We start from the raw sequence: 72,089 nt of genomic DNA, 5'->3' as shown, positions 1-72,089 counted from the left end.
AGTTTGTCTAAATATTGTGAAAGGTTTGATGTTATAGAACCTATTCCCGATATTATGGGTCTGCCTGGTGGTAACACGGGATCTTTATGGATTTTCGGTAAACAATAGAATACTGGTACAGGTTTTGGGGTATTAATTATAAATTTGAGCTCCTGTTCCATTAATATACCATTTGTGTAGCCTTTGTTACAATATTTGGTTAGGTCATTATGGAAGATGTTTGTTGGGTCAGACTTTAATTTCCTGTATGTGGTAGTGTCTAATAGTTGTCTCTGACATTCTGAGTGGTATAAAGATGTATCTAGTACAACAATTGCCCCACCCTTATCGGCTGGTCTAATCGTGATATTATTGGTCGCTTGTAGTTCCTTGATAGCATTCATCTTTAGTCTTGTTAAGTTATTATATGTGGGTTTATTGCTTAATTTTCTTATCTCTGATTCCATATTTTTTTCTAAATGCCGCAATTTCATGGCTAACTTCCTGCCTGGGAAATTTTTTAGATTTAAGTTTCAGCTCTGTATGTTCATATTTAGATACTATATTTGTCTGGATCATAGGATTCTTCATGTAATACCTTTTTAGGCATAGCTTCCTAATGAATTTCTCTATGCCAATGTATGTAGAGAATTTGTCCAAATTTGTCGTTGGGGAGAACTTGATTCCTTTATTTAATAATTTTATTTGTGCATTAGAGAGGTTTGTTTGACTGAGATTAACAATCGCAGTTTGTTCTATATGTGTGTCATGTATTCCCTGTCTCTTCTTTTGTTTGCGTCCTCTTCGTGTCTTCTTGTGTCTCTGTAAGATCGTGTTCTTGGTGGTGATCGTCTCCTGTGATAATCTTTCGTGTGTCTCTGTTCGTGATTGTATCGGGGTTGGGGGTGATTTTCCACATTGTGTTGGTGATTGTTGTGTCTCTGTCGCAAATTGTAATCGTACAGTACCAAGTGCACGATTACAATTTGCGACAGAGACACCACAATCACCAACACAATGTGGACAATTACCCCCAACCACCCCCAAGATTATCACAGGAGACGATCACCACCGAGAACACGATCTTACAAAGACACAAGAAGACACGAAGAGGACGCAAACAAAAGAAGAGACAGGGAATACAGGACACACATATAGAACAAACTGTGATTGTTAATCTCAGTCAAACAAACCTCTCTAATGCACAAATAAAATTATTAAATAAAGGAATCAAGTTCTCCCCAACGACAAATTTGGACAAATTCTCTACGTACATTGGCATAGAGAAATTCATTAGGAAGCTATGCCTAAGAAGGTATTACATGAAGAATCCTATGATCCAGACAAATATAGTATCTAAATATGAACATACAGAGCTGAAACTTAAATCTAAAAAATTTCCCAGGCAGGAAGTTAGCCATGAAATTGCGGCATTTAGAAAAAAATATGGAATCAGAGATAAGAAAATTAAGCAATAAACCCACATATAATAACTTAACAAGACTAGAGATGAATGCTATCAAGGAACTACAAGCGACCAATAATATCACGATTAGACCAGCCGATAAGGGTGGGGCAATTGTTGTACTAGATACATCTTTATACCACTCAGAATGTCAGAGACAACTATTAGACACTACCACATACAGGAAATTAAAGTCTGACCCAACAAACATCTTCCATAATGACCTAACCAAATATTGTAACAAAGGCTAAACGAATGGTATATTATTGGAACAGGAGCTCAAATTAATAATTAATACCCCAAAACGTGTACCAGTTTTCTATTGTTTACCGAAAATCCATAAAGATCCCGTGTTACCACCAGGCAGACCCATAATATGGGGAATAGGTTCTATAACATCAAACCTTTCACAATATTTAGACAAACTACTTCAACCTGCAGTAAAAAAGACCCCATCATATATAAAGGACACATCGGATATAATTAAAACACTAGAACAACTGGAAGTTCAGGAACATTGGTATCTGGGCACTATGGATGTAAGCTCATTGTACACTATTATAGATCATGAACAAGGCTTGGAAGCCCTTAAACAACAATTAGAAATAGCTAAAATCTTAAATGTGGATCAGATTGAGTATATATGGGAAGGGGTAAAACACATTTTAACGCACAATTATTTTTATTACGATTCCGATTTTTATATTCAGGAAAGGGGTACAGCCATGGGCACCAGATTTGCCCCAGTTACGCCAATTTGTTTATGGCACATTGGGAACATGAAACCATCACACCTCAGCTGGGGGCAGGTCTGGTGCTCTGGCGTCGCTATATCGACAATATTATTTTTATCTGGCAGGACACTGAGGCACATTTAAATGAATTTTTATCACAAATTAATTTTAATGACAGAAATTTAAAGTTTACCACTAAAATCAGTAAGTCTGAAATTGAATTCCTCGACCTGAAGATAGAAATTAAAGGCAGCCAATTTGTGTGTAGTACATACCACAAACCGGTGACGAAAAACGGATATATATTGTACACCAGTTGCCATCTTCCCCGTTGGCTACTTAATATCCCAACAAGCCAGTTCAGAAGGTTAAAAAGGAACTGCACTTTGAATGAAGACTTCGAGAAGGAAGCCACATCAATAAAGGAACAGTTTTTAACGAAACAGTACCCAGTAGAGACTATAGATTCAGCCCTAACTAAAATTAGAGATATGGATAGAAAATCCTTCTTCGAGAATAAAAAAAAACAGGAAGAATTGGGGGACAAAATACGAATAATCCTTTAGTTTCACGGACAATACAAGAAGATTAACGCACTGATACGTAAAAATTGGCATCACCTACAAAGAGACAAGATCATAGGCCCTTCCCTTCCAAATAATCCTCTAATCTCTTATACTAAAGCACCCAATTTAGGTTTGTTAATTGCCCCTACTATAAAAAATCCCAAAAAAAGCACCAAATCAAACTGGCTCAACTTAAAAGACTTTTATAGATGCGGGAGCTACAATAATTGCAAATTAACCCATTTTCCCAAAAAGACTATACAAGTCCAGTCAAGACAGAATTCTTTTAGTCACACAATTAAAGACAGTTTGTCCTGCAATTCTTCAGATGTAGTGTACATCTTGGAATGTCCGTGCCGCAAACAGTATGTGGGCCGGACCAAGAGATTATTTAAAAAGAGAGTAGCCGAGCACAGAATATAAAAAAGGGCTATGAGAACCACAGATTGCCCCAACACTTTAAAACACATCATAACAACGACCCCTCTGGGTTAATCTATATAGCACTGGAGAGGATTCAGAAATCCTGGAGAGGGGGTAATCATATATCGAGTATGTCCAGAGTGGAATCACGCAAGATTTTTGAATTTGAGACCATTATCCCTGCTGGCCTAAATGCAGAACTAGAATTATTTGGATTCCTATAGGGAGGTGTGCCCCCCGGGGACGGTCTGTCGAGGTCTGGCTGTCTATCAGCGTCTCAACAGATTCTCTTCGCAGGGCCCCCTCCCCATTTACACATACTTCTGACCAGCAATAGGAAGACACACACTATACTCCATACAATATATTCAATTAGAAAGATCTGAACTCTCCATCGATTACCATTAACATGATTTTATCATGACCATGATGCCGTTTGTTGTAATACCGATTATTTTACTCTACCTGATGATGTCGACTATTTCTACTTTTATACCGATTTTATATATCGATTTTTCATATATCGATTATTTTAATGCCATACTTTTATCGTAAATTTTATTGTCGATCGGAATTTTACTACCGATCTTATTTCAGCTTTATTATTATAATTTAATTGTCAATCATACTTTTAGTCTTAGTAGTAATACTGAGCAATACCATTTAAGGACACTTTGCCATTTGGAAAATAATCCTCATCTTATATATATTTAACAAGACACAAAGAGGTTCCACCCCACAGTTTTGATTAGCCCAGATATCTTAATGATCCCTCCCCTATAAATAGGAAGGGTATCAACAGTACTGTCCACCACTGATGAAGGTGCAAGAGTGCACCGAAACGCGTTTGGTTTGAGAGACAGTACATGGATTGATAAATAATGATAAATATCCGGATAAGCGAAAAGATTTTCTTTAAAAAGAAAGAACCGAGGCAAACAATCCAGCTGACCGGAGCAACAGGCTGTTCCTTCCGGTCGCATAAGACGTCACTTCCGGTATCACGTGGAACGCAGAGAAGACATCCAGAGATCCAGGACGCTGCAGCAAAGAGAGACGCCGAGGACCACGTGCACACCAACGCCATCTAGGACCGAATCACTGCCTATACACATCGGGGTATCGTGAACACAGACACTTCTTCACAGCACCTCCCTGAGACCCAGACTTTATGGGGTAAGACTGTTCCCTTATCCAAAGCGATTATTATATTTTTTCCAGGACATAAGTGGACTCACATCAGTGCAACCTGACTTCATTTTTATCTTATTTTTTTTTATTTTTATGCAGACCACCCCACTTGGTCTCTATATTTATATATTATACATTGTGCACAATATACGTTTTAACAAAGACCTCTATGCAGACTGATCACCTGCATAAGTAGGCTAGTTACTTTTTAGCAGGATATATATATAGTACACCTGACTACCCACCTACAACTTGTGGCTAATACCTGCATTTACATATCATACCTGCAGTCTGACTATCTATATACCCAGTCATTTGAGTGCCCTCTACCCTCTGAATTCTCTATAGTGTACTCAATATATTGGCAATAGGTGCTGCCATTTGGAAAGAGCACCAACCCGTGTCTTGCTGACAGTTGAGCCTCTGTAATCCCCTCTAAGACTGTATCTTTATTGTCCTGACTCTGCCGTTTACAGAAACACCCCATATGTCGTTGTACGCTACTGTATGGCCACACAGTAGGGCGTAGAGGGAAAGATGAGCCATATGGTTTTTGGAAGGCATATTTTGCTGGACTGGTTTATTTACACCATGTCCCATTTGAAGCCCCCCTGATGCACCCCTAGAGTAGAAACTCCATAAAATTGACCCCATCTAAGAAACTACACCCCACAAAGTATTCAAAACTGATTTTACAAACTTTGTTAACCCTTTAGGTATTGCACAAGAGTTATTGGCAAATGGGGATGAAATTTGAGAATTTCATTTTTTTGCAAATTTTTTCATTTTAACCCATTTTTTCTACTAACAAATCAAGCGTTAACAGTCAAACAAGACTGTATCTTTATTGCCCTGACTCTGCTGTTTACAGAAACACCCCATATGTGGTCGTACACTACTGTATGGCCACACGGCGGGGTGTAGAGCAAAAGGAGCGCTGTGTTGGTTTTGGGGGGCTGATTTTTATGAACCGGTTTATTTACACCGTGTCCTATTTCAACACCCCCTGATGCACCCCTACAGTAGAAACTCCCTAAAAGTGACCCCATCTAAGAAACTACACCCCTCAAGGTATTCAAAACTGATCTCACAAACTATGTTAACCCTTTAGGTGCTCCACAAGAGTTATTTGCAAATGGGGATAAAATTTGAGAATTTCATTTTTTTGCCTATTTTTCCATTTTAACCCATTTTGTCCTCTAAAAAATCAAGGGTTAACAGTCAAACACGACTGTATCTTTATTGCCCTGACTCTGCTGTTTACAGGGGAGTATATGGGGTATATGTGGTCGTACACTACTGTACGGCCACACGGCGGGGTGTAGAGTGAAAGGAGCGCCGTGTGGGTTTTGGGGGGCTGATTTTTATGGACCGGTTTATTTACACCGTGTCCTATTTCAAGACCCCCTGATGCACCCCTACAGTAGAAACTCCCTAAAAGTGACCCCATTATGGAAACTACAGGATAAGGTGGCAGTTTTTTTGGGACTATTTTTAGGGTACATATGTTTTTTGGTTGCTCTATACTACATTTTTGTGAGGTAAGGTTACCAAAAATTGAAATTCTTAAATTTCATCTCCATTTTCCATAAACTGTTGAGGAATACCTAAAGGGTTAATAAAGTTTGTAAAATCAGTTTTGAATACCTTAAGGGGTGTAGTTTCTTAGATGGGGTCACTTTTAGGGTGTTTCTACTCTAGGGGGGCATCAGGGGGGCTTCAAAAAGGGACATGGTGTCAATAAAAAAGGCCATCAAAATCGGCCTTCCAGAAACCATGTCAGTCCTTTCCTTCTGCGCCTCCCTTTTACTGATACAGCAGTTTACAACGACAAATGTGGCGTTTCTGTAAACTGCAGTATCAGGGTAATAAATATTAAGTTTTGTTTGGCTGTTAACCCTTGGTTTTTACCGGAAACTATGGATTGAAATGGAAAAGTGCCAAAAATAGCTGTTTTGGCACCATTTTAAAAAAATATTTTGGACCGTGTTATTCTGGGGGGTTGGATCATGAGGTATTTTTTACAGAGGAGATTATTACGAATGCGGCAATACCTAATAAGTCTATTTTTTTTTACAATTATTTAGGTTTTAGACTATATTATCTTTTTGGATACAAAAAAAATTTTTTTTTGTATCTCTATAGTTTAAGAGTAGAGTTGAGCGAACACCTGGATGTTCGGGTTCGAGAAGTTCGTCCAAACTTCCCGGAAATTTTCAGGTTCTTTTCGGCACTAAAAAGGCTGTAAAACAGCCCAGGAAAGGGCTAGAGGGCTGTAAAAGGTATGTAAATCCCCTGCAAACAAATATGGATAGGGAAATGAATTAAAATAAAAATAAAATAAATAAAAATTAACCAATATCAATTGGAGAGAGGTCCCATAGCAGAGAATCAGGCTTCATGTCACCCACCACTGGAACAGGCCATTGTCAGATATTTAGGCCCCAGCACCCAGACAGAGGAGAGAGGTCCCATAGCAGAGAATCAAACTTCATGTCATAGCAGAGAATCAGGCTTCACGTCACCCACCACTGCAACAGGCCATTGTCAGATATTTAGGCCCCAGCACCCAGACAGAGGAGAGAGGTCCCATAGCAGAGAATCAGGCTTCATGTCATAGCAGAGAATCAGGCTTCACGTCACCCACCACTGGAACAGGCCATTGTCAGATATTTAGGCCCCGGCACCTAGACAGAGGAAAGAGGTCCCATAGCAGAGAATCAGGCTTCATGTCATAGCAGAGAATCAGGCTTCACGTCACCCACCACTGGAACAGGCCATTGTCAGATATTTAGGCCCCGGCACCCAGACAGAGGAGAGAGGTCCCATTGCAGAGAATCAGGCTTCATGTCACCCACCACTGGAACAGGCCACTGTCAGATATTTAGGCCCCGGCACCCAGACAGAGGAGAGAGGTCCCATAGCAGAGAATCAGGCTTCATGTCATAGCAGAGAATCAGGCTTCACGTCACCTACCACTGGAACAGGCCATTGTCAGATATTTAGGCCCCGGCACCCAGACAGAGGAGAGAGGTCCCATAGCAGAGAATCAAGCTTCATGTCATAGCAGAGAATAAGGCTTCATGTCACCCACCACTGGAACAGGCCATTGTCAGATATTTATGCCCCGGCACCCAGACAGAGGAGAGAGGTCCCATAGCAGAGAATCAGGCTTCATGTCACCCACCACTGGAACAGGCCATTGTCAGATATTTAGGCCACGGCACCCAGACAGAGGAGAGTGGTCCCATAGCAAAGAATCAGGCTTCATGTCATAGCAGAGAATCAGGCTTCATGTCACCCACCACTGGAACAGGCCATTGTCAGATATTTAGGCCCCGGCACCCAGACAGAGGAGAGAGGTCCCATAGCAGAGAATCAGGCTTCATGTCATAGCAGAGAATCAGGCTTCACGTCACCCACCACTGGAACAAGCCATTGTCAGATATTTAGGCCCCGGCACCCAGACAGAGGAGAGAGGTCCCATAGCAGAGAATCAGGCTTCATGTCATAGCAGAGAATCAGGCTTCACGTCACCCACCACTGGAACAGGCCATTGTCAGATATTTGTAATAAAAGCAGGCTTCGTTCAGCTGTAGAACAAAAAAATGGCGCACCATAGGGTAATAGCGTTTTAGATGGGTAATAAGTAGTATCTCCAAAAGATGGAGGCTCACCTGGTAGAGTTGTGCTAAATTAGGCACAACTCTAATGAAGACGTATGTCAGGTTGGCATAAGCCCCTCACGGCGGATGGTATGCAGCTCGGGATGAGTGCTTCTGTTCAGGGACGCCTGGAATCCCTCAGAAAGCCAGTAATTCAATAGAGAAAAGGAATATCCCGCGGCGCAAGAACCACCCAGTGGTTGGAATAGAATGAGGGTTCTTTTTTATTAAGCAAGCGCTACAACGCGTTTCGGGGATATACCCCTTCTTCAGGTACAAATGACTTGCATACATAAAAGCAAATTACATACATTTAAATACATTGTAAAAAACCGCCAAAGACAAAGGGGGCGGGAAAGGGGCGGGTCAATGGGCAGTGCTAGGAAAGCTCTCAAAGCTTGGCAAAAGAAAAGAGTAAAATGTTTAAATACCTAGATAATTTATTTAAATCGGTTTTCTTAGGATCTATAGTCAAAAGATCGACCCTCAAAAATGGTGCGATCTCTAGTTCATGATTTATTAATTAGGGTAATAATCTGTGTGGGCGCAGGACCTGGGAAGTCTGTGTGGGCGCAGGACCTAGGAGAGTCATGTGATCCGATCACATGACCTATTTTGGCCCCGGCACCCAGACAGAGGAGAGAGGTCCCATTGCAGAGAATCAGGCTTCATGTCACCCACCACTGGAACAGGCCACTGTCAGATATTTAGGCCCCGGCACCCAGACAGAGGAGAGAGGTCCCATTGCAGAGAATCAGGCTTCATGTCACCCACCACTGGAACAGGCCACTGTCATATTTAGGCTCCGGCACCCAGACAGAGGAGAGAGGTCCCATTGCAGAGAATCAGGCTTCATGTCACCCACCACTGGAACAGGCCACTGGCAGATATTTAGGCCCCGGCACCCAGACAGAGGAGAGGTTCATTCAACTTTGGGTTGCCCCGCAATATAATGGTAAAATTAAAAAAAGAGGATTGAATGAAGTGCCCTGGAGTACAAGAATATATTGTTAAGGGGAGCAGTTATAAATGTCTAATCTGCACAAGGGATGGACAGGTCCTGTGGGATCCATGCCTGGTTCATTTTTATGTACGTCAGCTTGTCCACATTGGCTGTGGATAGGCGGCTGCGTTTTTTCTGTAATGACGCCCCCTGCCGTGCTGAATACACGTTCAGACAAAACGCTGGCCGCCAGGCAGGCCAGCACCTCCAAGGCATAAAAGGCTAGCTCTGGCCACGTGGAAAATTTGGAGACCCAAAAGTTAAATGGGGCTGAACCATCAGTCAGTACGTGAGGGGTGTGCACACGTACTGTTCCACCATGTTAGTGAAATGCTGCCTCCTGCTAACACGTTCCGTATCAGGTGGTTGTGCAGTTAGCTGTGGCGTGGTGACAAAACTTTTCCACATCTCTGCCATGCTAACCCTGCCCTCAGAGGAGCTGGCTGTGACACAGCTTCGTTGGCGACCTCTTGCTCCTCCTCTGCCTTCGCTTGGTCTTCCACTTGTTCCCCTGTGACATTTGGGAATGCTCTCAGTAGCGCGTCTACCAACGTGCGCTTGTACTCGCGAATCTTCCTATCACGCTCCAGTGCAGGAAGTAAGGTGGGCACATTGTCTTTGTACCGGGGTTTCAGCAGGGTGGCAACTTAGTAGTCCGCACACGTTAAAATGTGGGCAACTCTGCTGTCGTTGCGCAGGCACTGCAGCAAGTAGTCGCTCATGTGTGCCAGGCTGCCCAGAGGTAAGGACAAGCTGTCCTCTGTGGGAGGCGTATCGTCATCGTCCTCCGTTTCCCCCCAGCCACGCACCAGTGATGGGCCCGAGCTGCGTTGGGTGCCACCCCGCTGTGAACATGCTTCACCTTCTCCTCATCCTCGTCCTCCAGTAGTGGGCCATGTCTGGCCACATTTGTACCTGGCCTCTGCTGTTGCAAAAAAACTCCCTCTGAGTCACTTCTAAAAGACTGGCCTGAAAGTGCTAAAAATGACCCCTCTTCCTCCTCCTCCTCCTCTTGGGCCACCTCCTCTTCCATCATCGCCCTAAGTGTTTTCTCAAGGAGACATAGAAGTGGTATTGTAACGCTGATAACGGCGTCATCGCCACTGGCAATGTTGGTGGAGTACTCGAAACAGCGCAACAGGGCACACAGGTCTCGCATGGAGGCCCAGTCATTGGTGGTGAAGTGGTGCTGTTCCGCAGTACGACTGACCCGTGCGTGCTGCAGCTGAAACTCCACTATGGCCTGCTGCTGCTCGCACAGTCTGTCCAGCATGTGCAAGGTGGAGTTCCACCTGGTGGGCACGTCGCATATGAGGCAGTGAGCGGGAAGGCCGAAGTTACACTTACGCAGACAGGTGAGCAGCGGCAGGATGTGAATGCCGAAAGCGCGCACAGACGGCCCGCACTTTATGCAGCAGCTCTGACATGTCGGGGTAGTTGTGAATGAACTTCTGCACCACCAAATTCAGCACATGCGCCAGGCAAGGGATGTGCGTCAAACCGGCTAGTCCCAGATCTGTGACGAGATTTCGCTCATTATTTGTCACTACCAGAGCTTTGAGACATTCTCACAGCTCTGTTTCTCCACCCCTGTGATGATGTCACTACTAGAGCTTGGAGGAGTTCTCTCTGCTCTGTTTCTCCGCCCCTGTGTTGAGGTCTTTGCTTTCTGTTTCCTTCCTCCCAGCTGACCCTCCTGTGTTTGATTTCTCTGCCTTTAAATCACCCCTCCTCCTTTGTAGGGTGCGGATTATACTTTTCATTTGAGCTGTATCTCTCGCTTGAGTATCTTCACTTGTGTGATATCTTTCAATGGACCTGAGTTCTGCTGAAGCAAGTACTTCGGATATTGTCTGCTGACTTTGGATCTGTTTTCACTGCTGCTGCAGCTCCTTCAGTTAAGTGTGCAGACATTGTGTGTTTCTGTTTGTTTGCTGACTGGATCCGAGGCGACCCCGGTACCGTCCATATTCTGAGCAGGGCACCGGTGGCCGTGCCCCTTCCACTATTGTAGGGGTTACAGTGGTCATCAGCCTTCGGTACGCGGGCATGTCTCGATCCACCATCTGGATCTGGACATGTGCTTAGCAGCATAGGGAGAGCTTTTAGGGTCTGACAGGGGTCACCCTTTATCCTCCCTAGTTTGGGTCCGGTCAGTAGCTAATTCACAGTGTATGCTCTTGTTGCTCACATACAGCCGTGACATTATCGCACACTACCAGGCCGGGCTTGAGGCTCACCGGAAGCAACCACTCGTCGGTCTGTTGTTCAATACCCCGCCACAACTCCTGCGCGGTGTGGGGCCTGTCCCCCAAACATATGAGTTTCAGAATGGCCTGCTGACGTTTACCCCGGGCTGTGCTGAAGTTGGTGGTGAAGGTGTGTGGCTGACTGGATGAGCAGGTAGAAGAAGAGGAGGAGGAAGCGGAGTAGGAGGAGGAGGCTACAGATGGCAAATAATGTTGCCCTACGATCCTTTGACGTGCGCCAAAGAGCTCTCCGCCTGGGGCCCAGCCGCCACTACATTTACCCAGTGTTTAGTTAGGGAGATATAGCGTCCTTGGCCGTGCTTACTGGTCCACGTATCTGTGGTTAGGTGGACCTTGCCACAGATGGCGTTGCGCAGTGCACACTTGATTTTATCGGATACTTGGTTGTGCAGGGAAAGCACGGCTCTCTTGGAGAAGTAGTGGCGGCTGGGAACAACATACTGTGGGACAGCAAACGACATGAGCTGTTTGAAGCTGTCTGTGTCCACCAGCCTGAATGACAGCATTTCATAGGCCAGTAGTTTAGAAATGCTGGCATTCAGGGCCAGGGATCGAGGGTGGCTAGGTGGGAATTTACGCTTTCTCTCAAATGTTTGTGAGATGGAGAGCTGAACGCTGCCGTGTGACATGGTGGAGATGCTTGGTGACGGAGGTGGTGGTGTTGGTGGTACATCCTCTGTTTGCTGGGCGGCAGGTGCCAACGTTCCTCCAGAGGTGGAGGAAGAGGCCGACGCGGCAGCAGCAGAAGAGGTAGCAGGGGGAACCTGAGTGAGTTCCTTGTTTTTAAGGTGTTTACTCCACTGCAGTTCATACTTTGCATGCAGATGCCTGGTCATGCAGGTTGTGCTAAGGTTCAGAACGTTAATGCATCGCTTCAGGCTCTGATGGCACAGCTTGCAAACCACTCGGGTCTTGTCGTCAGCACATTGTTTGAAGAACTGCCACGCCAGGGAACTCCTTGAAGCTGCCTTTGGGGTGCTCGGTCCCAGGTGGCGGTGGCCAGTAGCAGGCGAACTATCTTGGCGGTGGGTGTTCTGCTTTTGCCCACTGCTCCCTCTTTTGCTACGCTGTTGGCTCGATCTCACCACTGCCTCTTCCTCCGAACTCTGAAAGTCAGTGGCATGAACTTCATTCCATGTGGGGTCTAGGACCTCATCGTCCCCTGCATCGTCTTCCACCCAGTGTTCCTCCCTGACCTCCTGTTCGGTCTGCACACTGCAGAAAGACGCAGCAGTTGGCACCTGTGTTTCATCATCATCAGAGACATGCTGAGGTGGCATTCTTATGTCCTCATCATCAGGAAACATAAGTGGTTGTGTGTCAGTGCATTCTATGTCTTCCACCGCTGGGGAAGGGCTAGGTGGATGCCCTTGAGAAACCCTGCCAGCAGAGTCTTCAAACAGCATAAGAGACTGCTGCATAAGTTGAGGCTCAGACAGTTTCTCTGATATGCATGGGGGTGATGTGACAGACTGATGGGCTTGGTTTTCAGGCGCCATCTGTGCGCTTTCTGCAGAAGACTGGGTGGGAGATAATGTGAACGTGCTGGATCCACTGTCGGCCACCCAATTGACTAATGTCTGTACCTGCTCAGGCCTTACCATCCTTAGAACGGCATTGGGCCCCACCAAATATCGCTGTAAATTCTGGCATCTACTGGGACCTGAGGTAGTTGGTACACTAGGACGTGTGGCTGTGGCAGAATGGCCACGTCCTCTCCCAGCACCAGAGGGTCCACTAACACCACCACGACCATGTCCGCGTCCCTTACTAGATGTTTTCCTCATTGTTCCCGTTCACCACAATAAGAAAAAAATTATTTGGTCCAATGTATTGAATTCTAATTCTGGCCTTTTTTTACAGGCACCTAACACTATCCGGCTATCTATTTAGGTACCGTATTACACTAATACAGGCACAGCAGAAACCACTGATTTAGGGAATTGCTAATTTGGGAATTGTATTTCAACCCAGAACAAAAACTGTACTTTGACGGACACTAATTAACTTGACCAGCCACAGCAGTAACCTCGGATTTAGCTGAATATAAATTGTAGGCCTAGTATTTAGGCCCTGGATGGATGACAGGTATCCCTTTACGGACAGAATTACACTTGGAGATGCACAGTAGCGTGTGAAGTTATTGAGAATGACCCTATCAGCACCTTCAATGTAATATACCCTTTTATGGATAGATTTAAACTTGGCCTGCTACAGCAGAAACCACTGATTTAGGGCACTGCTATTTTGGCAATTGTATTTCACCCCTCAATAAAATAGCAAGCACAGCCAAGCCCCTGATGTAGGATATAGCAAAAAACAAACAAAACACTATTGATGGTTAAATGGACTTGGTGGCAGCTTGTGCTGGCGCATCACATGACACAAAATGGCCGCCGATCACCCCAGAAAAAAGTGATAGAAAAACACTCTGGGCAGCCTAATAACAGTGAGCAATTAACTTGCAGAAGTTGAATGATACACAGCTGTAGATCGATCACTTCAGTAAGTGTTTTTGATGAGTAAATCCCTGCCTAATCTGGCCCTAACAGCAGCAGCTGCATCCTATCCCTACACTGATGAGAGCAGAGTGACGTGTGGCGCTACCTGACTTCAGCTTAGTAGGCATGGCTGTGATGGCCTTTTGGGGCAAGTAGTATGACCCTTGTTGATTGGCTGCTTTGCAGCCTTTCAAAAAGCGCCAAGAAAGCGCCGAACACCGAACCCGAACCCGGACTTTTACGTAAATGTTCGGGTTCGGGTCCGTGTCACGAACACCCCAAAATTCGGTACGAACCTGAACTATACAGTTCGGGTTCGCTCATCCCTATCTAAGAGTCATTTTTTTGTTTTTTTTTAGCCGATTGTATGTATAGGTATAGGTAGGTGCTCATTTTTTGCGGGATGAGGGGACGGTTTTATTGGCACTATTTTGGGGGCTATATGACTTTTTGATCGCTTGCTATTACACTTTTTTTTTACGAACGATGACAAAAAAAAATTGCACTTTTTTTTTTTTACCGTGTTAATCTGGGGGTTAGGGGTATATTTTTTTGAATAGTCAGTGGCTAAGTTGGTGAAGGGGATTATAAATTTAGAACTCCATGGAAGTGCGGTACTCCCTGAAGCAACCAATAACGCAGAGGCCCGGATGATCGGGGCACGTGTCACATTGAGTAGTGGTGTCCTTCCGTATCCCCCTCCTGCGACACACTCTGCATTTTTTTTGGGTTCGTCCCTTCTTTCCAGTATGGGGGACCACACCTAGAAAGTGTTGGCCAGGGACGATCCGGGCGCCTCCAATTCCCGAGGTACTCCCACCTGCTCTTTCCCGGTCAGAAAAGATCAGGATCTTGAGGACTGCCTCATAGAACTGGAGGAATGTCCCTGTGCTGCCAGCGCTCTGGAACAGTTCAAAAGAGTTGTACATGGCAACCTGCACCAAGTAGACCGCAACTTTTTTGTACCATGCCTTGGTTTTGCGCATGGCATTATATGGCTTGAGGACTTGATCAGAGAGATCAACTCCTCCCATATACCGATTGTAGTCGACGATACAATCGGGCTTGAGGACCGTTGCCGCTGTACCTCGCACAGGGACAGGGGTGATGCCGTTACCATGAATTGTGGACAGTACAAGGATATCCCTCTTGTCCTTATATCTGACCAGCAGCAGGTTTCCACTGGTAAGGGCACTGGTCTTACCCCTGGGGATAGGTACCTGGAGGGGGTAGGCAGGGAGGCTGCGCTGATTTTTCTGCACGGTCCCACAAGCGAACGTGTATTTGGTGGCGACGGACTGGAACAAGGGGATACTAGTATAAAAGTTATCCACGTATAGGTGGTAACCCTTATCTAGTAGTGGGTGCATAAGGTTCCACACAAGTTTCCCGCTAACACCCAGAGTGGGGGGACATTCTGGGGGTTGAATACGGGAATCTCGCCCCTCGTACACACAAAACTTGTAAGTGTACCCTGAGGTACTCTCACAAAGTTTGTACAGCTTCACGCCATACCTCGCCCGCTTTGAGGGAACATACTGGTGGAAAATGAGTCTCCCCTTGAACGCAATGAGAGACTCATCAACCGCGACCTCCCTTCCAGGTACATACGCCTCCATGAATTTGGCCCCAAAGTGATCGATGACAGGCCGTATCTTATACAGACGGTCATAGGCAGGATCACCTTGGGAGGGACATGCTGCATTATCTGCATAATGCAGGCATTTCCGGATGGCCTCAAATCGGTAACGTGTCATGGCCATACCGTAGAGTGGGGTCTGGTAGAGGACGTCCCCACTCCAGTACAGCCTGACACTGGGCTTTTTAACTAGCTCCATATGCAGCACGAGGCCCCAAAACGTCCTCATCTCGGCTGCACTGACCGGGGTCCAGCCACCGGGCCCAGCCAAAAACGAGCCCGGGTGTTGAGCGACAAACTGTTGCGCGTTCAGGTTAATCTGCTCCACCATCAGATTTACCTGTTCCTCACTGAAAAAAAGACTGAAAAAGTCGTATTCAGTGAAGCCCACTGTGTAAATCTGGATTCCTGATTCACCAACAAAATCAGGAATTGCGGGCTCAAAGTTCTCTGGGGTACACCAGACTAGTCCACCTGCAGGGGGCTCAGGTGGAGTGACCTGGTGGGCCAGAAAACTAGTACGAGCCCCAGAGCTGCTCGTACTAGGCTGGGTCATAGGGTCCCTAGCATGGGGGTCCCCTCGAACCGCCTGGCGGCGTCTCCGCTGCCTTGGGGGCTAATCGTCGCTCGATGATGAGGAGGATGCGGATGACAACAGGAACGTGGGGTCATCCTCATTCTCACTGGGGCTCTCGGACTCGGAGGCAAGGAGGGCGTATGCCAACTCGGCCGAGAACGTCCGGCGGGCCATAGGGGAGTGTGTGTCTGCGTGTGTATGTGCGTGTGTGTAAATCTTTATTATGAGTGCGTGTGTGTGGGGCACGTTCACGCACTTACCCTATAGCTATAAAAAAAAAAAATTAAAAATTGCACACCCAAAAAGTGTGTGTATGGGGGGAAGGGGCAAGCTGCAGCACCCCTTGGGGGGGATCTAGGGTCACACACCTAACTGCTGTAGACCTAACTACCCCTGCCTACACCTCCCACTACCTGCCTGCCCCTGCCTGTCCCTGCCTCCTAAGGTGCCTGATGGCACCAAAAACGCCGCGCTCCGCCTACATGCCGCATGGGGACCAATCGCAGGCAATCCTGAGAGGTGACGTGATCGCCACCTCACAGGATCGCAGGATGGTGATTGGTGGTATATAATCACACCACCGATCACCGTCCTTTCTGGGTTATCGGGTCATCAAAGACCCGAATAACCTGGAAATGCAGAAAACCGCAGGTCTGAATTGACCTGCGGTTTTCTGCGATCGCCGACATCGGGGGGTCACAAGACCTCCTAGGCATTGGTACAGAGTGCCTGCCGAAGGCGGCGCTGCGGTGATCAAAAATTCTCAGGACGTACCGGTACGCCATGTGTCCTTAAGTACCAGGACATCAGGGCATACCGGTACGCCCTGTGTCCTGAAGAGGTTAAAGGGGCGGCCACAGTGAAACTCACCGTTAAAGGGGCGGTCAACGTAAAAGTCACTGTTAAAGGGGCGGTCACTGTTAAAGGGGCGGCCACTGTGAAAGTCACTGTTAAAAAGGCGGTCACCGTTAAAGGGGCGGCCACTGTGAAAGTCACTGTTAAAGGGGTGGTCATCGTTAAAGGGGTGGCCACTGTGAAAGTCACTGTTAAAGGGGCGGTTATCATTAAAGGGGTGGTCACTGTGAAAGTTACTGTTAAAGGGGCGGTCACCGTTAAAGAGGCGGCCTCTGGGAAAGTCACTGTTAAAAGATCATCCTCCGTGAAAGTCACTTCTAAAGGGGCAGTCACTGTTAAAGGGGCAGCCACCGTGAAAGTCACTGTTAAAGGGGCGGCCACCGTTAAAGGGCGACCACCGTGAAAGTCACTGTTAAAGGGGCGTTCACCATTAAAGGGTCGGCCACTGTAAAAGTCACTGTTAAAAGGGGGGTCACTGTTAAAGGGGTGGCCACTGTGAAAGTCACTGTTAAAGGGGCGATTACCGTTAAAGGGGCGGCCACTGTTAAAGTCACTGTTAAAAGGGCAGCCACCGTGAAAGTCACTGTTGAAGAGGCAGTCACCGTTAAAAGGGCGGCCACTGTGAAAGTCACTGTTAAAGGGGTGGTCACCGTTAATGGTGCGGCCACTATGAAAGTCATTGTTAAATGGTCGGTCACTGTTAAAGGAGCAGTCACCGTTAAAGGGGCGGCCATTTTGAAAGTCACTGTTAAAAGGGCGGTCACCGTTAAAGGGGCGACCATTGTAAAAGTTGCTGTTAAAGAGGCAGTCACCGTTAAAGAGGGACCCATTGTGAAAGTCACTGTTAAATGGGCAGTCACCGTTAAAGAGGAGGCCATTGTGAAAGTCAATGTTATTTAATATAAAATTGCGATGAATAAATACCCGAGCAGTACCAGGGTCATCAGCTAGTCTATATATATATATATATATATATATATAAAAAGGACATATACACACACCTAAAGAATTATTAGGAACACCTGTTCTATTTCTCATTAATGCAATTATCTAGTCAACCAATCACATGGCAGTTGCTTCAATGCATTTAGGGTGTGGTCCTGGTCAAGACAATCTCCTGAACTCCAAACTGAATGTCAGAATAGGAAAGAAAGGTGATTTAAGCAATTTTGAGCGTGGCATGGTTGTTGGTGCCAGACGGGCCGGTCTGAGTATTTCACAATCTGCTCAGTTACTGGGATTTTCAGGCACAACCATTTCTAGGGTTTACAAAGAATGGTGTGAAAAGGGAAAAACATCCAGTGTGCGGCAGTCCTGTGGGCAAAAATGCCTTGTGGATGCTAGAGGTCAGAGGAGAATGGGCCGACTGATTCAAGCTGATAGAAGAGTAACGCTGACTAAAATAACCACTCGTTACAACCGAGGTATGCAGCAAAGCATTTGTGAAGCCACAACACGCACAACCTTGAGGCGGATGGGCTACAACAGCAGAAGACCCCACCGGGTACCACTCATCTCCACTACAAATAGGAAAAAGAGGCTACAATTTGCACGAGCTCACCAAAATTGGACTGTTGAAGACTGGAAAAATGTTGCCTGGTCTGATGAGTCTCGATTTCTGTTGAGACATTCAAATGGTAGAGTCCGAATTTGGCGTAAACAGAATGAGAACATGTATCCATCATCTGATGGCTACTTCCAGCAGGATAATGCACCATGTCACAAAGCTCGAATCATTTCAAATTGGTTTCTTCACCGTTAAAGAGGGACCCATTGTGAAAGTCACTGTTAAATGGGCAGTCACCGTTAAAGAGGAGGCCATTGTGAAAGTCAATGTTATTTAATATAAAATTGCGATGAATAAATACCCGAGCAATACCAGGGTCATCAGCTAGTCTATATATATATATATATATATATATATAAAAAGGACATATACACACACCTAAAGAATTATTAGGAACACCTGTTCTATTTCTCATTAATGCAATTATCTAGTCAACCAATCACATGGCAGTTGCTTCAATGCATTTAGGGTGTGGTCCTGGTCAAGACAATCTCCTGAACTCCAAACTGAATGTCAGAATAGGAAAGAAAGGTGATTTAAGCAATTTTGAGCGTGGCATGGTTGTTGGTGCCAGACGGGCCGGTCTGAGTATTTCACAATCTGCTCAGTTACTGGGATTTTCAGGCACAACCATTTCTAGGGTTTACAAAGAATGGTGTGAAAAGGGAAAAACATCCAGTATGCGGCAGTCCTGTGGGCAAAAATGCCTTGTGGATGCTAGAGGTCAGAGGAGAATGGGCCGACTGATTCAAGCTGATAGAAGAGCAACGCTGACTGAAATAACCACTCGTTACAACCGAGGTATGCAGCAAAGCATTTGTGAAGCCACAACACGCACAACCTTGAGGCGGATGGGCTACAACAGCAGAAGACCCCACCGGGTACCACTCATCTCCACTACAAATAGGAAAAAGAGGCTACAATTTGCACGAGCTCACCAAAATTGGACTGTTGAAGACTGGAAAAATGTTGCCTGGTCTGATGAGTCTCGATTTCTGTTGAGACATTCAAATGGTAGAGTCCGAATTTGGCGTAAACAGAATGAGAACATGTATCCATCATCTGATGGCTACTTCCAGCAGGATAATGCACCATGTCACAAAGCTCGAATTATTTCAAATTGGTTTCTTGAATATGAAAATGAGTTCACTGTACTAAAATGGGATGTGGTGGAACGGGAGCTTCGTGCCCTGGATGTGCATCCCTCAAATCTCCATCAACTGCAAGATGCTATCCTATCAATATGGGCCAACATTTCTAAAGAATGCTTTCAGAAAATTGTTGAATCAATGCCACGTAGAATTAAGGCAGTTCTGAAGGCAAAAGGGGGTCCAACACCATATTAGTATGGTGTTCCTAATAATTCTTTAGGCGAGTGTATATGTGTGTATGATCGTGTGTATGTTCCGCAAAAAGGCAAAAACGCAACCATCCATTTCAACTAAACTTGGTATACACATCCCTTGCTACCAGGAAAGAAATCTTGTGGATGTCTCAGCTCTCTAGGACATACCATTCCCGAGATATTCCCCAAAAATTACCTGCTGCCTTTCACTTAAATCCTAACTGCCATACCCACGGTCACATGTCCCTTATCAGCCAATAGAAGCTCAAAGGTCCCACAACAGGTTTCCATAATAACTGATCACAGGTGCCGGGTCTGGGAAGAGAATTCTGTTTGGAAGGGAGTCATAGCCAATCACAGCCAGGGTTGAGAACAGAAGGCCAGACAACTCTACCGACTAATCAGAGGCGAGCTCAAATTAGGGTCCATTCACACGTCCGCAATTTCTTTCCGCATTTTGCGGAACGGAATTGCGGACCCATTCATTTCTATGGGGCAGCACCATGTCCTGCATATCAAAAACTTTTAAAAATGACCTGAATGTTACTTGTATCACTATTACTGTTATTGTCCTGATGAAGGGGACTGTTTGCTCTCGAAACGCAAAGACTAATAAAGTAGCTTTTGTTTTATTTACCTGCTGTGAAGTCCTTTGATGACAGTGTCCGAGGTTTGGTTCTTTCCACTTTTTTCTTCACGTCTGATGATCCCGGCTACTGCTCCAAGCACTGCCAATAAGGAGCAAAGGCTGCAGTCCAGGACTCCAGCGTGCTGTGTGAATACAAAAAACAGCATGCTGTTTTAGCTGTTGTGACTCCTCACAACAGCATAAGGTAAGTGCATTACCTTCTGTAGGAAGGCGCAAGGGTCCGTCATTGACGAAAGGTACGTGTCACCGAGGTTCCTGGCCTCGGTGAGATAAGAACCGGTTATTTTGTGTGTCAGCCGCAGCTAGTGCTCGCTGACACAGTTTTTTCTTACTGTGGCTGAAAAGCTGATCCGGGACGGTTCTTATTGGGAGCAGCCAAAGAGCAGGGTAGGTGGCTGTTCCCCACATCCAGGCCAGGTTTTGGCCTGGGGTTTAAAAACCCAGCCAGCAGCTCAGCTGGGTGTGGAATGAACCTCCAGGTGATAGTGGAGCTCTGTGTTTTGGGAGCTGAGGAGTTCTACTCTACTACAAGGCTGAGAGCTGCATGAGAGCTGCCAGCTGGAAGCCAGGCGCCCTAAAGCCTGCTGTGGACTGCCAGGTGATGTGTTTCTTTGAGTTCTGTGGACTTTTGCTGTGTGAATTAACATGAGGATTCCTGCAGTGTGAATTGGCACCAGGGCCCTACCTAGTATTGTGTTTTTTCCTGCCTTTTTTTGTGTGAATAAACACTGACTTTTGTTTATCAACCGTGGTTTTGCCTCTGTATTGCGTCTGCTTACTCTGCCTACCAGAACAAAGCCCTACAATAGTTGGCTTGGAGCGGGCAAGCGCAGTGAGGCTGGCGTGAACGCCAAAATATTTTTGGTTTGCACATGGTTGTATGTGATTTATCAAACCGGCTAGATTCAAACCGGTGATGAAATGGAGGCTGTTATGAAGGCCTTCGTGGAGGCTAACCTGCAGCAACGCGAGGCTAATAAGCAGCAGCAGGAGACCAACCAGTTGCTGCTACAACATGAAATGGCTTTGCAGACAGCAGGAGCAATTCCAAGCGTACACGATGCCCGGAAAGCAGTATCTGCAGCGATCCCTAAAATGACCCCCGCAGACGACGTCGAGACCTACCTGGCGATGTATGAAAAAGTGGCTACCAGGGAAAAGCTGTCCCGAGACCAGTGGGCTGAGGTCGTTGCTCCTTTTCTGACGAGTCCCAGCGAGTGTTTTTCGACTTGCCGGACAATCAAGCGGCCGACTACCCAAAGGTAAAGGGGGAGATTTTGGCAAGACTGGGGGTGAATGTGCGGGTCCGGGCCCAGCGGGTGCATCAGTGGGGGTTCAACCCGGTGTATTATGACCTGTTTAACCTGTTGCAAAAGTGGCTACAACCTGACGTGTTGAGCCCCACTGCTATGTTGGACCGGTTGTTAGCAGACAGGTTCTGGAGGGGTCTACCACCCCCTCTCCAGCAATGGATTGGCCAGGTCTCCCAGGTAATGCGTTGGAGATGGTCGGCCTGGTGGAGCGCTATGAGGCTACCCGGAACTTACAGAGGGGTTCTGTTGGGAGGGGGATAGTGAGATCCTGTAACTCTCCACCCCGGACCCAGCAACCGGTGCCCACCAAACTCGCCCAGGATGTAACCCCTGTGGACCCTGCTCAAATAATCTGCTGGCGGTGTCAGGAGCCAAGCCATGTTCGAGCAGACTGTCCACGTCAGGGGAACCCATGGACACGAACTATGGCTTCCGTCAATCGTTATATGCCAGAAACTGTGTGCAGTGGGTGCTCCGGAGTCTCTGAACCACCTGTGCCAGGTTTAGGTGGGAGGCACTCCAGCGGAGGCTCTGTTGGACTCAGGAAGTCTGGTGACCCTGGTAAGGGCTTCCCTGGTACGCTCCACTGAGTACATCGGCCATAAGGTGGGAGTCATGTGTATCCATGGGGACTTAAAAGACTACCCTACTGCTATGGTGTCTCTGTCTACCGTTTCCGGCAGGTGGATCCATGAGGTGGCTGTTGCAACCCACCTCCACTATGAACTTATAGTAGGGAGAGACTTCCCGGGTTTGACGGCACTGTGGCCTGTTCCAAGAGTGACTGATACGCGTGAGACAGATGTAACCCTAGCTGAGTGGCCCGGCTCAGAGGGGAGACCAGAACCCTGGGAACCTGAGTCCGAAGGTCCAGAGGTAGGGGTGACCGCCACTTCGGTGGAAGAGGAGGAGACAACCCCGCTGAGTGTAATGGTGGGAGACATGGAGGACTTGCCGCCGGGGCCTGAGCTGGCAGACCTCAATGTCTCCGGGGATAAATTTGGTATGGTGAACCACAACAACCAGGGGTAGAGTCGGTGTTCCCCAGTTTTGTGGTCCATCAGGATATGTTGTATCGGGTAAATCAGCGGCAAGGTGAATCCAGTTGGTGGTGCCCCAGGCTTATCGCATACTCGTGTTAGCGTTAGCCCACCAGCATGTTCTTGGGGGTCATCTGGGAATGCAGAAAACACAGGACCGGATACTACAACGGTTTTACTGGCCCAGTTTGTTTAAAGAGGTGGACGAGTTCTGTAAGTCTTGACCGACCTGCCAGGCAACTAGCCCCCAGCACCTTTTTCGCAGTCCCTTGGTACCCCTCCCGATCATCGAGGTACCGTTTGAGCGAATCGCTATTGACCTGGTAGGTCCTGTACCAAAGTCCGCTAGGGAACACCAACACATTTTGGTTGTCCTTGATTACGCTACTCGGTACCCGGAGGCAGTACCACTGCGACATACAAAACTTATAGCTAAAGAGCTAATGGAGATGTTCTCCCGAGTAGGGCTACCTAAAGAGGTCCTGACTGACTAGGGGACTCTTTTTATGACCAAGGTCATGAGGTAACTCTGCAAGTTGCTGCGTATTAAACAGTTACGGACGTCCGTGTACCATCCACAAACGGATGGACTGGTTGAAAGGTTTAAGAAAACTCTAAAAACTGTTAAAAATTAGTGGTTACCAAAGATGGAAAGGATTTGGACCTTCTTCTGCCTTATCTCATGTTCGCAGTGTGAGAGGTGCCCCAGGCCTCTACTGGGTTCTTGCCCTTCGAATTGCTATATAGCAGACATCCTCGTGGCTTGTTGAACGTAGCTAAAGAGGGTTGGGAACAAAAACCCGCTCCGCATAAAAGCGTCCTGGAATATGTTACCAAGATGCAACAGCGGATAGAGACCGTTTTGCCTCTTGTCAGGGAACATATGGAGGCCGCTCAGCGAGCCCAGAGTCGGATCTATAATCAGCAGGCTCAGGTCCGGAACTTTAACCCGGGCTATTGGGTTTTGGTTATGGTGCCGACAGTGGACAGTAAGTTCCAAGCCAGGTGGCAGGGGCAGGGGCCCTACAAGGTATGTGAAAAAACTGGAGAGGTAAATTACAAGGTACACCAGCCAGGGAGGCGAAAGCCGGAGCAGATTTACCATGTTAATTTGCTAAAACCTTGGAAGGATAGGGAAACCTGTATGGAAGACAGTCCGCGGCCGGGCTTTCTTGGACAAGAGATTCCGGCTCCTATGTCTCCTATGTCTGATGCAAGGGAAGCGGTTGCCACAATAAAAATTGCTGACAGCCTCTCCTCTAAACAGGCTCAGGAAACCAGGGAGTTTGTTAGTTGAAACACGGTTGTGTTCTCAGACCTCCCTGGACGCACTTTCGTAATCCAACATGACATTGTCACTGAGCCTCAGGCTAAAATCTGGTTAAAGCCATACTGAGTACCCGAGGCTCGGCGAAAAGCCATCTCAGAGAAAGTGCAACACATGTTGCGGCTGGATGTCATTGAGGAGTCAAAAAGTGAGTGGGCCAGTCTCCTAGGCTTAATTCCCAAGCCAGACGGGACGTTACGATTTTGTAACGATTTTCAGAAATTAAATGAAATATCAAAGTTCGATGCATATCGAATGCCTCAGGTGGATGAACTAATTGAGAAATTAGGTCAAGCCAGGTATTTTTCTGTTCTGGACCTCACCAAAGGGTACTGGCAGGTACCCTTGACGGAGGCTGTCAAAGAGAAAACTGCCTTCATTACACCAGAGGGGCTGTACCAGTATAAGGTGTTACCCTTTGACCTGCATGGCGCCCACGCCACTTTCCAACGTCTAATGGATATTGTACTTCGTCCACATCGGCGGTATGCCTCAGCTTACCTGGATGATATAAGCATTCACAATACCGACTGGGAAAGTCACCTGCCCAAAGTACAGGCCATAGTGGACTCCCTTCGAAAGTCGGGACTAACAGCTAACCCAAAGAAATGTGCGATAGGATTAGAGGAGACTAAATACCTTGGGTATGTCATTGGGCGAAGAGTCATCAAACCCCAAGTGAGCAAAATAGAGGCGATACGGAATTGGCCCCAACCTGCCACCTCTAGACAAGTAAAGTCGTTCCTGGGAATGGTGGGCTATTACATGAGGTTTGTCATCCATTTTGCCACTTTAGCGGCTCCGTTGACAGGGCTATTAAAGGGACGGAAGTCCGTGATAGTCTGCTGAAATGACCAGGCGGAAGAGGCTTTCTTCGCTTTGAAGTCGGCCCTGTGTGGGTCCCCGGTTTTGGTGCCGCCCGACTTCAAGAGGGAATTTGTGGTATAGACTGATGCCTCCGAAGTGGGCCTCGTTGCGGAGCTGTCTCAGGAAGTCAACGGGGAGGAGCATTGTGTTGTCTTCCTCAGCCGTAAGCTCACTCCAGCAGAAACCTGGTACAGTATAATGGTGAGAGAGTGCCTGGTCATCAAGTGGGCACTCGAGTCTCTCCGCTATTATCTGTTGGGGAAGAAGTTCCGTCTGGTGACCGATCACTCCCCTCTCAAGTGGATGAGCCAGGCAAAAGAGAGGAATGCTCGGGTCACCAGGTGCTTCTTAACGCTGCAAAACTTTAAGTTCACAGTAGAACACAGGGCAGGCCGGTTACAGCGAAACATCCCAGAGCAATATGGCCATGTTCAGTGGCAAGTGAATGTATCTCTGGCACACAGTGTCGGTGCCAAGATACATCTGACCACAGACACGTTGTCTAGCAAACACGGGCAAGGAAGGTCCATAACTTTTACTGCCCACTGGGTGAACCTTCTGACGGCTGTCAAGCATGCAACCCATGGCACCCATGTGTATTTGGTTTTACCGCCATGGATTGCATGCAGGCCTGCCTCTTCTTCTCCTCCTCCTACTCCATCCTCCCATTCCTCCTTGGCTGACTCCTCTTTTTCCACTGCTACCGGCTCTTCTGCTGCACCCCCCAAGCTCCCAAGAACCTATTCGACGTTCCAGGTGAGACGTTGCTATGCTATGCTGCAGCTGTTGTGCCTGGAAGACAAGAGTCACACCGATCCTGCACTCCATTCAGCTCTGCGGCTTCAGACTGATCAGTGGCTAACCCCGCTCAATTTGACAGTTGATATATTGGTGTGCGACAATGGTGCCAAGTTCGCTGCAAAACGACTGCCGGGCGAACCGCAAGGTCATCTCTACTCAGAGCGTCCACATCGGCTGTTCACCCAATGTAATTGGACACCTGTTGGTCTAGGCGTTCCCTGAGGCTGGATCCGGAGGGCGGCTGTCGATGGGTTGGCTGCAAGAATGATCTCATATCCGAAGTGACCAACACATCTTCAAACCGCCCTCTTCTTGCATACACGGTAGGATTGGTACCCACACCTGTTTGTGTGTGGAAATTCTTCTGCCAGCGTCCGCAACAGCAGAATGCAGCATCTCTTGCATCAAGGCCTGCATTCTGACAGCCCTCTGCGATGCTGGTAACATGTCCACAATTTTGTGTTCGTACTGGGGGTCTAAGTGCGTATGTTCTTCGTACCACACCATGAATTCTTTTTTCTCGCCGGGAATCATGTAATCGAAGCCGTAATACCGCGCATCCGGGACAACACCTATGTAATTTTGATTTTCTTCCATATTGAAATAATGCGGGAAGTGACCCTTGGCGCCTGAAAAGAGCATAGCTTCGGGCATCTTACTGAGCTTCATCGGTATGAAATTCAACGAATCTATGAATCAAATTTTTTAAATCGGTCAGGGTAACGCACATTAACCATCCGCCTTGGTTTATAATGTCAATTTTAAATTTTTCGTTGATCAGCTCCTGTATAACAAAATAAGCGTCGTAAACAGAGTTGAGCGAACACCTGGATGTTCGGGTTCGAGAAGTTCGGCCGAACTTCCCGGAAATGTTCGGGTTCAGGATCCGAACGCGACCCGAACTTCGTCCCGAACCCGAACCCCATTGAAGTCAATGGGGACCCGAACTTTTGGGCACTAAAAAGGCTGTAAAACAGCCCAGGAAAGAGCTAGAGGGCTGCAAAAGGCAGCAACATGTAGGTAAATCCCCTGCAAACAAATGTGGATAGGGAAATTAATTAAAATTAAAATTAAAAAAATTAAAATTAACCAATATCAATTGGACAGAGGTCCCATAGCAGAGAATCTGGCTTCACATCAGCAGAGAATCAGTCTATTCATGCCATAGCAAAGAATCTGGCTTCATGTCAGCAGAGAATCAGTCTCTTCATGCCATAGCAAAGAATCTGGCTTCATGTCAGCAGAGAATCAGTCTATTCATGCCATAGCAAAGAATCTGGCTTCATGTCAGCAGAGAATCAGTCTCTTCATGCCATAGCAGAGAATCTGGCTTCATGTCAGCGCAGAATCAGTCTTCATGTCATAGCAGAGAATCAGGCTTCACGTCACCCACCACTGGAACAGGCCACTGTCACACATTTAGGCCCAGGCACCCAGCAAGGGGAGAGATGTCCCGTAACAGAGAATCTGGCCTTATGTCAGCACAGAATCTGTCTTCATGTCATAGCAGAGAATCAGGCTTCACGTCACCCACCACTGGAACAGGCTACTGTCACACATTTAGGTCCCGGCACCCAGGCAGAGGACAGAGGTCCCGTAACAGAGAATCTGGCCTTATGTCAGCACAGAATCAGTCTTCATGTCATAGCAGAGAATCAGGCTTCACGTCACCCACCACTGGAACAGGCCACTGTCACACATTTAGGCCCAGGCACCCAGACAGAGGAGAGAGTTCCCGTAACAGAGAATCTGGCCTTATGTCAGCACAGAATGTGTCTTCATGTCATAGCAGAGAATCAGGCTTCACGTCACCCACCACTGGAACAGGCCACTGTCACACATTTAGGCCCCGGCACCCAGGCAGAGGAGAGAGGTCCCGTAACAGAGAATCTGGCCTTATGTCAGCGCAGAATCAGTCTTCATGTCATAGCAGAGAATCAGGCTTCACGTCAACCACCACTGGAACAGGCCACTGTCACACATTTAGGCCCCGGCACCCAGGCAGAGGAGAGAGGTCCCGTAACAGAGAATCTGGCCTTATGTCAGCACAGAATCTGTCTTCATGTCATAGCAGAGAATCAGGCTTCACGTCAGCCACCACTGGAACAGGCCACTGTCACACATTTAGGCCCCGGCACCCAGGCAGAGGAGAGAGGTCCCGTAACAGAGAATCTGGCCTTATGTCAGCACAGAATCTGTCTTCATGTCATAGCAGAGAATCAGGATTCACATCACCCACCACTGGAACAGGCCACTGTCACACATTTAGGCCCCGGCACCCAGGCAGAGGAGAGAGGTCCCGTAACAGAGAATCTGGCCTTATGTCAGCACAGAATCTGTCTTCATGTCATAGCAGAGAATCAGGCTTCACGTCACCCACCACTGGAACAGGCCACTGTCACACATTTAGGCCCCGGTACCCAGCCAGAGGAGAGAGGTCCCGTAACAGAGAATCTGGCCTTATGTCAGCGCAGAATCAGTCTTCATGTCATAGCAGAGAATAAGGCATCACGTCACACACCACTGGAACAGGCCACTGTCACACATTTAGGCCAAGGCACCCAGGCAGAGGAGAGAGGTCCCGTAACAGAGAATCTGGCCTTATGTCAGCGCAGAATCAGTCTTCATGTCATAGCAGAGAATCAGGCTTCATGTCACCCACCACTGGAACAGGCCACTGTCACACATTTAGGCCCCGGCACCCAGGCAGAGGAGAGAGGTCCCGTAACAGAGAATCTGGCCTTATGTCAGCACAGAATCTGTCTTCATGTCATAGCAGAGAATCAGGCTTCACGTCACCCACCACTGGAACAGGCCACTGTCACACATTTAGGCCCCGGCACCCAGGCAGAGGAGAGAGGTCCCGTAACAGAGAATCTGGCCTTATGTCAGCGCAGAATTAGCCTTCATGTCATAGCAGAGAATCAGGCTTCACGTCAACCACCACTGGAACAGGCCACTGTCACACATTTAGGCCCCGGCACCCAGGCAGAGGAGAGAGGTCCCGTAACAGAGAATCTGGCCTTATGTCAGCACAGAATCTGTCTTCATGTCATAGCAGAGAATCAGGCTTCACGTCAGCCACCACTGGAACAGGCCACTGTCACACATTTAGGCCCCGGCACCCAGCCAGAGGAGAGAGGTCCCGTAACAGAGAATCTGGCCTTATGTCAGCGCAGAATCAGTCTTCATGTCATAGCAGAGAATCAGGCATCACGTCACACACCACTGGAACAGGCCACTGTCACACATTTAGGCCAAGGCACCCAGGCAGAGGAGAGAGGTCCCGTAACAGAGAATCTGGCCTTATGTCAGCGCAGAATCAGTCTTCATGTCATAGCAGAGAATCAGGCTTCATGTCACCCACCACTGGAACAGGCCACTGTCACACATTTAGGCCCCGGCACCCAGGAAGAGGAGAGAGGTCCCGTAACAGAGAATCTGGCCTTATGTCAGCACAGAATCTGTCTTCATGTCATAGCAGAGAATCAGGCTTCACGTCACCCACCACTGGAACAGGCCACTGTCACACATTTAGGCCCCGGCACCCAGGCAGAGGAGAGAGGTCCCGTAACAGAGAATCTGGCCTTATGTCAGCACAGAATCTGTCTTCATGTCATAGCAGAGAATCAGGCTTCACGTCACCCACCACTGGAACAGGCCACTGTCACACATTTAGGCCCCGGCACCCAGACAGAGGAGAGAGGTCCCGTAACAGAGAATCTGGCCTTATGTCAGCGCATAATCAGTCTTCATGTCATAGCAGAGAATCAGGCTTCACGTCACCCACCACTGGAACAGGCCACTAGGCCCAGGCACCCAGACAGAGGAGAGAGGTCCCGTAACAGAGAATCTGGCCTTATGTCAGCACAGAATCTGTCTTTATGTCATAGCAGAGAATCAGGCTTCACGTCACCCACCACTGGAACAGGCCACTGTCACACATTTAGGTCCCGGCACCCAGGCAGAGGAGAGAGGTCCCGTAACAGAGAATCTGGCCTTATGTCAGCACAGAATCTATCTTCATGTAATAGCAGAGAATTAGGCTTCACGTCACCCACCACTGGAGCAGGCCACTGTCACACATTTAGGCCCAGGCACCCAGACAGAGGAGAGAGGTCCCGTAACAGAGAATCTGGCCTTATGTCAGCACAGAATCTGTCTTCATGTCATAGCAGAGAATCAGGCTTCACGTCACCCACCACTGGAACAGGCCAGTGTCACACATTTAGGCCCAGGCACCCAGACAGAGGAGAGAGGTCCCGTAACAGAGAATCTGGCCTTATGTCAGCACAGAATCTGTCTTCATGTCATAGCAGAGAATCAGGCATCACGTCACCCACCACTGGAACAGGCCACTGTCACACATTTAGGCCCAGGCACCCAGGCAGAGGAGAGAGGTCCCGTAACAGAGAATCTGGCCTTATGTCAGCGCAGAATTAGCCTTCATGTCATAGCAGAGAATCAGGCTTCACGTCAACCACCACTGGAACAGGCCACTGTCACACATTTAGGCCCCGGCACCCAGACAGAGGAGAGGTTCATTCAACTTTGGGTTGCCCCGCAATATAATAGTAAAATGAAAATAAAAATAGTATTGAATGATGAAGTGCCTTGGAGTAGAATAATATATTGTTAAGGGGAGGTAGTTAATATCTAATCTGCACAAGGGATGGACAGGTCCTGTGGGATCCATGCCTGGTTCATTTTTATGAACGTCAGCTTGTCCACATTGGCTGTAGAGAGGTGGCTGCGTTTGTCTGTAATGACAACCCCTGCCGTGCTGAATACACGTTCAGACAAAACGCTGGCCGCCGGGCAGGCCAGTACCTCCAAGGCATAAAAGGCTAGCTCTGGCCACGTGGACAATTTGGAGACCCAGAAGTTGAATGGGGCCGTACCATCAGTCAGTACATGGAGGGGTGTGCACAGGTACTGTTCCACCATGTTAGTGAAATGTTGCCTCCTGCTAACACGTTCCGTATCAGGTGGTGGTGCAGTTTGCTGTGGCGTGGTGACAAAACTTTTCCACATCTCTGCCATGCTAACCCTGCCCTCAGAGGAGCTGGCCGTGACACAGCTGCGTTGGCGACCTCTTGCTCCTCCTCTGCCTTCGCCTTGGGCTTCCACTGGTTCCCCTGTGACATTTGGGAATGCTCTCAGTAGCGCGTCTTCCAACGTGCGCTTGTACTCGCGCATCTTCCTATCACGCTCCAGTGTAGGAAGTAAGGTGGGCACATTGTCTTTGTACCGGGGATCCAGCAGGGTGGCAAACCAGTAGTCCGCACACGTTAAAATGTGGGCAACTCTGCTGTCGTTGCGCAGGCACTGCAGCATGTAGTCGCTCATGTGTGCCAGGCTGCCCAGAGGTAAGGACAAGCTGTACTCTGTGGGAGGCGTATCGTCATCGTCCTGTGTTTCCCCCCAGCCACGCACCAGTGATGGGCCCGAGCTGCTTTGGGTGCCACCCCGCTGTGAACATGCTTCATCCTCATCCTCCTCCACCTCCTCCTCATCCTCGTCCTCCTCGTCCTCCAGTAGTGGGCCCTGTCTGGCCACATTTGTACCTGGCCTCTGGTGTTGCAAAAAACCTCCCTCTGAGTCACTTCGAAGAGACTGGCCTGAAAGTGCTAAAAATGACCCCTCTTCCTCCTCTTCCTCCTGGGCCACCTCCTCTTCCATCATCGCCCTAAGTGTTTTCTCAAGGAGACATAGAAGTGGTATTGTAACGCTGATAACGGCGTCATCGCCACTGGCCATGTTGGTGGAGTACTCGAAACAGCGCAACAGGGCACACAGGTCTCGCATGGAGGCCCAGTCATTGGTGGTGAAGTGGGTCTGATCCGCAGTGCGACTGACCCGTGCGTGCTGCAGCTGAAACTCCACTATGGCCTGCTGCTACTCGCACAGTCTGTCCAGCATATGCAAGGTGGAGTTCCACCTGGTGGGCACGTCGCATATGAGGCGGTGAGCGGGAAGGCCGAAGTTACGCTGTAGCGCAGACAGGCGAGCAGCGGCAGGGTGTGAACGCCGGAAGCGCGAACAGACGGCCCGCACTTTATGCAGCAGCTCTGACATGTCGGGGTAGTTGCGAATGAACTTCTACTGCACCACCACCAAATTCAGCACATGCGCCAGGCAAGGGATGTGCGTCAAACCGGCTAGTCCCAGAGCTGCAACGATATTTCGCCCATTATCGCACACCACCAGGCCGGGCTTGAGGCTCACCGGCAGCAACCACTCGTCGGTCTGTTGTTCTATACCCCCCCCCCACAACTCCTGTGCGGTGTGGGGCCTGTCCCTTAAACATATGAGTTTCAGAACGACCTGCTGACGCTTGCCCCGGGCTGTGCTGAAGTTGGTGGTGAAGGTGTGTGGCTGACTGGATGAGCAGGTGGAAGAAGAGGAGGAGGAAGCTGAGTAGGAGGAGGAGGAGACAGGAGGCAAAGAATGTTGCCCTGCGATCCTTGGCGGCGGAAGGACGTGCGCCAAACAGCTCTCCGCCTGGGCCCCAGCCGCCACTACATTTACCCAGTGTGCAGTTAGGGAGATATAGCGTCCCTGGCCGTGCTTACTGGTCCACGTATCTGTGGTTAGGTGGACCTTGCCACAGATGGCGTTGCGCAGTGCACACTTGATTTTATCGGACACTTGTTTGTGCAGGGAAGGCACGGCTCTCTTGGAGAAGTAGTGCCGGCTGGAAACAACATACTGTGGGACAGCAAGCGACATGAGCTGTTTGAAGCTGTGTGTGTCCACCAGCCTAAATGACAGCATTTCATAGGCCAGTAGTTTAGAAATGCTGGCATTCAGGGCCAGGGATCGAGGGTGGCTAGGTGGGAATTTACGCTTTCTCTCAAATGTTTGTGAGATGGAGAGCTGAACGCTGCCATGTGACATGGTTGAGATGCTTGGTGACGCAGGTGGTGGTGTTGGTGGTACATCCTATGTTTGCTGGGCGGCAGGTGCCAACGTTCCTCCAGAGGCGGAGGAAGAGGCCGAGGCGGCGGCAGCAGCAGCAGAAGAGGCCAAGGCAGCGGCAGCAGCAGAAGAGGCCGAGACGGCAGCAGCAGAAGAGGTAGCAGGGGGAGCCTGAGTGACTTCCTTGTTTTTATGGTGTTTACTCCACTGCAGTTCATGCTTTGCATGCAGGTGCCTGGTCATTCAGGTTGTGCTAAGGTTCAGAACGTTAATGCCTCGCTTCAGGCTCTGATGGCACAGCGTGCAAACCACTCGGGTCTTGTCGTCAGCACATTGTTTGAAGAAGTGCCATGCCAGGGAACTCCTTGAAGCTGCCTTTGGGGTGCTCGGTCCCAGATGGCGGCGGTCAGTAGCAGGCGGAGTCTCTTGGCGGCGGGTGTTTTGATTTTGCCCACTGCTCCCTCTTTTGCTACGCTGTTGGCTCGGTCTCACCACTGCCTCTTCGTCCGAACTGTGAAAGTCAGTGGCACGACCTTCATTCCATGTGGGGTCTAGGACCTCATCGTCCCCTGCATCGTCTTCCACCCAGTCTTGATCCCTGACCTCCTTTTCAGTCTGCACACTGCAGAAAGACGCAGCAGTTTGCACCTGTGTTTCGTCATCATCAGAGACGTGCTGAGGTGGTATTCCCATGTCCTCATCATCAGGAAACATAAGTGGTTGTGCGTTAGTGCATTCTATCTCTTCCACCCCTGGGGAAGGGCTAGGTGGATGCCCTTGGGAAACCCTGGCAGCAGAGTCTTCAAACAGCATAAGAGACTGCTGAAAAACTTGAGGCTCAGACAGTTTCCCTGATATGCATGGGGGTGATGTGACAGACCGATGGGCTTGGTTTTCATGCGCCATCTGTGCGCTTTCTGCAGAAGACTGGGTGGGAGATAATGTGAACGTGCTGGATCTACTGTCGGCCACCCAATTGACTAATGCCTGTACCTGCTCAGGCCTTACCATCCTTAGAACGGCATTGGGCCCCACCAAATATCGCTGTAAATTCTGCTGGCTACTGGGACCTCAGGTAGTTGGTTCACTAGGATGTGTGGCTGTGGCAGAACGGCCACGTCCTCTCCCAGCACCAGAGGGTCCACTAACACCACCACAACCATGTCCACGTCCGCGTCCGCGTCCCTTATTAGATGTTTTCATTATTGTTCCCGTTCACCGCAATTTTGAGAATTGCAAATTTTGGAATAGTTTTTCAACCCAGAACAAAAACTGTGCTTTTACGGTCACTACAAATAACTTGACCAGCTAAAACAGTACAGATTTGGTTGAATAGAAATGTGAGGCCTATTTTTTTTTGCGCTGTGTGACAGGTATACGTTTAATCACAGAATTAGACTTGTATCTGCACGGTAGCGTGTGTGTTAAGTTTTTCTGAATGACACTATCAGCACCTTGAATCTAAGATATCCTTTTTGGGATAGATTTCAAGTAGGCCTGATATATATAGCATAAACTACTTATTTTGAGAATTGCAAATTTTGGAATAGTTTTTCAACCCAGAACAAAAACTGTGCTTTTACGGTCACTACAAATAATTTGACCAGCTAAAACAGTACAGATTTGGTTGAATAGAAATGTGAGGCCTATTATTTTAGCGCTGTGTGACAGGTATACGTTTAATCACAGAATTAGACTTGTATCTGCATGGTAGCGTGTGTGTTAAGTTTTTCTGAATGACACTATCAGCACCTTGAATCTAAGATATCCTTTTTGGGATAGATTTCAAGTAGGCCTGATATATATAGCATAAACTACTTATTTTGAGAATTGCTAATTTTGGAATAGTTTTTCAACCCAGAACAAAAACTGTGCTTTTACGGTCACTACAAATAACTTGACCAGCTAAAACAGTACAGATTTGGTTGAATAGAAATGTCAGGTCTATTTTTTAGGCACTGGGTGACAGGCTCAACTTGCCCCTGATGTAGTATATGGCCAAAAAATAACCACACTATTGATGGTTAAATGCACTTGGGTGACACAGGCTCAGCCTGCACCAGATGTAGTATATGGCCAAAAAATAACCAGACTGTTGATGGTTAAATGCACTTCGGTGACACAGGCTCAGCCTGCAGCTGATGTAGGATATTGCACAAAATAACCACACTATTGATGGTTAAATACACTTGGTGATAGCTTGTGCTGGCGCACCACAAGCCACAAAATGGCCGCCGATCTCCCCAGAAAAAAGTGATATAAAAACGCTCTGGGCAGCCTAAAAAAAGTGAGCAAGTCGATATTAGCACTTCAATGATCCACAGCTGGAGATCGATCACAGAATGAAGTCTTTGGGAGGAGTTAATCTGCCTAATCTCACCCTAACGTCGCAGCTGCAACCTCTCCCTATGCTTGAATCAGCAGAGTGACGTGCAGCGCTACGTGACCCAAGCTTATATAGAGTCTGGGTCACATGCTGCACTGGCCAATCACAGCCATGCCAATAGTAGGCAAGGCTGTGATGGCCTCTTGGGGCAAGTAGTATGACGCTTGTTGATTGGCTGCTTTACAGCCTTTCAAAAAGCGCCAAGAAAGCGCCGAACACCGAACCCGAACCCGGACTTTTACGAAAATGTTCGGGTTCGGGTCCGTGTCACGGACACCCCAAAATTCGGTACGAACCCGAACTATACAGTTCGGGTTCGCTCATCCCTAGTCGTAACGACCGGCATTCTGTGCTATGAACGTGTAGCTGGAAAACTTTCCGTCGCTAACAAAGCGTACAAAATCGCACGTACAGAATTTACCACTAAATTGCCAGGAATTAGGGCCGTATGTAATTGGGTATATGTATGCCTGTTTCTTGCATGCACTCAAAGTCGTAAAAGATGTACTTGTCAGCTCTTGTTTGGGGTTTAAAGGCTGCATGTAACAGACGTGGTCGTCAAATTTGCCAACCAGTCCGCCGCAGACATTGCATTTTAGACCACTACACTTGTGTTCAGCGCCCAGTCTATATATCTGTAACAAAAACCGCAAAAAGGTTTTTTCTTACAAAACGCGTTATCACTGATGTTTTCTATGCTTTTCAAAGCACGTCCCTGAACGACAAAGCACCAGACATATCGGGCACCGTACATTATAGTCCTGATCAACGCAATCCGACCGCTGACACGCTTTTCAAAACTGTATACAGCCGTGTTGGTGTTTTTTGTTGTATACAGAGCAGCACCGGACGCATAAATATTTGGCTCCGATAAAAGCTTTTAGATTTTTAATGTCATAATAATGATTTTCATGATGCATTATATAAACCGTCTTTTCTTTAGCGGTATTGCCTGTATGATAATAATGCCACTGGCCCCTATTGTGATACAAAACTTGAATTGTTATGTTTAAATATTTTTCAAACTCAACAATTTCGCTAAAACATACCAAACGCCCTTCGGGTATTTGTAAATCGCGATGCAGTTGTTGGGCTTTCGCTAACAACATGGCGTCGCTCAAAGCGGCCCCCTCCAAAATAGCATAAACACTAGTGGCCAGGCAAACATTATTATCGTAATTGTTAAAGTCGTATAAATGTTGTTTTTTTGCGTTCAATAATAATGCTATACGCTACGCCACCCAAACGACTTCAGGCACAACTGCGATGGTCCCTGACAATAATGACGCCTAGTTTAAGTGAATTACCGGCTATGCACTCCACGTTGCTCTGTAAAGTGTTAGCGATATTGTTCAAAAACGTTTCGGCGCTAAATTTATCTCTAGAATATCAATTTTAAAAAACGGAGTCATGGGGGGCGGAGCCTAGCCGGGACTGCAGGTGGCTGTGTGAGATCTCGGCTCCTCCGCACTCAAGCAAATTAAACCACTTATTCAGCAGTGACCCACCTCAAAATGGTCAAGTACGGGAGGGATAGGGGTTCTGATACCCCCGACACGCCAAGAACCCAAAAGAGACAGCAAGATATGCAGCGTTTTCTTAAGAAGAAAGCGCTCCTCTCGCCAGGCGCGGGCCCTAAGATGGCGGCGGCAGCAGCATGCGCTGAGGAAGGAGAGGACTCCGATGCAGACAGTTCTTGAGGAGATACAGTGGAATCTCGGGACCCCTCACCCGTATCGAAATCCTTTCTCACTAAGGTACTGGGGCAAGCGCTAGAAAAGGCCATAAAGCCAGTACTAGTGGAACTCTCAGATATAAAATCGGAGATTGCAAAAATGGGGCATAGAGTGGAGACGCTCGAAACTGCAGCACAGGAACTTGTGACACTCTCCACGGGAATGGAGGAGTATCTTAATTTCCACACTACAGAGCTCAATAGAGCAATGCTAATGTTAGAAGACCTAGAAAACAGAAGCAGAAGGCGGAATATCCGTATCAAAGGTCTACCTGAGTCCTGGGCCTCTGAAGCGCTGCGTAAAGTGGCCATGGAAATATTCGCCGATCTTTTAGGCCAGGAATCGGCCGCTTCGATAATAGAGTGAATTCACAGGGCCCTAAGACCAGCTCCGAGGCCGAATGAAAGACCCAGAGATGTCTGCGGCCTATTGTCATTTGTGGATACTGCCCGTATAATGGCCTCAGCCAGAGAGAAAAGGCAAATTACATACGATGGTGTGGACATTGCACTGTACCAGGACATTGCGCCCTCTACACTGGCGAAACGGCGCACCATGAAACCATTACTTGATGTGCTGAGAGCCAAAAAATACAATATGTCTGGCTATACCCCTTTGGCATCGCGATTATAAAGAACAGGAAACATATTGTGATTCATACCCCGGACGACCTGGAAAGAGCCTGGGAAGCCATAGGAATACACCCACTATAAGTTCCATCATGGATGCCGATTGCCCAACCCACAGACCTACCACGACTCACGCAGATCGAGCCCTAGAAGAAGGTACTAAAGGCGAAATCCAAGATGAACAAAGCAGCGGCCGAGGTGCGTTCTCCTCCACCCTGAAGACAAGACCAGAGACTGTGGGCTTCAGTTTACAACGGGCAGCTGGAATAGTTATGGCTGCTCGATAACCCATAAAGATCCTCCGTTACACTCAGGGTTTGACCTCCAAGTTCTGGACTAGCGTTATTTAATGCAACCTACCAGGTATTCACTACAATCTCAAAAAAAAAAAGGAGAGTCGCTAGGGCTCTGGTACACTACCAACAAAAAGCTTATATGTATGTTATATGCCTCCAGCTATACCTGAAATGTATTTGATTTGATTAAGGTTTTTTACGTCTGCATAGATACTACCTCTTTCTCCCCCACTATTACCCCAAATCTCAGTTATGGGGTTGTTATCGCCTCTCTCCCCCTCCCCCTATCCCCCCCTCCTCCCTGCCCTTCCCCTCACCATCCCCTCCAAAACTTAAACTTAAAAAAAAAGAGAAAGAGCTATTAGAGATTCCTTATATTTTCATGAAAAAGTATACACACTAGTATATATCCTTTGCTGTTCTTCATAAGTTCATAAGTGCAAGATTTGATAGATACTACTGTGACCAGGCAGATATTACCCTCTCCCCACTACCGTTATCCCTAATCTCAGGCATGGGAACATTTTTGTCTCCCTCCCCCCCCCTTATCTCCTATTCCCCCTCATCACTTAATCCAAAAAAAAAAAAAAAAAAAGATAAGATTAGAACTAATTAGCAGGGTCACCAACCAGATAGCAAGACATAGCCTGGTTTATGAGCCTGGGTGCATAGGCTAAGTCAAGTTTCTTACCTTCACCCCGATCTCATTTCACTTCTTCAAACCCCCCCCCCCATATCCGCCTTTGACTTGGCAGACTTTTGATAACAATATTAGTAGGATAAGCTACTGTTGTATTGCTTAATACTTGTAATATTTTTTTTTCTTTCGCTTCTCTATCTCTCTCTCTTCTCTTCTCTTTTTACTTTACTCTACCCCCCCCCCCCCACTCCTCTCCTTCTCCCTATTGAACAGCTCACGAACTTCTTGTACCAGTAAATAAGTTGCGAGTACCTACATTTAGTAGGATATGGCAGAGATCAAAATAACAACTTTCAATGTTAAGGGCCTCAACTCACCTCAAAAGAGAGGTCAGGTGATGCTAGCCTTAAGAAAAATGGGTTCCCATATAGTTTTTTTACAAGAGACCCATCTGCGCCAGAAAAAAATTCCAAAGCTACCACCTCGACCATTCAACCAATGGTTTCACAGCACTCACCCTACCTCAGCCTCCAAGGGTGTCTCTATCGCTATACACCACTCCATACCTTTTTCACTAACCAAACAGCTTACAGACGCAGAAGGCAGACTCTTGATCTTAAAAGGGGAAATAGCATCACGAAAATATACTCTAGCCAACTTATATGCCCCGAATACAGCCACTGTTCAATGGCTTCTCAAGGCCTTAGACAGCGTTAAGCATTTTGCAGAAGGCCAGGTGATCTTGGGGGCAGACCTCAACCTGGTACTAAACCCAGACCTTGACTCTTCCACATCCAAGTCACATATCGCGCAGAAACATATCAGTAGGTTACATAGAAAATTGCAAGATCTTCAGCTGATAGACGTTTGGAGAAATGGCAACCCGACAGCTAGGGACTACTCCTTCTTCTCTAACCCACATGGTTCATATCAGAGACTTGACCACATCTTAACATCTACTTCTCTTTTGCCTGTTTCTAGTGACGCCGAGATTGGGAATATCACTATCTCTGACCACGCACCATGTCACCTGACCCTCACCCTGGCCTCATTACCAAGAAGAGAATGGAACTGGAGACTCAATGAATCCCTGTTGAATAACAGACTTCACCTCGATCAGGTTAGGTCTCAATTAGAGTTGTATTTTGGAATCCATTCCACCGCACACAGCACCTCTCCTATTGAGTGGGAAGCGCATAAGGCTTACATTAGAGGGTGCTTCATCTCTATTGGTACTAGGGTCAAAAAGCAACATCAGAAGAATATAGACTCCATACTAGCTCAGATAATGAATTTAGACAAACTATCTGCATGTAGGAAGAAACAGGAGGAACTAACAGAACTTAGACTCTAACTCAAAAACCTCTTAGCTCAGAAAGTGAGGAAACAGATGTTAAACTTTCAACACAAAGTATACGCACACGGGGACAAAGGAGGCAAATTGATGTCCTCTTTGCTAAAAAAGACGTAAAATGTAACATATATCCCCAAGATAAAACAAACAGATGATAGGGTCACTCAGGAAACACCTGAGATAGCAAGGGCCTTTCAAAAATTCTATGAGGGGCTATACAACCTAAACAAATCAATGTCTCCAAACCAAACTGACAGCAGACAGACACATATTAGAGAATTCCTAAACTCCCTCAAGCTTCCAACAGTTCACCAAGCTGACTTAGATTCATTAACTACCCCAGTCACATCGGAGGAAGTGACTTCTATCATACGCAGTTTCCCCCCAGGCAAGAGCCCAGGACCAGATGGTCTGCCTTTGCTATATTACAGAAGCTTCCAGGATATCCTAGTACCCTGACTTACCGACGTTTGCAATGCATTAATACAAGGAGGCTCTATGCCTAGACAGACACAGGAATCGTACGTAACACTTATTCATAAGGAGGGCAAGGACCCCCAGAACTGCGGAAGCTATAGGCCAATTTTTCTCTTGAATCTAGATCTGAAAATTTGGGCCAAAATACTGGCAACTAGACTAAGTAAAATACTACCCTACTTGATAGGCCCAGAACAGTCGGGATTCATCCAAGGCAGAGAGGGGAAAGACAACAGGGGAAAGATCTTCCACACAATTCACGCCGCCAAAACAAAGCGGTTCCCGTTGACCCTGCTGAGCATAGACGCTGAGAAGGCATTTGACAGGGTCAACTGGAACTTCATGAAACTGACCTTGGAGAAATTTGCCATTCCTGACCCATTCATACACTCAATATTCACATTATACCAACAGCCACATACCAGACTAAAAGTCAATGGAACACTCTCCCCAGCCTTTGAAATAACAAATGGGACAAGACAAGGGTGCCCACTGTCGCCCTCCCTATTCATACTAGTTGTAGAGACACTCATACAGCTGGTCAGACAGACTCAGGAAATCAAAGGTGTTAAACCTGACAGGGGAGAACTAAAATGCACTGCTTTTGCAGACGACCTATTATTCCTGGTGACTAATCCGGATAAAGGGCTAAAACAACTGGTTAAAAAGATTGAGTTATTTAGCCAGATTCCAGATTTTAAAGTCAATCACTCTAAGTCAGAAATATTGAACATTTCACTTTCTGACTCCAGAGCAACCTCTCTACAAAATCACCTCCCATTTCACTGGACCAAGGGACCAATAAAATATCTAGAAATGTGAAAATCAGGGGTTTGAGCAGCTCTCACCTGCCGAGGATTCCACTGATATAGCGCGGACCGGCTCCTTCACCCGAAGTAGGAGAAATATGAGTATGAAGAAAAAAGATTGGTTGGTCCAGCTTGTATTCGTGGTAATCCAACCATGTCATGAGTAAGGGCTGAGATTGTATTGTGCCCGAAACATGTAGACCTGCATTCTTGTACCTGGATTTTATTGAATATTGAATAAAGCCTTTTGGATTACCACGAATACAAGCTGGACCAACCAATCTTTTTTCTTAATAAAATATTTAGGGATAAGGATACCAAGCAACCTAGACGACCTATTCAAATGTAATTACATACCCCTTAAAAAGGACATCACACAACTACTACTGAAATATAACCTGCCATACCTATCTTGGATGGGCAGAAAAAATGTGATCAAAGCCTATGTTTTCCCCAAGATCCTATACGTTATGCAATTGGTACCGATACATCTACCAAAAACATTCTTCCTAGAGATTAGGAGAATCTTCCTGAAATTCCTATGGAATGGGAGAAAACCTAGGCTCGCACATGACCTCTTAGTCAGGAATAGAGAAAGAGGTGGCTTAGGACTTCCAGACGTCTCGAGATACTACCAAGCTATACAATTAAACAGATGGTTGGAGTCAGTGGATCCCAAGAGACAGCCAGATGTACTAGAGCTCATGCAATATAGTGTGGGACCTACACTCCAGAGGCTTCTCTGGCTACCTGATACAAGTCAAAACAAGAATAAAGATACTGACCCCTTATTGAAAGGGATCAGAGAGACATGGAAGGAATTAGGCAAATACTTAGCACCTGACCCGTCCCCTCTATTACCGGCAAACCTTATCCCTGACCTATTAGGAAATAACGGAGATATTCTCCAGGAAGTATGGTCATCGTTAGCTCAAGTCAGACTTGGGGAGTTAACCCCCGACACAGAAACATATATATTAAGCAGGCTACCAGAGCGAATAAAAAACTCCCCTAGCTTTTTTCTCACAAAATCATACATAGATGCTGTGTGCGGTGGATTGAGAAAGAGGTTCAGCTCAGTGAGACAATTGACAGAGTTTGAAAAGACTCTATTATCCCCACTCCATAAACAGAGGAAAATTTCAGCAATTTATGCTTTGGTGGGAGCTGAGGGTGAGGCTAAAAAGTCTTTATATGTCACAGACTGGGAGAGAGAGCTTAATACTGGTTTCTCAGACCAGGAACTTAAAAAGCTCCTAGTTTTCTCACATGGATCGTCGCCATGTATACACATGCAGGAAAATCACTTCAAGCTTCTATCCAGATGGTATAGAACTCCAGAGTTTTTACACAAATGTGGTTTGCCCCCTGATCGGCTGTGCTGGAGATGTGGCAAAGGAGAGGGATCATTATCCCACATATGGTGGACATGCCCACTGATTATCCCCTTTTGGGAGGGCGTTACCAAGATAATAAATAAAGTCTCGGTTACTGAGCTTAAGATCACACTTGAAATAGTGTTCTTCTCACTACCAACTGACCTTTATAGGCCATCTAAACACAACTTAGTGACCCATCTCATAGCGGCGGCCAAAGCCATCATACCTCTCCATTGGAGGGACACCAATGGTCCCTCAATACAGGAATGGATAACTAAAGTTAATCAAATTTGTCATTTTGAAGAAATGACGAGTTGGATCAACAGAAGCCATGAGAAATTTTTGAAAACTTGGCACCCATGGAGGTTACTGAGCGATGGGCAGTGATGTGAAACACTTTGGTGGCAGCTCCATAGCGAAATCTGGGTGGACTGGCATTGCCTGATCAGCACTTTAAGCACGGGATGAGTTCTTCAACTCTTATATAGACCTCTCGAGTACTGAAGTTGTCTGAACACCACTCCCCCTCCCCTCTTTCTCTTTTTTTTCTTCTTCTTCTTTTCTCCCCCTCCCCCCCCCCCTTTCTATCTAATGTATAATTGTGCTTATTATCCAGGTAGCCATAGCCTCCTGGGATACTCCAATATGCTATAACTCTGACACTCTCCTATGCCTCTAGGAGTTATACAGGAGATTGTGAATACTGCTATAATACGAGCTACTACTTATGGATATTCAATGTTACATTAAGTAGTTGTTTTATGTTATGCCTGCTTACTTGTGACAATAACTCTATCTACTATCAATCTATGGCTATCAGGCTAATGTTTCTCTGTATCTTGATTGAAAAATTCTGAAAATAAAGAATTTATATAAAAAAAAAGGGCGTTAGAACATATAACTGCAAAAAAAAACTGAGTCAAACGTCTCGCCATCATCTAAGCGCAGTTGGTTATAATCACACGGCTCAGCGGCCTGCAAAACTCTATCTAAAAAAGATTGTATAGCTGCGTGTATAGCATCAAAAGCGTCGACAAATGAACGAATGGCTTTAAGGTTAGCGAATCTAAAATGTTCTGTGTACATGATACTGTTAAAATTTACTAAGTTGCGCTGTTTATGGAATACACCTTCTAGATAAACGGTTCTAACGTTGACGTACGGTTACAAACTCAACAACGGTAAAATTGTATTACAGGTTAAGGGTATAACGCTCAACGTCGCTAACGCCCGACTTGTTAATTTTGACAGTTTAAAACACCTTGTACCGGACTACTCACGCAACTCTGATCCCTAGACGCAGAAAACAATAGATAGCGAGCAAAACGGAATTTTCAGAAACAGAAAACGTTTCACCGTAGAGACAAGACCATTACATAAAACGCAAAAGTGTGTCTGCACAAAGAGACGCCTGACTGACGATTTTACAACGCTACCTTTCGACTATTAAAAGTAGCGGCTCAATTTCAACACCCTTTTTCATGTATTTTTGCAGGCCCCTCAAATTCCGGAAAGAGTTTTTTTGTTAAACGTTTGTTAACACAAGCGGATACGTTAATGGCACACAAACCTGATAACGTAATTTGGTTTTACGCTTGGCAGAAATAGCACGATTAACTAACCTGTGTAACGGTCACGTCCACACACACACAGGGGGAAGGGTAGTGACCACTGCGCTCCACCCTCACCCCTGGCCCTGCTTACTTGCCTCACGAGTCCTGATGACAGGGGACAACTGGACGACAGTCCCTAACTTAGGATACGTGCAGGGAAGACAGACAAGACAAAATACGGAACATGAACGGACCGGATCAGAACCAAGAGAGCTACGCAGTACAAAGGGTTAAGCAAAGAATGGTCAGGAGAAGCCGGGGTCAAATACCAGGAGAGTAGAGAAGTACAAGAGGAGTCCTAAGAGAGTAGTCAGGTGGGAGCCAAGGTCACAATACCAGGACGGATGCGCAGTACAGGAGGAGCAGGCAGAGGATCGTCAGAGAACGGAATCAGGTGAGTATTCAGTAGTCCAACAAATAGCCAGGAACCTAGAAATTAACAGGCAACCTGTGGCTAGCAGGCTGCCTGTATTTATAGTGGGGAGTGAGGGTCATGTGACGTGGCCAGCGTCACATGACCGACAGACCAACCAGTTGAGCACCGAGTGATCAGCTCGGCACTCAAGGCAGACTAAGGAGCAGGGAGCCACCCAGCAGTGAAGCCGCCCTGGGAATGAGGTCAAACACATCCTCATTCCCAAAGCTAAGCAACAGTTCTGCGGGCAATGGGGGACCGAGTGCACCTTCGGAACCCCGTTACAACCTGTTTGCTTACAAATATCAGGTTTGTCGAGGGAATACCGCAAAATTTTACAACCGCTGATCTATTCCCGCAGTCGTTGATGATTTAATGGAGGCGGCTTGTGAAAATCTTGAAATGCAAAACGCATTCACCAAATTCGTACACCACAGAAACTTGAGCATTATGTATCTCGTTCAAATTTTTTTTCCATCAGGGTAAGAAAAGCCGAACCATAAATTTAAACACTAAATACATGGTCCGTTTTAAGAACCCTCGTGATAAACAGATTATTACGTTGGCGTGGCAAATGTTCCTTGGTAAAACACATTTCTTAGAAGCTTTTGAAGATGCTACACTTTTGACTGTATACAAAATGTATTTGTATGTAACGCATTATAATGTTTTTATGTTTTACATAATTTTTTTTACTTTGAATGTATATAAAATGTGTTTGTACGCAACATCTTGTAATGTTTTTATTAGTTTTACATAAACTGTTTTTAAATAAAATGTAGTCCACTTTTTTCTTTTTACAATAAATCCACTATCTTGATTAGTTAAAATTGCGTAAACAGTTGGGTCGCATTGTTTGATAGACGCTGTTTAAAAACATTGCTAAAATGTTTGCCAAGATATTGCGAAAATAGTACTACACGCAGAAAGCGGTCGGCCCCTATGGCGGCGTAGAGTCCTTATTCAGAGAAGTACGAAAATTTGTTCGCATATCTAACCACGAGAATCTTTTTCCGGGGAACATACCGAGAACAGTAATACTAACGTTTGTGGACAACGAGTCATTTTCAGGTCATTACCAAAGAAATTCTTGTGCTTCAACCGTTATAATGAGAATTATGCGGCCTTATATTTGGACGGGGGGGCAACAGATACCCGCAAAACCGTTTCAACCTAATTTCCAAGACGAATCAGCGGTTCAAGAATATATGTCGCTCGTGCATATTTCGGGAAAGCATAAGGCTGACAACTAGTGTTGAGCGAACAGTTCGAGCATAGTTCGGGTCCGTACCGAATTTTGGGGTGTTCGTGACACGGACCCGAACCCGAACTTTTTCGTAAAAGTTCGGGTTCGGGTTCGTCGTTCGGCATGTATTTTGGCGCATTTTGAAAGGCTGCAAAGCAGCCAATCAACATGCATCATACTACTTGCCCTAAGATGCCATCGCAGCCATGCCTACTATTGGCAAGGCTGTGATTGGCCAAGTGCAGCATGTGACTCAGCCTCTTTATAAGCTTGTGCGCACGTCGGGACGTGCTCACTCCCGATGTGAATAGAACAGGGATAGACGCAGCTGATGCTAGGGCGAGAATAGGCAGGGATAATTGAATAACTGGAAGCAAATTTCTCTCCTCCACCTGTGATTCATCTGAACAACTGCAGCTGAGCTGCTTTTTTGATAGGGATTGGTGATTTTTCCATCCACATGTACCTGGGCTGACCGCCGGCCGCCATTTTGCGACTTGTAGTGCTGCAGCAGAAGCTGCCACAGTGTGCATTCCAAAGCTCCAAACAAGTCAGACATCTACACCTGGGATTCAGACCAATAGCGATTTAGCAGCACAGTCCAAGGCTATTTTTTTTAAAGGTTGTGCAGACCATTTTGTGGCACATGTTACTGGGCTGATAGGCGGCGGCCATCTTGGGACTAGTGCTGCAGCACAATCTCTCCCAACGTCCATTAATCACTTGTAATAGTGGTCTGTGCCATAGAAATCCTACATCAGGGACTTGGGTGTGCTTGTGTCACCCCTACTAATACCAGTCCACCTGTAATCCATACAGTGAAAAGCCATAAAGTATTCCAGTGAGGGAATTTTTTTTTTATTTAAAAAAGGCCAAGTTAGTTTATCTGGCGTTCAATATACTAGATACAGTTAGGCCTGCGTTTCATACATCTGGAATTTGCAAACTAATGTGCTGGGGTTGGGAAAACATATATGTACCCATACTAGAATCTGTCAAAGAAAGCGGTACTCACATATAACAGTCATTCCATCTGTAATCCATACAGTCAAAAGACTGAAAGTATTCCAGTGAGGGAATTTTTTTTATTTAAAAAAGGCCAAGTTAGTTTATCTGGCGTTCAATATACTAGATACAGTTAGGCCTGCGTTTCATACATCTGGAATTAGCAAACTAATGTGCTGGGGTTGGGAAAACATATATGTACCCATACTAGAATCTGTCAAAGAAAGCGGTACTCACATATAACAGTCATTCCATCTGTAATCCATACAGTCAAAAGACTGAAAGTATTCCAGTGAGGGAATTTTTTTTTTATTTAAAAAAGGCCAAGTTAGTTTATCTGGCGTTCAATATACTAGATACAGTTAGGCCTGCGTTTCATACATCTGGAATTAGCAAACTAATGTGCTGGGGTTGGGAAAACATATATGTACCCATACTAGAATCTGTCAAAGAAAGCGGTACTCACATATAACAGTCATTCCATCTGTAATCCATACAGTCAAAAGACTGAAAGTATTCCAGTGAGGGAATTTTTTTTATTTAAAAAAGGCCAAGTTAGTTTATCTGGCGTTCAATATACTAGATACAGTTAGGCCTGCATTTCATACATCTGAAATTAGCAAACTAATGTGCTGGGGTTGGGAAAACATATATGTACCCATACTAGAATCTGTCAAAGAAAGCGGTACTCACATATAACAGTCATTCCATCTGTAATCCATACAGTCAAAAGACTGAAAGTATTCCAGTGAGGGAATTTTTTTTTTATTTAAAAAAGGCCAAGTTAGTTTATCTGGCGTTCAATATACTAGATACAGTTAGGCCTGCGTTTCATACATCTGGAATTAGCAAACTAATGTGCTGGGGTTGGGAAAACATATATGTACCCATACTAGAATCTGTCAAAGAAAGCGGTACTCACATATAACAGTCATTCCATCTGAAATCCATACAGTCAAAAGACTGAAAGTATTCCAGTGAGGGAATTTTTTTTATTTAAAAAAGGCCAAGTTAGTTTATCTGGCGTTCAATATACTAGATACAGTTAGGCCTGCGTTTCATACATCTGGAATTAGCAAACTAATGTGCTGGGGTTGGGAAAACATATATGTACCCATACTAGAATCTGTCAAAGAAAGCGGTACTCACATATAACAGTCATTCCATCTGTAATCCATACAGTCAAAAGACTGAAAGTATTCCAGTGAGGGAATTTTTTTTATTTAAAAAAGGCCAAGTTAGTTTATCTGGCGTTCAATATACTAGATACAGTTAGGCCTGCGTTTCATACATCTGGAATTAGCAAACTAATGTGCTGGGGTTGGGAAAACATATATGTACCCATACTAGAATCTGTCAAAGAAAGCGGTACTCACATATAACAGTCATTCCATCTGTAATCCATACAGTCAAAAGACTGAAAGTATTCCAGTGAGGGAATTTTTTTTATTTAAAAAAGGCCAAGTTAGTTTATCTGGCGTTCAATATACTAGATACAGTTAGGCCTGCGTTTCATACATCTGGAATTAGCAAACTAATGTGCTGGGGTTGGGAAAACATATATGTACCCATACTAGAATCTGTCAAAGAAAGCGGTACTCACATATAACAGTCATTCCATCTGTAATCCATACAGTCAAAAGACTGAAAGTATTCCAGTGAGGGAATTTTTTTTTTATTTAAAAAAGGCCAAGTTAGTTTATCTGGCGTTCAATATACTAGATACAGTTAGGCCTGCGTTTCATACATCTGGAATTAGCAAACTAATGTGCTGGGGTTGGGAAAACATATATGTACCCATACTAGAATCTGTCAAAGAAAGCGGTACTCACATATAACAGTCATTCCATCTGTAATCCATACAGTCAAAAGACTGAAAGTATTCCAGTGAGGGAATTTTTTTTATTTAAAAAAGGCCAAGTTAGTTTATCTGGCGTTCAATATACTAGATACAGTTAGGCCTGCGTTTCATACATCTGGAATTAGCAAACTAATGTGCTGGGGTTGGGAAAACATATATGTACCCATACTAGAATCTGTCAAAGAAAGCGGTACTCACATATAACAGTCATTCCATCTGTAATCCATACAGTCAAAAGACTGAAAGTATTCCAGTGAGGGAATTTTTTTTTTATTTAAAAAAGGCCAAGTTAGTTTATCTGGCGTTCAATATACTAGATACAGTTAGGCCTGCGTTTCATACATCTGGAATTAGCAAACTAATGTGCTGGGGTTGGGAAAACATATATGTACCCATACTAGAATCTGTCAAAGAAAGCGGTACTCACATATAACAGTCATTCCATCTGTAATCCATACAGTCAAAAGACTGAAAGTATTCCAGTGAGGGAATTTTTTTTATTTAAAAAAGGCCAAGTTAGTTTATCTGGCGTTCAATATACTAGATACAGTTAGGCCTGCATTTCATACATCTGAAATTAGCAAACTAATGTGCTGGGGTTGGGAAAACATATATGTACCCATACTAGAATCTGTCAAAGAAAGCGGTACTCACATATAACAGTCATTCCATCTGTAATCCATACAGTCAAAAGACTGAAAGTATTCCAGTGAGGGAATTTTTTTTTTATTTAAAAAAGGCCAAGTTAGTTTATCTGGCGTTCAATATACTAGATACAGTTAGGCCTGCGTTTCATACATCTGGAATTAGCAAACTAATGTGCTGGGGTTGGGAAAACATATATGTACCCATACTAGAATCTGTCAAAGAAAGCGGTACTCACATATAACAGTCATTCCATCTGAAATCCATACAGTCAAAAGACTGAAAGTATTCCAGTGAGGGAATTTTTTTTATTTAAAAAAGGCCAAGTTAGTTTATCTGGCGTTCAATATACTAGATACAGTTAGGCCTGCGTTTCATACATCTGGAATTAGCAAACTAATGTGCTGGGGTTGGGAAAACATATATGTACCCATACTAGAATCTGTCAAAGAAAGCGGTACTCACATATAACAGTCATTCCATCTGTAATCCATACAGTCAAAAGACTGAAAGTATTCCAGTGAGGGAATTTTTTTTATTTAAAAAAGGCCAAGTTAGTTTATCTGGCGTTCAATATACTAGATACAGTTAGGCCTGCGTTTCATACATCTGGAATTAGCAAACTAATGTGCTGGGGTTGGGAAAACATATATGTACCCATACTAGAATCTGTCAAAGAAAGCGGTACTCACATATAACAGTCATTCCATCTGTAATCCATACAGTCAAAAGACTGAAAGTATTCCAGTGAGGGAATTTTTTTTATTTAAAAAAGGCCAAGTTAGTTTATCTGGCGTTCAATATACTAGATACAGTTAGGCCTGCGTTTCATACATCTGGAATTAGCAAACTAATGTGCTGGGGTTGGGAAAACATATATGTACCCATACTAGAATCTGTCAAAGAAAGCGGTACTCACATATAACAGTCATTCCATCTGTAATCCATACAGTCAAAAGACTGAAAGTATTCCAGTGAGGGAATTTTTTTTTTATTTAAAAAAGGCCAAGTTAGTTTATCTGGCGTTCAATATACTAGATACAGTTAGGCCTGCGTTTCATACATCTGGAATTAGCAAACTAATGTGCTGGGGTTGGGAAAACATATATGTACCCATACTAGAATCTGTCAAAGAAAGCGGTACTCACATATAACAGTCATTCCATCTGTAATCCATACAGTCAAAAGACTGAAAGTATTCCAGTGAGGGAATTTTTTTTATTTAAAAAAGGCCAAGTTAGTTTATCTGGCGTTCAATATACTAGATACAGTTAGGCCTGCGTTTCATACATCTGGAATTAGCAAACTAATGTGCTGGGGTTGGGAAAACATATATGTACCCATACTAGAATCTGTCAAAGAAAGCGGTACTCACATATAACAGTCATTCCATCTGTAATCCATACAGTCAAAAGACTGAAAGTATTCCAGTGAGGGGATTTTGCTTATAAAAAATAATATATTTCATTGTGGTGCGAGTTGAATCGCAACAATGAAGAAAAATACTATTAAGGGACGAGGACGCGGTCGTGGTGGTGTCCGTGGAGCCTCTGTTGCTGGTAGAGGACGTGGCCGTTCGGCCCCAGGCGCACACAGTAGGGAACGAACTACCTCAACTAGCCGGCAGAATGTACCGCAATATCTCGTGGGGCCCAATGACGCTCTTAGGATGGTAAGGCCTGAGCAGGTACAGGCATTAATCGATTGGGTGGCCGACAGTGCTTCCAGCACGTTCACCACATGGTCTTCCACCCAGTCTTCTGCGAAAAGCGCACAGGTGGCACCTGAAAACCAAGCCCATCAGTCTGTCACATCACCCCCAAGCATATCAGGGAAACGGTCTGAGCCACAAGTTATGCAGCAGTCTCTTCTTCTGTTTGAAGACTCTGCTTCCAGGGTTTCCCAGGGGCGTCCACCTAGCCCTTCCCCAGTGGAGGAAGACATACCATGCACTGACGCACAACCACTTATGTCTCCAGATGAAGAGGACATGGGAATACCACCACAGCAGAGTCACCGACTCTCTGATGATGACGAAACACAGGTGCCCACTGCCGCGTCTTTTTGCAGTGGGCAGACTGAACAGGAGGAGGTCAGGGAGGGAGACTGGGTGGAAGACGATGCAGAGGACGATGAGGTCTTAGACCCCACATGGACTGAAGGTCGTGGCGATGACTTTCACAGTTCAGAGGAAGAGGTAGTGGTGAGACCGAGACAACAGCGAAGCCAAAGAGGGAGCAGGGGGCCAAAGCAGACGAGCCGCCGCCCCCAGAGTTCGCCTGCTACTGGACATCGCCAACAGGGACCCAGCCCCACAAAGGCAGCTTCAAAGAGTTCCCTGGCATGGCACTTCTTTAAACAATGTCCTACCGACAAGACCCGAGTGACTTGCACGCTCTGCCATCAGAGCCTGAGGCGAGGCATTAACGTTCTGAACCTCAGCACAACCTGCATGACCAGGCATCTACATGCAAAGCATGAACTGCAGTGGGGTACACACCTTAAAAACCAGGCACTCGCTGAGGCTCCCCCTGCTCCCTCTACCGCTGCTGCCTCGGCTTCCGCCTCGAGAGGAATGTTGCCACCTGCCGAGCAGCAAACAGAGGATGTGCCACCGACACCACTACCACCGCCACCGTCAACTAGCGTCTCCACTATATCACACAGCAGCGTTCAGCTCTCAATATCTCAAACCTTAGAGAGGAAGCGCAAATTCCCCCCGAGTCACCCTCGAGCCCTTGGCCTGAACGCCAGCATTTCTAAACTGCTGGCCTTTGAAATGCTGTCATTCCGGCTGGTGGACACAGACAGCTTCAAACAGTGATGGCCATGGCTGTCCCGCAGTATGTGGTTCCCAGCCGCCACTACTTCTCCAAGACAGCCGTGCCTTCCCTGCACATGCAAGTGTCCGATAAAATCAAGTGTGCACTGCGCAACGCCATTTGTGGCAAGGTCCACCTAACCACAGATACGTGGACCAGTAAGCACGGCCAGGGACGCTATATCTCACTAACTGCACACTGGATGAATGTAGTGGCGGCTGGGCCCCCGGCGGACAGTTCCTTGGCGCACGTCCTTCCGCCCCCTAGGATCGCAGGGCATCATTCTCTGCCTCCTGTAGCCTCCTCCTCCTACTCGGCTTCCTCCTCCACTGCTTCCACCAGCTCATCCGGTCAGCCACACACCTTCACCACCAACTTCAGCACAGCCCGGGGTAAACGTCAGCAGGCCATTCTGAAACTCATATGTTTGGGGGACAGGCCCCACAGCGCAAAGGAGTTGTGGCGGGGTATTGAACAACAGACCGACGAGTGGTTTCTGCCGGTGGGCCTCAAGCCAGGCCTGGTGGTATGCGATAATGGGCGAAATCTCGTGGCAGCTCTGGGACTAGCCGGTTTGACGCACATCCCTTGCCTGGCGCATGTGCTGAACTTGGTGGTGCAGAGGTTCATTCACCACTACCCCAACATGTCAGAGCTGCTGCATAAAGTGCGGGCCGTCTGTGCGCGCTTCCGCCGTTCACATCCTGCCGCTGCTCGCCTGTCTGCGCTACAGCGGAACTTCGGCCTTCCCGCTCACCGCCTCATATGCGACGTGCCCACCCGGTGGAACTCCACCTTGCACATGCTGGAGAGACTGTGCGAGCAGCAGCAGGCCATAGTGGAGTTTCAGCTGCAGCACGCTCGCGTCAGTCGTACTGCCGAACAGTACCACTTCACCACCAATGATTGGGCCTCCATGCGAGACCTGTGTGCCCTGCTGCGCTGTTTCGAGTACTCCACCAACATGGCCAGTGGCGATGACACTGTTATCAGCGTTACAATACCACTTCTATGTCTCCTTGAGAAAACACTTAGGGCAATGATGTTAGAGGAGGTGGCCCAGGTGGAGGAGGAGGAGGAGGATGAGGGCTCGTTTCTAACACTTTCGGGCCAGTCTGTTCGAAGTGGCTCAGAGGGAGGTTTGTTTAAGCAGCAGAGGACAGGTTCACAAGTCGCCAGCCAAGGCACTGTACTGGAGGACGAGGAGGATGAGGAGGAGGAGGTGGAGGGGGACGAGGATGACGCAAGTTCACAGCGGGGTGGCAGCCCAGGCCCATCACTGGTGCGTGGCTGGGGGGATACGGTGGACGATGACGATACGCCTCCCACAGAGGACAGCTTGTCCTTACCCATGGGTAGCCTGGCCCACATGAGCGAATATATGCTCCAATGCCTGCGCAACGACAGCAGAGTTGCCCACGTTTTAACGTGTGCAGACTACTGGGTGGCCACCCTGCTGGATCCCCGGTATAAAGACAATGTGCCCACTTTAATTCCTGAACTGGAGCGCGACCGTAAGATGCGCGAGTACAAGCGCACGCTGATAGAGGCGCTCTTGAGAGCATTCCCACATGTCACAGGGGAACAGGTGGAAGGTGAAGGCAGAGGAGTGGCAAGAGGTCGCCAACGCAGCTGTGTCACGGCCAGCTCATCTGAGGGCAGGGTTAGCATGGCAGAAATGTGGAAAAGTTTTGTCTCCACGCCACAGCTATCTGCACCGACACCTGATACGGAACGTGTTAGCAGGAGGCAGCATTTCACTAACATGGTTGAACAGTATGTCTGCACACCCCTCCACATCCTGACGGATGGTTCGGCCCCATTCAACTACTGGGTTTCGAAATTGTCCACGTGGCCAGAGTTAGCATGTTATGCCTTGGAGGTGCTTTCCTGCCCGGCGGCCAGCGTTTTATCTGAACGCGTATTCAGCACGGCAGGGGGCGTCATTACTGACAAGCGCAGCCGCCTGTCCACAGCCAACGTGGACAAGCTGACCTTCATAAAGATGAACCAGGCATGGATCCCACAGGACCTGTCCCTCCCTTGTGCAGAGTAGTCCTTATTAACTGCCTAAAACATGTCTTGTTGTGCTACGGGCCACTTCTTTATTTGATACAAATTTTATGAAACCCACAGTTGAATGAAACTCTTCTCTGTCAGGGCGCCGGGGCCTAACCAGATGAAAGTGGCCGGTTAAACTAACGGGTGACATGAAGCCATAACCTCTGCCATGCTACCTCTGTCTTCTGTCTGGGTGCTGAGGCCTAAGTCAAATAAAGCGGTCTTCTGCTGTGCTGGGGGATATGAAGCTAATCTCTGACCTCTCTCCTCTGTCTGGGTCCAAAGGCCTAAATCACTGAAAGAGGCCTTCTCCTGTGGTGTGTGATATGATGCCAGAATATGTGCTGTGGGGCCTCTCTCCTCTTCCTGGGTGCAGGGGTCAAATAAACTAAATTGTGGCCTACTCCTGTGGTGGTTGATATGATGCCTGATTCTCTGATGTGGAACCTCTCTCCTCTGTTTGGGTGAAGGGGTCAAAGTAACTAAATGGTGGCTTCTCCTGTGGTGGCTGATATGATGCCAGAATATGTGCTGTGGTGCCTCTCTCCTCTTCCTGGGTGCAGGGGTCAAAGTAACTAAATGGTGGCTTCTCCTGTGGTGGCTGATATGATGCCAGAATATGTGCTGTGGGGCCTCTCTCCTCTTCCTGGGTGCAGGGGTCAAAGTAACTCAATGGTGGCTTCTCCTGTGGTGGCTGATATGATGCCAGAATATGTGCTGTGGTGCCTCTCTCCTCTGTCTGGGTCCAAAGGCCTAAATCACTGAAAGAGGCCTTCTCCTGTGGTGTGTGATATGATGCCTGAATATGTGCTGTGGTGCCTCTCTCCTCTTCCTGGGTGCGGGGGTCAAAGTAACTCAATGGTGGCTTCTCCTGTGGTGGCTGATATGATGCCAGAATATGTGCTGTGGTGCCTCTCTCCTCTTCCTGGGTGCGGGGGTCAAAGTAACTCAATGGTGGCTTCTCCTGTGGTGGCTGATATGATGCCAGAATATGTGCTGTGGGGCCTCTCTCCTCTTCCTGGGTGCAGGGGTCAAAGTAACTCAATGGTGGCTTCTCCTGTGGTGGTTAGTATGATGCCAGAATATGTGCTGTGGGGCCTCTCTCCTCTTCCTGGGTGCAGGGGTCAAAGTAACTCAATGGTGGCTTCTCCTGTGGTGGCTGATATGATGCCAGAATATGTGCTGTGGTGCCTCTCTCCTCTTCCTGGGTGCGGGGGTCAAAGTAACTCAATGGTGGCTTCTCCTGTGGTGGCTGATATGATGCCAGAATATGTGCTGTGGGGCCTCTCTCCTCTTCCTGGGTGCAGGGGTCAAAGTAACTCAATGGTGGCTTCTCCTGTGGTGGTTAGTATGATGCCAGAATATGTGCTGTGGGGCCTCTCTCCTCTTCCTGGGTGCAGGGGTCAAAGTAACTCAATGGTGGCTTCTCCTGTGGTGGCTGATATGATGCCAGAATATGTGCTGTGGTGCCTCTCTCCTCTTCCTGGGTGCGGGGGTCAAAGTAACTCAATGGTGGCTTCTCCTGTGGTGGCTGATCTGATGCCAGAATATGTGCTGTGGGGCCTCTCTCCTCTTCCTGGGTGCAGGGGTCAAAGTAACTCAATGGTGGCTTCTCCTGTGGTGGTTAGTATGATGCCAGAATATGTGCTGTGGGGCCTCTCTCCTCTTCCTGGGTGCAGGGGTCAAAGTAACTCAATGGTGGCTTCTCCTGTGGTGGCTGATATGATGCCAGAATATGTGCTGTGGTGCCTCTCTCCTCTTCCTGGGTGCGGGGGTCAAAGTAACTCAATGGTGGCTTCTCCTGTGGTGGCTGATATGATGCCAGAATATGTGCTGTGGGGCCTCTCTCCTCTTCCTGGGTGCAGGGGTCAAAGTAACTCAATGGTGGCTTCTCCTGTGGTGGTTAGTATGATGCCAGAATATGTGCTGTGGGGCCTCTCTCCTCTTCCTGGGTGCAGGGGTCAAAGTAACTCAATGGTGGCTTCTCCTGTGGTGGCTGATATGATGCCAGAATATGTGCTGTGGTGCCTCTCTCCTCTGTCTGGGTCCAAAGGCCTAAATCACTGAAAGAGGCCTTCTCCTGTGGTGTGTGATATGATGCCTGAATATGTGCTGTGGTGCCTCTCTCCTCTTCCTGGGTGCGGGGGTCAAAGTAACTCAATGGTGGCTTCTCCTGTGGTGGCTGATATGATGCCAGAATATGTGCTGTGGTGCCTCTCTCCTCTTCCTGGGTGCGGGGGTCAAAGTAACTCAATGGTGGCTTCTCCTGTGGTGGCTGATATGATGCCAGAATATGTGCTGTGGGGCCTCTCTCCTCTTCCTGGGTGCAGGGGTCAAAGTAACTCAATGGTGGCTTCTCCTGTGGTGGTTAGTATGATGCCAGAATATGTGCTGTGGGGCCTCTCTCCTCTTCCTGGGTGCAGGGGTCAAAGTAACTAAATGGTGGCTTCTCCTGTGGTGGTTGATATGATGCCTGATTCTCTGCTGTGAAACCTCTCTCCTCCATCTGGGTGTAGGGGTCAAAGTCTTTCAAAGTCGCCTTCTCCTGTGCTGATTGATATAAAGCTGATGGTTGTGCCATCTGACATGGTTGCCAGGGTCTGATTCAATGGGGGCCTACTCCTGTGGTGGGTGATCTAAATGCCTGATTCTCTGCTGTGAAACCTCTCTCCTCCGTCTGGGTGTAGGGGTCAAAGTCTTTCAAAGTCGCCTTCTCCTGTGCTGATTGATATGAAGCTGATGGTTGTGCCATCTGACATGGTTGCCGGGGTCCCATTAAATTGGGGCCTACTCCTGTGGTGGGTGATCTAAATGCCTGATTCTCTGCTTTGAAACCTCTCTCCTCCGTCCGGGTGTAGGGGTCAAAGTCTGTCAAAGTCGCCTTCTCCTGTGCTGATTGATATAAAGCTTATGCTTGTGCCATCTGACATGGTTGCCGGGGTCTGATTCAATGGTGGCCTACTCCTGTGGTGGGTGATCTAAATGCCTGATTCTCTGCTGTGTAACCTCTCTCCTCCGTCTGGGTGTAGGGGTCAAAGTAACTAAATGGTGGCCTACTCCTGTGGTGGGTGATATGATGCCTGGTTCTCTGCTGTGGGACCTCTCTCCTTTGTCTGGGTGCTGTGGTCAAAATAATAGTAAGTGACCTTCTCCATTGGTGGGTGACTTGAAGCCTGATTCTGTGCTATGGGACCTCACTCCAATTAATATTGTTTAATTTTTATTTATTTTATGTTAACTCATCATTTCCCTATCTACATTTGTTTGCAGGGGATTTAACTACATTTTGCTGCCTTTTGCAGCCCTCTAGCCCTTTCCGGGTGTGTTTTACAGCCTTTTTAGTGCCCAAAAGTTCGGGTCCCCATTGACTTCTATGGGGTTCGGGATAAAGTTCGGGTCGAGTTCGGATCCCGAACCCGAACATTTTTCGAAAGTTCGGCCGAACTCGTCGAACCCGAACATCCAGGTGTTCGCTCAACTCTACTGACAACGCTTTATCCGAATTTTTGAACAGCTACACATTGTTCGCTTTTTATTTATCGCCGGATCAAGAACTCGGCGGTCATTTCTCGCTAGTAAAAAGCGGAAATCTCAGAGCTGAATTGTAAACACTATTAACATGATTGTGTATTTAGTTCATGAAAACATTATTGAAATAAATAATAGAAGGGAAGTTTTATATGCTTCTCAATAAAGATGAATAATTATGAAATTACACGTGTTACTAAAACCAACTTTCACGCCCGTCGCATATTTAACCCCTTAGGGACCCATGACGTACCGGTACGGCATGGATCCCGAGTCCTTAAGGACCCATGACGTATCGGTACATCATGTATAGTTCCGATCACCGCCGCCCCGCGGCTAAATGCGCGGGGAGGTCCCGTGACCCCCCCGCGTGTCATCGATCGCCGCAAACCGCAGGTCAATTCAGACCTGCAGTTTGCGGCTTTTTATTGTGCGGGTGGCGGTAGTCGGCGGTGCCATCGGGTCCCCATGGGGCTGTAGGGGGGACCCGATGGCATGGAAGGCAGCGCGATACCTAAGGAAGGCATCGCGCTGCCTTCCGGTGAAGAGCCTGTGAGATCCAACCCCCTGGATCTCACAGGCCGGAAGCTGTATGAGTAATACACACAGTATTACTCATACAGCCAATGCATTCCAATACAGAAGTATTGAAATGCATTGTAAAGGATTAGACCCCCAAAAGTTGAAAAAATAAAGTTTTCCCCCTTGCATCACACAGCTGTGTTTAGTTATGGCGAGCTGGGAGTCTTCCAGGGCTGCCACTCTGTGTCCTGTCTGTTTAAACTCCGTTTTGATGGCGGATTGTTCTCTCAGGACTGGCTCAAAAGCGAGGGCCAGTGACTCCTTAAGGAAATCCCTGGTGATGGGTGTCGAGCCACGTTCGCTACGTGTCTCGGACATAGCGCAGGAGCCCTCGTCATCTGAGTCCTCAGTGCATGTAGCGGTGGCGGCGGCGGCATCCAGCGCCATCTTGGATCTGACTGCCGGAGAAGATAACTTCTTTTTTAGGAACTTATCCATTGTCTTCTGGCGTGTTTGGGCGTCATCAGTGTCTCTTTAGGCTTGTCCCTGTTAGTTTTCCCCATAATAAAGCAGGGTGGGAACCCGTCAAATAGCTTCTAACAGAGTGCTGCTGTGAGGAGCTCTCAGCTCAGGCGGCCATTTCCTTCCGCGGCTAGCTCCGCCCCCCCCGGCTAGGTGGGAATTTACGCTTTCTCTCAAATGTTTGTGAGATGGAGAGCTGAATGCTGCCGTGTGACATGGTTAAGATGCTTGGTGACGCAGGTGGTGGTGTTGGTGGTACATCCCATGTTTGCTGGGCGGCAGGTGCCAACGTTCCTCCAGAGGCGGAGGAAGAGGCCGAGGCGGCGGCAGCAGCAGAAGAGGCCGAGGCGGCAGCAGCAGAAGAGGTAGCAGGGGGAGCCTGAGTGACTTCCTTGTTTTTAAGGTGTTTACTCCACTGCAGTTCATGCTTTGCATGCAGGTGCCTGGTCATGCAGGTTGTGCTAAGGTTCAGAACGTTAATGCCTCGCTTCAGGCTCTGATGGCACAACGTGCAAACCACTCGGGTCTTGTCGTCAGCACATTGTTTGAAGAAGTGCCATGCCAGGGAACTCCTTGAAGCTGCCTTTGGGTTGCTCGGTCCCAGATGGCGGCGGTCAGTAGCAGGTGGAGTCTCTTGGCGGCGGGTGTTCTGATTTTGGCCACGGCTCCCTCTTTGTCTTTTGCTACGCTGTTGGCTCGGTCTCACCACTGCCTTTTCCTTCAAACTGTGAAAGTCAGTGGCACGACCTTCATTTCGTCATCATCAGAGACGTGCTGAGGTGGTATTCCCATGTCCTCATCATCAGGAAACATAAGTGGTTGTGCGTTAGTGCATTCTATCTCTTCCACCCCTGGGGAAGGGCTAGGTGGATGCCCTTGGGAAACCCTGGCAGCAGAGTCTTCAAACAGCATAAGAGACTGCTGCATAACTTGAGGCTCAGACAGTTTCCCTGATATGCATGGGGGTGATGTGACAGACTGATGGGCTTGGTTTTCATGCGCCATCTGTGCGCTTTCTGCAGAAGACTGGGTGGGAGATAATGTGAACGTGCTGGATGCACTGTCGGCCACCCAATTGACTAATGCCTGTGCCAGCTCAGGCCTTACCATCCTTAGAACGGCATTGGGCCCCACCAAATATCCCTGTAAATTCTGGCGGCTACCGGGACCTGAGGTAGTGAGGTAGTTGGTACACTAGGACATGTGGCTGTGGCAGAACGGCCACATCCTCTCCCAGCACCAGAGGGTCCACTAACACCACCACGACCATGTCCACGTCCGCGTCCCTTACTAGTTGTTTTCCTCATTGTTACCGTTCACCACAATAAGAAAAATATTATTCGGGCCAATGTATTTAATTAAAATTCAGGCCTTTTTTTACAGACACCTAACACTGTCTGGCTATCTATTTAGGTACCGTATTACACTAATACAGGCACACCAGTAATGACAGATTTAGCTGAATATAAATGTGAGGCCTATTTTGTAGGCGCTGGGTGACAGGTATACGTTTAATCACAGAATTAGACCTGTATCTGCACTGTAGCGTGTGTGTTAAGTTTTTCAGAATTACCCTATCAGCACCTTGAATCTAATATACCCTTTTAGGGATAGATTTAAAGTAGGCCTGATACAGCAGAAACCACAAATTTTGAGAATTGCAAATTTGGGAATTGTTTTTCAACCCAGAACAAAAACTGTGCTTTTACGGTCACTAAAAATAACTTGACCAGCTAAAACAGTACTGATTTGGAGGAATATAAATGTGAGGCCTATTTTTTAGGCGCTGTGTGACAGGTATATGTTTAATCACAGAATTAGACTTGTATCTGCACTGTAGCGTGTGTGTTACGTTTTTCAGAATGACCCTATCAGCACCTTGAATCTAATATACCCTTTTTGGGATAGATTTAAAGTAGGCCTGATACAGCAGAAACCACTAATTTTGAGAATTGCAAATTTGGGAATTGTTTTTCAACCCAGAACAAAAACTGTGCTTTTACGGTCACTAAAAATAACTTGAACAGCTAAAACAGTACTGATTTGGAGGAATATAAATGTGAGGCCTATTTTTTAGGCGCTGTGTGACAGGTATACGTTTAATCACAGAATTAGACTTGTATCTGCACTGTAGCGTGTGTGTTAAGTTTTTCAGAATGACCCTATCAGCACCTTGAATCTAATATACCCTTTTTGGGATAGATTTAAAGTAGGCCTGATACAGCAGAAACCACAAATTTTGAGAATTGCAAATTTGGGAATTGTTTTTCAACCCAGAACAAAAACTGTGCTTTTACGGTCACTAAAAATAACTTGACCAGCTAAAACAGTACTGATTTGGAGGAATATAAATGTGAGGCCTATTTTTTAGGCGCTGTGTGACAGGTATATGTTTAATCAACGAATTAGACTTGTATCTGCACTGTAGCGTGTGTGTTAAGTTTTTCAGAATGACACTATCAGCACCTTGAATCTAATATACCCTTTTAGGGATAGATTTAAAGTAGGTCTGATACAGCAGAAACCACAAATTTTGAGAATTGCAAATTCGGGAATTGTTTTTCAACCCAGAACAAAAACTGTGCTTTTACGGTCACTAAAAATAACTTGACCAGCTAAAACAGTACTGATTTGGAGGAATATAAATGTGATGCCTATTTTTTAGGCGTTGTATGACAGGTATACGTTTAATCACAGAATTAGACTTGTATCTGCACTGTAGCGTGTGTGTTAAGTTTTTCAGAATGACCCTATCAGCACCTTGAATCTAATATACCCTTTTAGGGATAGATTTAAAGTAGGCCTGATACAGCAGAAACCACAAATTTTGAGAATTGCAAATTTGGGAATAGTTTTTCAACCCAGAACAAAAACTGTGCTTTTACGGTCACTAAAAATAACTTGACCAGCTAAAACAGTACTGATTTGGAGGAATATAAATGTGAGGCCTATTTTTTAGGCGCTGTGTGACAGGTATATGTTTAATCACAGAATTAGACTTGTATCTGCACTGTAGCGTGTGTGTTACGTTTTTCAGAATGACCCTATCAGCACCTTGAATCTAATATACCCTTTTTGGGATAGATTTAAAGTAGGCCTGATACAGCAGAAACCACTAATTTTGAGAATTGCAAATTTGGGAATTGTTTTTCAACCCAGAACAAAAACTGTGCTTTTACGGTCACTAAAAATAACTTGACCAGCTAAAACAGTACTGATTTGGAGGAATATAAATGTCAGGCCTATTTTTTAGGCGCTGTGTGACAGGTATACGTTTAATCACAGAATTAGACTTGTATCTGCACTGTAGCGTGTGTGTTAAGTTTTTCAGAATGACCCTATCAGCACCTTGAATCTAATATACCCTTTTAGGGATAGATTTGAAGTAGGTCTGATACAGCAGAAACCACTAATTTTGAGAATTGCAAATTTGGGAATTGTTTTTCAACCCAGAACAAAAACTGTGCTTTTACGGTCACTAAAAATAACTTGACCAGCTAAAACAGTACTGATTTGGATAAATATAAATGTCAGGCCTATTTTTTAGGCGCTGCGTGACAGGCTCAACTTGCCCCTGATGTAGTATATGGCCAAAAAATAACCACACTATTGATGGTTAAATGCACTTGGGTGACACAGGCTCAGCCTGCACCTGATGTAGTATATGGCCAAAAAATAACCACACTATTGATGGTTAAATGCACTTGATGAAAGCTTGACCCTGATGTAGGATATAGCAAAAAATAACCACACTATTGATGGTTAAATGTACTTGGTTGCAGCTTGTGCTGGCGCACCACAAGCCACAAAATGGCCGCCAATCACCCCAGAAAAAAGTGACTGAAAAACGCTCTGGGCAGCCTAACAACACTGAGCAATTGAATAGAAGCAGTTCAATGATCCACAGCTGTAGATCGATCACTGAATGAAGTCTTTTGGAGGAGTTAATCTGCCTAATCTCGCCCTAACGTCGCAGCTGCAACCTCTCCCTACACTTGTATCAGCAGAGTGACGTGCAGCGCTACGTGACCCAAGCTTATATAGAGGCTGGGTCACATGCTGCACTGGCCAATCACAGCCATGCCAATAGTAGGCATGGCTGTGATGGCCTCTTGGGGCAAGTAGTATGACGCTTGTTGATTGGCTGCTTTGCAGCCTTTCAAAAAGCGCCAAGAAAGCGCCGAACACCGAACCCGAACTTTTATGAAAATGTTCGGGTTCGGGTCCGCTCATCCCTAGTTATTTCAGTCAACGTTGCTCTTCTATCAGCTTGAATCAGTCGGCCCATTCTCCTCTGACCTCTAGCATCCACAAGGCATTTTCGCCCACAGGACTGCTGCATACTGGATGTTTTTCCCTTTTCACACCATTCTTTGTAAACCCTAGAAATGGTTGTGCGTGAAAATCCCAGTAACTGAGCAGATTGTGAAATACTCAGACCGGCCCGTCTAGCACCAACAACCATGCCATGCTCAAAATTACTTAAATCACCTTTCTTTCCCATTCTGACATTCAGTTTGGAGTTCAGGAGATTGTCTTGACCAGGACCACACCCCTAAATGCATTGAAGCAACTGCCATGTGATTGGTTGACTAGATAATTGCATTAATGAGAAATAGAACAGGTGTTCCTAATAATTCTTTAGGTGAGTGTATATATATATATATATAATGTGCCCCTTTACGGCCAGTATATAATACTTGCCCGTAGTGCTAACATATAATACTCCTCCTTTCCTCCTTTATATGTAATGCCCCTGTAGTACCAGTATATAATTCTCCTCCACCTCCCCATGTCAGTGTCATTGTATATATATATATATATATATATATATATATAATGCCTCCCTGTAATGCCAGTATATAATGCTCCCCCTGTACAGCCAGTATGTAATGCCCCACCCCTCTTCCATAGCGCCAGTAAACAATGATCTACTGTAGTTCCACCACTAGTACCAGTATATAAGGCCCCCCTCTAGTGCCTGGTATAAAAAATGGAAAACTCCCCCCTTGGTGCCCCCTGTAGTGCCATTGTTTAGTATTGAAAACAAAAAAAATTCACTACATTTCCTAGTCGTCCTCTGCGCTACAGGCCAGAGACCTCTTCTGTGGCCAGAGCTGCCATGTCCCGAAGCTCTATTTTGCAGCTTTTTGAAAACAGAATTCTGGAGTACAAGGCTTGGCTTCCTAATGTTTGGAAAGTTGGATAGTTTTGTTTATAATATGCCAAAAATCTTATGTATTCTAAAATTAAAACCCCTGTAATTAGCAATATGAATGATTGTTTTATTTGGCCGTGTTCCCCAATTACCCCAAATGCCATGAGCCCTTGGAACTCAATTAATGTTTAAATAGTTTCCCCATGGATTAGTGATGGACAGACAAATAGTTGATAGATATACACATACTAACACTTGACTATATACACATAAGTTGTTAGTAAAAGCTACAAGTTCTGAGAGGAAAATCAACCTTGTATTAACTTGGAATTCAGCAAATACTTCATTATTTGTCATGTTTTATTAATTAGACCATCTGGCTAGCTGACTGATTGGCAGCCACATATCAGTTCTAAATTCTGTAGTCAGGGGTTTTCAAGTGTCGTTCTATCCCATTTATTAGATTTAATATTGACCACTTGAGTGTAGTCAAAAGCAATAGATTGTTGTATATGTCACCCTTTGGCAGCATCTACCTAAGAAAACAACCTTTAATCAAACTCCTTGATGAAGTTACAGCCTTGCTCTATGACATGATTCATTATTCTCATATACAGTTATGCAAAACTCATACTTTTAACTTTCCCTCTAATTGTACTTCTCAATGTAGACACTATAAAATATTAAAAAATATCTTCCATTTACAATAAAAAGTTAATGTTTTATAACAAATTAAACAAACTATTATAAAATGTACACATAAAAAACTAAAAGGACCCAGAACAATTACAGGGCATCTGTCAGCAGATTTGTACCTATGAAACTGGCTGACCTGTTGCATATGCGCTTGGCAGCTGAAGGCATCTGTGTTGGTCTTATGTTTATATGAGCCCACATTACTGAGAAAACTGACATTTTTGTATATGCAAATGAGCCTTTAGGAGCAATAGAGGAGTTTTCATTACTCCTAGAGGCTCTGCTCCCCCTGCAACTGTCGCATCCTCTGCACTTTGACAGAGTGCAGAGGGGGTGGCAGTTGTATGTCTAATTAACTCAGAATGAATAAGGTATAAGGAAACAAAAATCAGGAGTGGATCATAAAAAGAAGAACCTATAAAAGAGAGATACAACTTCTCTCCTATTTTCATTGACTCCTGGTCTTAGCTTCTAAAACTGCATCAGAAAGCCTTTTACCCTAACACGGATTCTGCCTATTAGTTTCCACATTTATTGGACTAAAGTTAGGTAATCAGATGTGAAAGGGTCTGTGACAGCTTTTACGTAAAACATTTGATGCCCTTTGCATGTTAGTCAATCCAAAAGTAAATAAATAACTGTGTCAAAATAAACAAACTATGCATGTAAAGAAAGGCTCATATACTTGACCCTATAGGGCGACCATAGAGGTACATAAGGGGAATTTATCAATCCCTGTGCACCAATAAAATGTCAACAAAAAGTAGGAAATTTTTTTGCACAGATTTTTGATGGCACTTTATTGGTCATCAATTTTTCCTAAATTTGGTTGGCCCTTGGACAGGGCTTAGAAGGAATGCTCCTGTATCCCATTGCCCTGCAAATTTGCTGTAATTTATGTCAAAAACTGTCCTAAATGTAATCAAATTTACACCAGCTAATAAAATGTAAGACCAGAGATGTACCTAGTTTATTTAGAGACTTTCACTTCTTGATATACTAGGCACGTCTCAATCCAGCACAGAACTAGATCAAGACTGGCCATTCTTTATCAATTCCTCCCATGTTTTTTTTCCTTTTATTTCTTGTAAACACGTGTAAAAATTGACAGCAGCTTAATGCTTTTTATATGGCTTTTTAAATCATGTTTTTTTTAAGCCGGTTCATTTTATACAGATTAAAGTTGGTTGAATTGATAGTGAATGAATCAAATCAATTACCAATTTCACAAAAATTGGAACGAATTTGAAGTTTTGGCCATTCGCTTCGGACGAATCACGTAAAAAGGGCCAGCACCATTTTACTGTGAAAATTAATTGGAAAAGGGCTGGGAGGATGAAAATGAAGGATCACATTACCCTGATTGGCTTACAGGCTGACAGCCTATGAGCCTATCTGGGGGCAGGGTTTTAGCAGGCCCTTGATTGTGTGCTTACTTAGAAGCCACAGACACCATTCTGAGCACAGATTGCATTGTGAGAGGACATGCGTTGAAAGTGTCTAGCAAAAAGCAACTACAGACACAAGCTGGCCATCTTAGAGTGTTTTATGGACAGTATAGGGGTTTATTTAGTTAAGTGGATGGAATCAATAGGTAGAAAAGTCAAGGTTTTATCAGACAGGGTCACTCAGAGTGTTATATACTGAGGATATGTGTTGCCAGTTGAAAACTTCCCACTGCAATAGTCAAATCTCTGCCATTTCTTCAAAAACATTAAAAAAAATTAGCAGCTAGCCACCTTTTTTATTTTTAAAAAACAGAAGTCTCTATAGTCCATACTGTAAGTGTTTTATAGCCTTATTCCCAGACAATCCCAGCACCTCAGCAAAGACTTTACTGGCTAGGCTTTTCTTTATAACAACAAGCTGCACAATTTTGCTCAGTTCAAAGCATTTTACTATGCACTAATACACTAGTTCAATTTAAAACCTTGTACTACTGCATTAATATACCACTTCAACGCATTATACTGTTGCCTTAATATACCAGATAAATTTAACAAATTATACTGCTGCATTAATATACCTGTTAAATTCAATGCATTATACCTGTTGTGTTAGTATACAAGAGAAATTTAACACATTATACTATGGCGTTAATATACCTGTTAAATTCAACACATTTGGATATGCGGACCCATTCATTTCTATGAGGCCATCCGATGTCATCTGTGTCCTGACCACGTCCATGCCACAAATTATTGAACATGTCCTATTCTTGTCCGTTTTGCAGACAAAATTTGATATTTTTACAATGGGGCCCGCAAAAAGTACGGGATGCACATGGATTGCATCTGTAATTGTGGAGGCTAACCTCAGGCACTCCAGCTGTTGTAAAACTACAATTCCCAGCATGCTCTATTAATTTTTATGAGCATTCAGAGAAGAGCAGAGCAACAATGCATGCTGGGAGTTGTAGTTTCACAATAGCTGGAGTGCCGGAGGTTAGCCACCACTGACCTAACGGATACAATCGTGTGAATGTGTTAAAGGGGATATTAATTATTGATATTTATGCAAATCTCAATAATTAATATTCATAAATAGGCGTGAGTATTCCTATGATAGCTCTGCCTATTTATGCCTTACTTACCAACAAAACACTACTAATTGCCCTACGCTACTCACTAAACTAGCTGCTCGCGCCTTACTAACTACCGCTAGTAACCACACGTGACACAATAGGTATAAATAACACCGTATTTATTAATTCTTACAGAACATAACACATGTAGTACACTGATAATACAGTACCAACAATACACTACAACTATTGCTGCGGAGACTACTAATACAAAGGAATATAAATGTTTATAATTATATATATCTATATCAAGGGAATAGACATATATAGTTATAGCGGCACACAGCAATGTGAGTATACACACTATAACAACACACTAATACAGTTCTGACTACACTAACGCAGCCCCAAGTCCTCCCCAAAATCTAACTACAATGGCAATAATACACATACATACACTTTACCAACAGCCCACCCAATCCTGACAATATACTATCCCTATGGGGAATGACAAGGGGTTATTATGAATATATGAGGGATGTCCTGGGGGAACACAGGGGATATTAGGAGAAAAGGGGGACTCAGGGCAGGAGAAGGTAAGGGTAACCAAGGAATCAGGGGGTAAAGGTATATGTATGTAAGGGTATAGAGTTAAGGGTAACCAAGGGGATAAGGGGTGTATCAAGGGTCCAGGGGGGGTACGTTGGTGGTAGCAAGGGTTAACAGGAAGGGTTCGTTGGTGGTAGAGGGAATATTGTATGGGGGGGAAATAGGGTAGAATAAGGGTTACAAAATATGGTATAATAAGGGTTATAGTATGGGGGGAATAAGGGTTAATATTGTATGGGGGGAGCGAGGGTTAAATATTATAACGATACTTAGGGTATTATGCTCGTTGTCCAGGGGGGCTCGTTTGTCCAGGGATGATCCTCTCCGGCTGGGGCTCGTTTCCAAAAGTGCCTCAGCGTAGCGCCGCCGGACTATTTATGATATGACGTCACCGCGCCGGCCCGCGCATCCCGGAGCGCGCTTCCAGGCGGAGGGTTCCTTTGATCCTCCGCCTGTAACGCATCTGCATACCATAATTATCGCGCCGGAGGTGTGCAGATAACAGAGGGAGGGACGTTTGTTTCCCTCTCTCTGTTATGTTAACTATCCCCAACGGCTGGGGATAGTTAAATACCAAAAGGCATCGGATCTCTATTAATCCTATGCCTTTTGAGGTCACCAGAGGCTGTACATAATTGTCCAGCCATCTGGTGACCTTCTCATCCCCTGTAGGGATGCAGGAGGAGGGGGGGGGGGCACATCTTGTTCTTATATTATATGTGTATGGATGCTTGGGGCACATCCATACACATATATATACACATATAGATATATTTATAAGTGTATGCATATCCATGGATGTTTGGGGCACATCCATAAATATGCACACATACACACACATAAGTGACCATAAGCCCATCCATATATATACATAGAGATGTATGGCTGTCAAGGGGGCCTACATACATCTCCATGTATATCCACCGGTCCCACCTGGACGGGCCCACAGCCAAGGGCCAATATACATGTATATATGTCAGGGCATATATACATATATATTTAAATATAACACTTCCCTCAACAGAATGTATCACTCTACTGTTGCTTAAATAATGCATTTAAGTTTAGCACATTATACTGTTCTGTTATTATACCAGGAAAATTACACTGTTGCCTCAATATATCCATTAAACTCAAGTTTGTGCAAATAAATCATTAACGTGTTTTACTGCTGCATTACTATACCAGGGAAATTTAAAGCATTATACTGTTGTCTTAATATACCCATTTAATTCAACGCATTATGCTGTTGTGTAAATAAAGCATTTTAATGCTAAACTTTTGTATTCATATACTGTTAAAATAAGTGCATTAAAATGGTGCCTTAACATACCTGTAAGGCTACTTTCACACTTGCGTTCAGAGCGGGTCCGTTTGGTGTCTGCACAGACGGATCCGCTCCTATAATGCAGACGTTTGGATCCATTCAGAACGGATCCGTCTGCATTATCGTTTAGAAAAAATTCTAAGTGTGAAAGTTGTTCAGACGGATCCGTTCAGACTTTACATTGAAAGTCAATGGGGGACGGATCCGTTTGAAAATTGAGCCATATTGTGTCAACTTCAAACGGATCTGTCCCCATTGACTTACATTGTAAGTCTGGACGGATCCGTTTGCCTCCGCACGGCCAGGCGGACCGTGCGGAGTCTGCAAGCAGCGTTCGGGTGTCCGCTTGCTGAGCGGAGCGGAGGCTGAACGCTGCCAGACTGATGCATTCTGAGCAGATCCGCATCCACTCAGAATGCATTGGGGCAGCACGGATGTATTCGGGGCCGCTTGTGAGAGCCTTCAAACGGAGCTCATAAGTGGAGCCCCGAACGCTAGTGTGAAAGTAGCCTCAATTCCAGTGCATTTTACTGTTGCGTAAGTAAAGCATTTAAATTCAATGCACTATACTGTTGCATTAATATACCCGTTAAATTCAACACACTGGACTGTGTCAGTATAAATGATCAATACCAGTGTGCAATGTGTTTGTAGAAGGGGAGAGGCATTTATTTTTGCTCCTGTATGTTCAGTCAAAACCTCCCAAAAAATTAGCAGGGCCAAATCTGCTTCTGCTTCGGTCAGCTCAGGGATTGGTAATGCCGCTGATACTGTGGGCCCAAGCTAAAAAAAAGTGCCAGACCTAGGCCAAGCTTAGCCGCCAACAACTTTGTGCGAGGAACTCCCATATGTTTGTTTTTTCTTCCCCAAGGCTGACACACAAAACTACTGCTGTGTGCAAGACCCGCAGGATGAAAATAAGCTGTGGGCATTTAAACACAAAAAATATGCACCAGGGATCTATTTCAACACATTAGGCGTCATCACCTGATTCTGTGGAAAAATAGTCTATCTTCCTTGTCCATATCTTTTTTGTGGCAGCTAGGCTGCATCCCCAATCAGTACAGTGTCCTTGTCATTATCAGCAGCAGCAGCTACGTTTTCTCCTGCTCAGAGTGCTCCTTCTCCCTGTGCTCCACTTAATCATGACACATTTGTAACAGATTTTGTGGCCATGAGAAAAATATTTTCAAACAGCAGTTATCTTGTGTGCAAGCTGAACTCCCACCTGCTTAAGTTACTGGCTGTACAGCTGCTTCCATACCACTTTGTTGTGGTAAATGTCATGCATTTCCATGCCCCCACCCAAATGCAGTTTTATTCTATAGTATTACTACTTCTGGCCAGCTGTCAATAGAAATTATTTCATTTTTAAAATATTGCGCAGTTCTGCGCACATCAGGTTTCCTCACCGGTTCCCGTAGGAAAATAAATCTGGTCAGCAGTCAGAACAAGACTGTCCTACAGACTCCATTCACAGTGTTCTTATCATTATTATTAGTGTTGGGTGAAGTTCTCTAAAATTCAATTCGGCTGTTTTGCCAAATGTTACAAAAAAATAGCTTTGTGATGAATTTCTTCATTATGAAGCACATTTCTTTATAAATCGCGGGTGCAATGAGAGGGAACGGTGATTGCATAGCTCCCTTACATTGTACACCTCAGATGCTGTATTTATAGCTGATCACAGCATCTGACTTTAATATTTAAGTTTATAATAAAAAATTAAAAAATAATACTTGCCTCGTCCATTTCATCGCAAATAGCTCACCGCTGCCATATTGATTAAAGATCCAGTATGAAATCTGGCACGACCCGAGACATCATCACGGCGGTCGGCATGGTGATGTAATACGTCACCGCACACAGGATTTTGCAGGATTTTCAATCAAGATGGTGGCAGCGGGCTCTTCCCTCTCAAACAGAGGAAGTATTCATATTTTTATTTATTTTTTACCCCATTTCAGGAAAAATTGATTTGTTATCATGAAGTATGAGGAAATTTGGCTTTGCAGCGAATTGGATTTTCCCTGAATTTCGTATCTACTTCATGCACTTCGATTCGCTCAACACTAATTGTTATCAGTTGCTTTTTCTCCCACTCAGAGTCTTCAGTCTTCGATTATCATGAAATCATCAGAATGTGTAGCCAGAAAACAACTAACGTACCACAATCTGGTTGCAAGCTGTACTCCCCCTGGGCCAAGTTGCTGGTGGTGCAGTTGCTGCCATACCACTTAGTTGTGGTAATTATAGTGCAATTCCATGCATTCCCCAAAGTGTAAATCAGCAGGCATTATTTCTTGCCAGCTGTCCATAAAATGCATTTACTTTGTTCTCCAAATGTGGCACACTTCTGCACCTTCATCAAAATTTCATTCAGCAGGCATTTCTTCCCCTGGCCAGCTGTTTGTAAAAAGTACCTCGTTGTTGTTCTATTGTGGTGCACTTCCATGCCTTCACCAAAAACTTAATTTAGGAGGCATTACTCCCTCTGGCCAGCTGTCTGTAAAAAATTGTCTTACCACTCTCCTTTATTCATGAAGCAGTAGTACTTGGTAGCCAATAGTCTGAATCAAACTTCATGAAGTGGACTTCGATTCGAATTTCAGGGAATATTAGATTTTCCATGAAACCAAATTTCCTTGTAATTTGTGGTAACGAGGTAAACACATTTTGCCTAACTTTTCCCTAACATGGTGGTAAAACAGTGGGCTCTTCGCGATCGAATGGTTAAGGTATTTTTCATCTTCATTTTTTTAACAGATTAACCCTTGACAGCCCTCAGTGGTCATTTCAGACAGGGCTGGCATCAGGACCCGACATACCTGGGCAAGTGCCGGGGCCCACTGCTCCTGGGGGGTACCACTGTGCTGTTATGAGAGCTTCCATCAATATCGATAGAAGCGCTCATTGCTGGAGTGCAGGGGAGCTGCAATCATTTCATTCACTAATTGCAGCTCTCACTGCTTCAGGCCCTCAGGGCAGAAAGGGCCCGGAAGCAGTAACAGGAGCTGGGGAGACTGGAGCAAGGGAGCATCAATAGCATGCAGAGGCCAGCTGCTGTTCCCCTTACCAACTCCTGTGCTGCGGAGCTTCAGACTCCAGTGGAGCAGGACATCTTGCCTGAC

This window comes from Bufo bufo, chromosome 2 (assembly GCF_905171765.1).
Source record: "Bufo bufo chromosome 2, aBufBuf1.1, whole genome shotgun sequence".
Taxonomy (NCBI): Eukaryota; Metazoa; Chordata; class Amphibia; order Anura; family Bufonidae; genus Bufo; species Bufo bufo.
The sequence above is the reverse complement of the archived record's forward strand: the minus strand, read 5'-3'. Positions refer to the sequence as shown.